Raw genomic sequence first — 61,193 nt, 5'->3', positions numbered from 1 at the left:
TTCAGTGTTGTCTTAAAATGTGCAAAAACAGGGTTAAGAAGAGAAAGCAGCGGTGTTCGAGTTCATATTTATCTCCTCCTTTTGATTGTTTCTCTCCCTTCAAATATTCTTTACCTTTTTAAGGGCAATACTAAAGGAGCTGCTGTACTACTGGCAACTCTTTTGTCCTGCAGGAAGATCTTTAAGCAACAGCTCCTGCCAGGTGTAGATGTTTGGTTATAATTTACTACAATAAATAACAATTAACTTATTCACTATGAAATGCCATCATAAGAAAGAAACTAACTGTGTTTTCACAAAATTGGCTTTGTGTTTCTTAATGAGATCGTAAAATGAGGTCAGTAAGAAAAAAACCTTGAAAAACATGGCTTTCATATTATACATAATTCAAAAGAATCATTAATAAATAAAATTCATTTATCATTGAAATCATTATGAAGCACTTCTAAAAATTTTAAAGGCAAATCTAGTTAGGCCTACAGTTAACATGCAAAGTCATCCAACAAATAACACAAAATTGTACCGCAGTAGTCAACTGTTGCATCAACATTCAAAAAGGTCTAGACAGCAGCACGACTTCTTCTATATGGCAAACATCTCGTAACGCATCACAACGGTCCGTCTGAGCTCTGGAGGGTCCCGTGGGGTGGGCGGATGGACAGACAGACGCCTGCCATCCCCTTCCACTGCCAGAGCGAGACAGGAATACCGGAGATCTTTGTGCTAACAAAACTGAGCTTGTGGTGGCAAAGAAAAGAAGGGACCGCCACCGTGTGAGAAGACCCTTGAGTAAAGGTGGGGCGGGTGTTAACATCCCACTGCTGGGGAGATGAGGGACATCCTGATGCCCACGACCATTCACCAGCAGCGCTGATTGATTGATTGACAGGGTGTCACTAGTAGTGCCGGCTCCATCACTCTTTGAGCCACCGTGGCTCTCCTCACTGCAAAGGAACATCTGGAAAACTTTCTAACTTCCTAAAGGGTGTTGGTTTTTCTTTTGTTTTCAAAAGGGTTAAAAAAGGGTTAAAAAAATTCTTGCTAGTTACACTTAGTACTTCAACTAACACAACAGTTACATGACAAAGTACTGCAAGTTATCAAAACATACTGTACAGAAAATTACAAATTCATTGCAAAATACATTGCGCTGCTATGACTGAGATAAAAAGTGCTTTTTTTTTTTGTCAGAAAAGTGTTCTTCTGAAATAGAAGTGCCGTAGCCTGCAATAAAATTCTGGTGTTTCACTCTGGTTGTGCTATCCTCTATGAATTACCTTTCCAACCTTGTTTGCGTTTGGTGCTTTCCGCCTGGATGGCCGAGACGATGACAGCGCAGGGGAGCGACGGTCCGTGTTGGAGTGTGGCCACCCGGCTGGTGGGCAGGATCGCTCCCCGGTCCCTCGCAGCCCCCGAGAGCACCTCCCCGGGTTTTTACACACCACGGCACTGCCGCAGGGCTGGTTTTCCTCCACAAGGTTTCGCTCATCCCAGCCCGCGGTTCCCACACGACCGCTGGGATTCCTGCGCGGACTTTGCACTAACCTCCTCCCAAAAAGCTGCCGGCTTCAGCGGTGCCTGTGCTGCCTCATGAGGGGCACGATGCAAGAAGGAGGCCCAGCCAGTTTGAGGAACGGGTGTCTCAGCAGTTCCTGCGCCGTGGCTCTCTGCGAGGGCTCCCGCATCAGCATCGAGTCCAAGAAGCCCCGGAGGACCGAGGAGACCTGCAACATCACACTGGTGTTAGGAGTGGGCAAAGACACCCATTTCCAGCCTGTGCTGGGTCTGTGCACTGTACTTGGGAAGACAAAGGACACCCTGAGCTTTCCTGTGGCAACAGATGTACTGAGCTGAAGGGCTGCACATCTTCTAAGGGCCATTAACATTGAACATACTGAGGTATCAGTGGGGCACAAAGCAGCACACTATGCACATGATTTGCATGTGGTGGGTGAGAAAAGCAATAATGCACTGAGGGCTCAGGTCTAACTTTTTTCTGCAAGCACATCCAAAATGTGAGGTAGCCAAAGGCTTTGGCCCTGGGCATGGATGTACCAACCCCCCCCCAGCAGGGCTCATGTGCTGAGCTGCTCTGGTCCTCAGGGAGGGTGGGAAGCACAGGGAGCACGAGGCTCTGCACAGATCCCTCCTCTGTCACTCACTGCCAATGCAAAGCCAGGGCCGGGCACAATAAAAACCAAACAACACAACTATTAACAAACAAACAACATAACTATTAAAAACAAACAAAACAAAACAAAAAACAAACAAAAAAACCCACACAAACAACAGTTTGCTGGTGGCTTTGGCCTCCTGTCCTCCCCACACAACACCAATGTAGGGCCCAGTGCTCAATGTGGTAGCTAAAGATGCAATTTATCCTTTGTGCATGCAAGTGTGTGGCTATGATTCTATTAAACACCAGTATATGCAAGGTCCTCATCACCTATGGCAAGTCTGACCTTGTGCATGTCCTTCACTCGGGCCGGCAGGTTGTCCCGGATTCGGCGCATGGCCTGCAGCGGCGGCTCGTTGAAGTAGGGCGGCTCACCGTCTATCATCTCGATCACCATGATACCCAGGGACCAGATATCCACCTGTAACACAAAGACCCTTCCTAAACACAGCTGGTAGCGCAAAGGTGGGGCACAGGTTCAGCACGTGGGTTTGTACAAACCTCAGAGCTGGCCCATGCTGTTGTACCTGGTATCTGTGGCCAGTCTGGTGAGCCACCACCGTAAATCTTTCTCGCTTAACCAGCCCACAACAGTTTTTTTTTCTTGTGAGCAGTCAGTGAAATAAGAAAAAAGAAGAAATAAATTAGAAATTACTTGCAAACCCAGGTCTGCAGTGAGTTTAGGCGCTGGGCAGCGGCAGCACTGCTGGTTTGCGAGGCTGGCGCACCCTGCGGCGCTGCAGTCAGCTGTGCTGCTGTGCACCCCAGCAATCTTCAGCCCAGGTTGGTGCTGCAGTGCTACAGAAAGGTGCGGCGAGTGGGAGAGTAGAGCAGAATTCAGCTGCGCTGAAATCAGTTCCTCTGTTTGCCCTGAATATTAAAGACTACACAAACCCCACCTGAGACTGCAAGGCAGTTACTACACCTGGGCCCATTTCCAACGATCACAGGTAACACATTATATAATCCCTTTGGAAAACGATTCAGCTCCAGCTTAAAAAAACCACAAAACTATTTTTTTTTGTGCTGGCCTGCTGCAGAGCTGCTCCAGAATCCCTGATGACTGTAATTCCAGCATTTGCCAGCCCTAATACAGACACAGCCACTTCATACTGCTTTTGCTCTTTTGCCAACACTATCCTTCAGCTTAAATACTTTTTTTTTCCTCCTTTTCCCTTCTGGTGCGATACCTAATGTAGCTCTAAGTTCAGCCACTTTAGAATCCCTTCGGTGTTATTAATGGGCTAAAAATAGCTGGTGCTATCTCTGAAATGTCTCCTACAATGCTGCACATCCCAGGTGGACGGCGATGCCCGCAGGGTCTCGCTCTCCCTCCCTGCGGTCCCTGCTGCGCCATGTGAAGATGCAGCAACTCCTTTCTCAAGCCCCACCTCATTTCCTCATGTGTGCACATATATATATGTGCACATATACACACATATATACACACATATACGTGTTCATGTATGCATGTATGTGTATATCTATATATCTATATCTTTCCTGCAGGTTTGCTTGCTGCAGCTGTTACTACAGGCATGATCAAGCAGATGACTCCCATCCTTTCTCAGCCCATTGGACAGTGCTTAAAATATTTCTCAGAGATATTTTAATACTTTTTTTCCACCTCTCAGCTAATGAGAGACTGAGTGTAAGGAATGAACCGATGCAGGGACACAGAGGGCGGTAATGCAGCCCACCCAGCTGGCTCCTGTGTTTGGGACCCTACGAGGAAGATCATGCCCATGTTGGCATGGTGCGATTTGGCTGCTGCTTTAGTATATGCAGGTGCAGACACCTGTAGTTGCAGCTCCAGCTTAAAGATCATCAAAGGGTCTTTCCTTTAACATGGCACCCTAAGCTAAAATACGTAAAGGCATTGTTTAGTGCGCTAAACTGAGTTGTTATTTAATGACTTCGTCTGGGAGAAATACTTTAAAACAAGACACGATGTAGCACTCTGGGGCAAACATAATTGCTGCTATTTAGCGTATCTGTGTAAGTGCTTTTGAGCTGTGCGCTCCGCACAGGGCTCGGTGCAGAGGGGAAGGAGCCGCTCGGGGTCGGCGTGGGTGGCGGTGCCGCTGGACTCACCTCGGTGCCGTAGGGCAGGCGGGAGATCACCTCCGGCGCCATCCAGTACGGCGTCCCCACCAGTGACTTCCTCCTGGGGACCTCCTTGGACACCTGGGCGCAGAACCCAAAGTCTGACAATTTTATCTGAAAAGCAAAGAAAAAGCTCCTTTTGAATAACAAGGCAAATTCCTCCGAGACAAACGTGCCTCTGAGACACGCGTCTCCAGCTGCTGGGGGGGACGGGGACAGAGCGTTTGCCTCGGATGGAACTGCAGCGCAATTTTGGAAGCGTGGCTGGAGACAGCCCGGGGAACACACAGCTAATTAAAGCCAGGGCAAAGAAAAGAAGTAGGAGAGAGTGGCGCTGGTGCTCGTTACTCAGAATGCCTGTCACAGCTCATTGCCTCTTCAGCAGCAAAAGATGCGGAGGTGATAAATAGCTTATAATATTAAAAAAACAGAAGGAAAGCAAAAAATTCTGAAGTAACGGTATTTTACAATGAATCTATTATTGCCTATATATAAACCCCATGTTTGCAGTCCATGTATGTATATTAATATTTAATATACATTATTTGCATCAGGTATACCATCTGTGAGTTTGCCAGAAAACAGATTAAACAGGCGTCATTCCCCCCTTTTTCCTTCACCGCAGGGAGCATGATCTAACACCCCCAGAAAGCAGTAACACCTCTTGCCAAGGATTTTTCAAGACCAGGACCTTACACGATGAGCTATCACTAAAGACACTGTCTCCTTTACGTAGCAGGGGAGTTAATTTGGGGAAGAAAGGGAAGACTCTTCCAAAATGGTTGCAAGAGATAAAGGGGCACCCACCCTCTTTGCTTGGGAACTCAGGAATTAAAGACAGTCCTGTCCTTGAGTAGCTGTGGCAGTGACCTGAAATAGAAATAATGGGATACACAAGCACTCCGGAGAGCAGCTCTTGCTGCATCATGTGCCTGCTCATACTTTTACGCAAGAGGTTTTTCTTACAACAAAAATCATGGAAAATTATCTCCTCCCCCTCTCCATTGCTGTACGAGACCAAGGTGAAAACTTCTCCAACCTTCAACCAAAACAAGCTGGTCTGAGCGTTGTTGGCATCACCCTCTTCCAGAAACAGCTTGTTCCTTAAGGCTAAAGTGGTTTGTTTTGTTCTGTTTTGCTTTTTCCAAGTATTTATTTAGAGGCCTGGAAGCTATCCTAAGGGTTTTCCCAGACATTAGGGCAACCCCGTCATCCCCAGCGATACACCGCATGGTGCCACAGTGACCCATGTCCAGGGCCCTTAAGACACGTGTCCCATCACGTACTCAGTGCCTGGGGATACAAAATGAGCCCAAACAGCCCCAGGACAACCAAGAGGGAAGTTTCATAACCCCTGCATTGTGTAGAGCAGCAGTTTATTATCAGCACTGATCTATTTTCTTTCAGATTCAGTACAGACATTACTTTTTTTAAAACTAAGGCTGTGATTTTTAACAGAATTATGAAATGATTGTAGGTATTTCTAAAACAAAGCAAATAATAGCCAAGTTCTCCGAGCTAAATGTATTTTTCAGTTTACAGGATGAAGAATGGAAGAAATAATGCATATTTTGGAAGGAGAGCCCAATCTTTTTTTGTAGGAGCACAAGAGGTTTTGCATATCTATTGCTCGTTCGAGTACATAAAAGAAGATGATTTTCTAAAAAAAGATAATTGCACAACACAGCCATGAAGAAATCTGCAATGCAGATAATAAGTACTGGAGTAATGAGTGTAATGAGGCACTGTATGCAGATCCTGAGAGCAGATCAGATGCTATTTCAGCAACGTGGATTGAAATTGCAACTGAAAAACTCCTACACACAAGGAATTTTCTTCCCTGACAGGATTAACAGGAGCAGAACCGCTCCCGTGACCGCTGCAGGAAGAAAATCCCTCTCCCTTGGTGAAGGGGGAATCAAATTATAATGGCGAGCCTTTGATTAGGGAATCAGATCAGCCTTGAAAAACCAAAACTTTTATCTTCTGAAGAAGATGATTTAGGTTATTTCCACACAAACCGTGTGCTCTTAGGCTCAGTCCAAGCTGCTAAGCCTTGCTTTAGACAGGGGTATAATGCCAGTGGAACAACTCTTAAACCCCGCTTATGGGGCTCACCAGCCATGAGTGCCTTAGTTTTCCCTCAACTTATCCCAATGGTGAGATGCAAACTAGTGCCTAACTCAAGCAGAAATGAGGGTCTTAGTGATTTGCCTTCCCTCGCCTAAATCTTTGGGTGCCCCAAGCTCAAGGTGTTTTTTTTCTTATTGAGCAGGTCATGGGCAGCATTTTCTCTCCCTCTCTCCTCACTCATTAACAACACTGACCAATTAACTGACAGCAGCACCTCATCCAAGTAAACGAAGCATGGAACAGGCATTATCAAGTATCTTCTAAGTATACATATGGTAAAAGCTACTCTCACCATCAGGGGAGTGTTTCAGCAGCAATGCAGAATATTTTCTATTCTTATAGACAGACAGCCTCTTAACTAGCTCAGGAAAACAGAGCAATTGCATCAAAACTTGCACATGTCAATCACCGGCCAGGCCAGGCCTATGTTTTTCTGATTCAGCTCAAGTTACTCCTGGGTCGCACCCCTTGGTTTCACACGCCCGCCTTGTCGATTTTAACCGTGCGCAGCTATTTTCACAGCAGCCCCACGGGACGGCGCGGGCCAGGCTGGGTACTCACCCTCCCGTCGCTGGTGAGAAGGATGGAGTCGCTTTTGATGTCACGGTGGATGACGCCCTGGTTGTGCAGGTAGGACAGGGCTCTCAGGACGGACAGGCAGACGGTGGCGATCTGCTCCTCGTTCATCCTGAAACAGTAAAGGGGAAAAATGAGCTGAGCGTTAATGAGGATGGTGGGAAAGGGGACAAGGAGGGACAAGGCACAAGCCCCTGGTCACACCAGAGTGTTGATGGTGGGAGATGTTTTAGGCAATGGCTCTGTGGACACTTTGGTCCTATTTCTGTCAAAAAAAGGGCAGAGCAAGGAACAAGTCTGCAACGAGGTCTGGATAAGCCCCCCTGCAGCACTGAAAAAGCAGAGCGTACGATGTGCTGCAGCCCGGTACGGGGAGCCTGTTTTCCCCTGGGAAATAACAGAAATGCCTTATTTACAGCAAACTTACTGCTTGCCAAGGAGGGTAAGTCACTGCTGGGATGGAAACAGGCATGGAATAAATATGAGGAAAACCACTCCTAATTGTGCAGACAAAACATCAGGCCCTGGGTCTTGCTCTTCAAGAGCATTTCCTTTTCTTTCATGACTTCTATAAAAATATTCAGGGGGTTTCAGTAGAAAAATGAACAGCAAGAGTCCTGATTTCTGTGCACACACACAAAACCCACTCTGGGAGAAGCTGCCGATGGCCTGGACGGGCGGCAGACCCTGACCCAGCCCATGTCCCCACTGTCTCTGCTGCGTGAGCAGAAAAACACCCACAGAGATTTCTGCTTTAACACCGTGTGCCGTTTGCAGCATTTCAGCCAAATCTTTGAGGGAAGGTTATGCAAAGTAAAAAAAACCCCAGAAGATTAAGGAAAGACTATTTTGAGTAAAAAAATAGATGACAGCTCTTAAGAAGTGGTGTCCTGGGAACATCTGTTTGCTGCTAAACTTCTGTCAGAAATATCTAAGACAGAGCTTTTAATGTTTGGGGGAGCAGCTGTTAACAAATGACTTGCAATATTGTGATTTATTTCAGCACATGAGCTAAGGCAACACTAAAAAATAGAATACCTGTGTTACAACTCTGCTTTGGGTAGGACCTAAGAGCATCATTAAACTATGAGAGAAGACAAATTTTCTAATTTACTGTTCCTTGCTTCTTGCTCACCTAAATACTCTCCCAGCTTGGTGTGGAAATTGTAATTTTTTTATTCCAGAGGAAGAAAGCAAATCAAGAATTCCTCTTTCCTGTCTCATTTCATCCTCTTTATCAGGCAAAGATGAGTGAGCATCAGATGTAAAGTGGGCTGTAAAATCTAATGTCTCCACTCAGAAGAGGAAGAGCAGTTCCATACATGGTGCTGGCGACTCACCTTCCTTAAAGGAACGACATGAACTGAAATATGGGAACAGGCTCGACCATAAGCACAAATATTCTAATTCAAAATATTCTTCCCATTATGTTTTTGGCTTGGTTTGCAGTTAACATTTCTGACAGTGTGGTTACAGGGGTTATGAGTATGGAGACAAATTGCCCTTAGAACTAACATAGTTGTGACAGCAAAAAAACAACAATACAGATCACCAAACAGAGAAAATAAGAAATTTTTGCTATTTTAGGAAATATGGATAAAAGTCAGGTTGCTGCTAAATTACCTCCTATAGCGCTGGCAAATCCCCGTCTACCAGTAAGCCCTTTCAAGAGATTTCTTTCCTGTCTGTTTAAAAAATGCCAGTACTCACAGGAATTCAGCGGCAGTGGCTTATTTAGGCTGGTAAAGTGTGTGTGTGTGTATATATATATGTATATACCTACACATGCATCTATAGCTATACACATACATACATGTATTTATACATATATACACACATATACTTATGTATATATATTTTTTCTATACTGTATGTATTTTTCTGTTTGTATATATGTATTTTGTACATACCCAGACCCAGCCTCCCTCAGCACCAGGTGGGGTGGAGAGGGCAGGGTCCGCAGGCACCTGGGAAGGAAATTGAGGACACCCACCTCGTGCCCACCACACAATGATGTGTAAATGCTGCTGGGCCCAGCACAGCACCACCCACCCACCTGGTGTGAGTCACGATGTCTGTCAACGCGCCACCCTCCAGGAACTCCATCACAACCCACAGCTCGTCGCCAACAAGGTAACTGTTGTACATGTCGACCACGTTCTCGTGATGGTAATCTCTCATGATTACAACCTGTGAGGAGGAAAAAGATGATACGTGAATTGCTACAAGCATATCTGACACTTGTTTTGACCTTCTTCTTCACCGTACTTTCCTCTTTGTGCTTAGTAAAGGTTCTGCTATGAATCACATCCTCCCTAATCCTTATGCCAACGCATAAACAAAATCAATATATTTACATAAAAATAACTGTCGTTGCAAATGCATTAGGAAGAAGGAAGACTCTCTAGTTGCTAAATTATAAGTGGTAGGTAATTGTTTTTTCTTTTCAGATGGCAGGAATGGGACTATTTATTTCATTGGTTTTTTTATTGCCAGTTGCTTTCAGTATAACAGAGATTTATTTTTTTTTGACCCCATGAATTGTTCAGTCCATCGTAGTTGTCTTCACCATGCACCAAATGGTACTTTGTACAGAATTTTAACAGAGTGCTGGTAATACAGGTGTCATTCGTAAGACGATTCAAATCCCACATCTAAAAGGGACTGTACAGAACTGGGACCACAGTAACAGCAGCCCAGCCAATGTGGCAACCCCGTGGTATTGAGGGATGTCACAAAGGTGATCAGGAGGGAAAACAGCAGCCAGGGAAGCCTCAATTATCTGTATGTAGACTGCTGAATATAAATGGTCAGATGACAGGAGTGACTGGAGTGTGTCAGGGCAGCAGCCTGGTCCTGCACAGCACGCAGGACCCGCGTCAAGATGTTTCCATTCAAGAGATGCTCTGTTAGAGCCACCACAATGCAATTCGGTGCAGTCTTCCAGCAGAGGCAAAACAAAGCCAAAAGAGCCAGTATGGCCATGGACTGTGCAAAGGAGAACTCTGTGAAGTTTCTAAAAGCTAATGTTTAATCTAAAAATGTTAAGTTTTTCAAGTTTTTCAATAAACGAGTCTGTCATGTGCTGAGGGAAGAGCCTCTTACAGTTAAAATACAGGAAACAAATGATGGAAACAAAAGGAAACAAGAGTTCTCCCTGGAGACTGGCAGCGGGATGGGAAAATTCAGCATATTCACAAGTGATCTCAGAAAGAGAGCAGAGAATACCCACCACCAGCTTCTTCAAGGGAGTAAGAAGAAAAACAGGAGAACTCAAAGCATCAAACAACAGGGTAAAAATATGACAAATGAAAACCAGTGTTCTTAAGTTTAAAATAATCTACATGGGAAAAACAATCTCCCATAAGCAGATGTGGGCTCTGAACTGGCTGCAGCCACTCAGATGGTTCCAGGAAAAAGGGACTGTCAGCTCTTTGCTAGGTAACCATCCAGAAAGCAAAGGGACCGCAAATGGTCAGGAGAGGAAGGAGGAGGGAAACAAAAAGTATGTATTAATACATGCCAAAATGCAGTACATGTGCTTCTTGAACAGTCAGGCTAGTTTGGATCCTCCATCTCGGTAGAAAAAACTATGCAAGAAAACAGTCAGAAAAATGGAACCAGGCTGTGCCTGTGCACCTGATACGCTGCACGGACCAGCTGATAGATTTCTTAGTTGTTTACTGTGACTTTCCACTACGTTACGAGTTTAAAGCCAGGGGAAACACGACTCATTGGAAACTGGTCTGGTTATACACTATCTATACAGCATCGATGTGCAGGGGTCCCACCTCTTTTAGAAAGACATTAGGTTGCCACTTGGCCCCCGTCTCCCGTTGAACCTACCACCTGCAAAATCTATCACACCACCCAAAACAAAGCACCTCATTAAAGAGCAGCTCCCTCCTCTGCTGCTTCCTGAGATCCATCTTCTTCACAGCCACTTGCTTTCCTGTGTGCTTCTCGGTGGCGATGCAGACAATCCCCGTGGAGCCCTCCCCGATCTTGATGAAGTTGTCCAAGTACTCCCGGGGGTCTCCGGGGCTGACCACAAGCTGCAGGGCAGCTCTGAACTGTTCGTGGGACACCCTGGAAGGCTGCTGGTCCGACGAGGATCCCCAGCTGGGTGGAGGATAAGCACTTGACGTGATACTTGGGGAGCTGGGGTAGGAGGCGGTGGAAATATAGGGTGAGCCGGGCTGGAGGGATGGCTGGTGATAGTGGGAGGCTTTGTGATAGACCAGAGGGTACTGGTAGCTGCTGCTCGAGTAGCTGACTTTGCTCTGACTTTGAGGTAGCTTCACGGGGCCCCTGGGGTAGGTGTCCGATCCAGAGAGCGGGGGGCTGACGACCAGCTGCGCTCGATCGTAATCCACCTGCAACACAAGAGCAGATGTGTGAATGTGGACGGACAGACAGCTGTCCTGCTGTCCATCCAGCCATCACCGCTTGGGGCATTTCGGTGACCCCAGCGTGTGCCTCCATGTGCCTGTGACACTGCTGTCCTGTATTTGACAGGAGATTTTTAGACCATTGGGCTGCTGTGCCCAATGCACTAAAATGAGGCCAGGAAAGACCATGCGTCTCAGATCCTTTTTTCTGTCCAGGTACCTGTTTGTAGACACAATAATCTTTCTTTAAAGTAAGTGTATGCTCCAGAAAGCGAATTTGTTCTGCATCTGCAGTGCCCTGCAGGCTCTTTGGGCCATTTCCTCCAAGAATTCATCCCTTTCACAACCTGCAGCCCTTTGAGAAATCCCAATTTGTGTCTTTCCTTTCCAATACCTGGGTTTTGACTCTCAGCCCTTAGTCCTTTCTTACGACCCAACCTCTTGTTGCGGAGGTGGTGGCACCCTGAAATCCTGTGACCCGCTGAGTGACTGCATACAAGTGTATGATAAGGAGCCTAATTCAATTTACCGTTTGCTAAATCATTTTCCAAAGTGACACAGTACATAACTGCAGCATCACAAACCCCCTAGTTTTCATCTGAAATCAGAGACAATCGCAGAGGAAATTATCCTGATGGGAGGCCTTGTCCATTTGCAGGTTCCTTTCTTTTCTTTTCCAAGCTTTTCTAAGCCTCTTATGCTGAAAGCAAATTAATACTTCACATTTGCAAACATAATAATTTGCTTCTATCTAAAGTATAAATAAATAAATAAATAAACAAACTACTTCTACTACTATTACTAATAATAATAACAATATAATAATAATAATTTTATATATATATACACATACACACACATATATATATATATATGAAAAAGACAAAAAAATCCCACCCAAAACAAACCCACTTTTTTTTTCCCCTGGAAAAGAGTATTTCCACATTTATGATACAACATACGTGACTCCTGACGACGTACAGAGCATCTTGAGGCAGGGGGTTGGTTTGACACAGGCTCATGATGTAGCACAATTACAAATAATTATGGCAATGAATTCATTTAATCAATCAATTTCGGTGGCGGTGCACAGGGGTGGACAGAGCAGCAAACTCTACACAGCTCAGGGTTGCTACTATTACTGCTGGCTGCCGGCCAGGAGTCCCTGATCCATGTTAGTTAAATGCACATTAATCTGAATTTGGCAGTGTAATCAAGGACCCAACTGAACTGTGAAATTGAATTCTGCGGTGGAACATCATTTGACCATTTTATGCTAAGACTGCAAAAAAAAAATAAAAGAAAAAAGAAAAAAAATCTGCCGCAGCATCAATTTATCACCGGCAGCTGCTGCACAGCGAGGAGGAGTTTCGAGCTGGAGCCACCTCAGTGCAGGGAGAAAAGCCTCCGAGTGCATTATTATATCAGCTCTTTCGCACCTCACGTGTGAGCAGGATGCGCCCATCGCTCTGTTCCTCCCCAGCTTTAGCAGGGAAGAGGGAATTTCTCTCTAGGGGAGAGATTTCCCTCGGAAACACGAAGCTGGAGTCTGTTTCTGACATATGGAGCATCCAGCGAGCACGGACGTGTCGTACGGACACCTCCTAGGATGCTGCTTTTGTTTCAGCAAAACATCCGCATGGTTACAGCCGTAATTTGGCTTGCTCCGCCAGGCAAGGGGAGCCATAAAACAGAAGAGGGTCAGAGACATCATGAATTTCATGAAGGACATTACATCTGTGCAACTAATTAACAAAGAAAAGTGCTCAGATGGTTTGGCGGAGGGAGAGGAGCTCAGTCTAGCTCTGTCCTATATATCTGTGGACGTAGGGACACATAAATTATTGCTTTGGATGTAAAAAAGCTGGCTTTCTTTAAACTATTGAGACGGGGAAAGACTTGTCTAGAAATTTCGCTGGATAAATCCACACAAATCAATTATTTGAGGCTTCAGCCATGTCTGATCTTTCTAAGCACTTCCTAAGTTTAACGTGTTGGCAAAAGTAAATTCCATGGTGAAATTTTAAAACAAAAATTCAGAGATTTGGTGTGCGTTGCAGTACAACGTAAACCCATTCACATCCTGAATCCCATGAAAACTTAAAAAAACCCAGGAGCTAAAATGAGTAAATCAGCTGAACCTCTCTTCCAAGGCTGTGTCCTGACGCACTGCTTCACACTGAACATGCTTTATCCCACTAATAATTCCATTTCTGTTACTGAATGTAATTACCTACCGAAAGGAAATTCTTTACAGACCACAAAGGAAAGAAGAAACCAGCCCTGCTCTCATTCAGGATCGGGTCACAGGAGCAGCCGAAGCTCTGACACGACATCCATCACGCATGGCGGCGCGAGGCAAAACCGCGGCTGCTGCTGGCTCGCAGCATCACCCGCATCCACGTCTTTTTGTTGTTAAAAGGTTGTAGCACCGCGTTTAAACTCATTTCAGTTTCCACTCCGATGGCTGCGATGCCCATTTTGTATCGCACGCGGTGGAAAGCCCTGCCTGCTCGTGCTGGGTGCTCTGCAGAGGGACTGCGGCACGATGGCAGCCCCGGAGCCCAGACCCTCTGCAGGGAACAGCGAGAACCCCGCGAGACGGGCTTGTCTTTCAGTACATGTGAAACAGATCTCGGTTTGATTATTGCAGGAAAAAGTATGGGGGGGTGATCTGTAAATCACACGGGGATCACAAGAGGAAAGGTTATTTTGGTGCTTCGCTGGTGGAAATCTCTGAGACTTGGAGCGCCACTACCAAAAAATGACCAGGAAAAGAGCTTTGAAATAACAGGACTGGGTGCAAAAAGCTGAGAGGGCTGCCTGCGATGAAGAGCAGGGCAAAAGGAAAACATGCCGTACAAAATGTACAAAAGTGAGACAAAACCTTTGTATAATAAGTAGAATTGGTGGTATGGGCTTGATGATGTGTGAGACAGTATTGAGAGGACTCCATGGAACAAAGTGGGATGTAATCTTTGTGTTACAAGGGTAACAGACGCTGCAACCCCACAGAGTCTTAGGGGGAGTGATTCTGCAGGAACAGGAGAGCAGGTGGGTAACACAAAGGTGTTACCCACCAAATCTGAACCGCTAGATTCCTACATCTCCACTGTACGGCAGTGGCCAAGCCAAGCTCTGCACGAGTCTTCTGATGTCACTCACACCTCTGAAATCACTGATGATGAAACAAGGCAGACATTTCATTTATCTGACATCTATCACCTGCAAATAATACTGAAGCAAGTCCGCTCTTCACATTCACAAGCCAAAACGAACACCTTTACTAAATGCATTTGGAAGCCACACATTTGTGCCTACAGACTTGTTTCACTGCTTACTTTTCCCCCTGTTTTTAATTATACTTCAAAGCCAATCTCATTTGTAAAATATCTGATTCAAGACCTGATTCTCATTTAGTAAACCCATTTGCTGAACCATTATCTTACTAATGCGTCCTTGAAAAGAAGACTCTTCAGCAATCATCCAAGACAAGAAACTGCTATTCACTTCCAGGGGCTGTGGACTGGTTTGGGAATTGAAACTGCTGCATTTAGCAGTGAATCATCAAGTTTCAATACACCAAAGCTGTAGGAGTGTTTTTGATGCTCTGAGGAGAGGAACAGCTCACAATGAATCTTATAAAAGAAAAAAAAAAAGATGCCTCTGTGCAAAAGTTGTTACTGCATTTTAATAGGTTTTCAAAGTGTCTGGAGGACTTTGAGTCCTGTAAAATATACCTCTGTCTTCTGCCCTACGGAGTGCTGTAAAACCGGCAGCAGCAGATGCAAGAGAGTCTATGAATTACTGGATTTGTCCTTCTCCTTTCTAAACTCTGACAAAACGATCCTTTAAATGAAGCAAATGGCAGACAGCCCATCTCGGGCTTTCCTCACGACTTCCAGAATCCATATTCTGGTTAACCACCCACACACATCCCTTGCACCACAGCCCGAGCTCAGGAGAGGCACACAAAGAAGCCTGGTCACTTTTCTACTCCCCCTGACAGGCTATCCTCAAACTCCAAAGCCCAGCTCTGTGCTCTAAAGCAATGTGGAATAAAATTGCACCCCTCTCCCTTTACTGGAGCAAGTAAGACACAACTACAGTGCTGTTCCGGATTTACAGAGACCTGGGACTTCTCCTGGGTCTGCAGCTGGACAGGACCAAATTCTAAGCACACAGTAAGAAAGTGCATCGTTCAGATCATCGTTAAACAGCAGAGTGGATCTCAGCACCTAACAAGCTACCTACCTCAGCACACTGAGTAAGTCACAGCAACCCAAGACGGTTTCAGCCCTGGAAAAATGAGCTATCATCTCGGTGCCCGTTGCTAAGGGAACTCAGTAATGTTCAATGCAATCTACACTGAAGAAAAAACATCTCTTGCAGAATACAGGATGTTTAAGCAGGTCATCATCGTAGCTATATGACTACGCGTGTAAGAAAAGCTTTGTTCTCTTAACCGAACAAATAGTTACAACCAACTATCACAAGTATGGCAAGATAGCTTGTATGGGTAATATCCCTTATGGGACTTAGAAAAGGCAAAGCAGGCCACACATCTGTGTAGAGGAGCTGCTTGTATATATCATGGCTGAAAGGCTTTTTTGCACCTTAGCCCTTTTGTTTTTTAAACTATATCTAAAATATCTTGGGTGAGATAAGCTGCTCTGATTTAATTTCACTGCGTAAAAGCAAAGCAGAGAGGCGTGAACCCTTACTCCCATCAGTAGCAAAGGGTTAATAAACCTTGTAAAATAAATATATCATAAATACAATATAAATACTAAAACACAGAGGTTTCAGCTTTGCATAGTAACAATTCAAATACAAAAGTATCTGATATACAAACCAGACCAGCTTCCCACCTCCTGCTGAGATCTGCACAGGCGTACGAAGCCCTAACACCACAAAAACTGTCAAAGAACTTAGTTATTGGGAATCCCAAAATCCCTGGAAGCTGGGCATCTCCAAACCTGCCTTTTAATAAATATCTCAAACCCATTGGTCCCTGATGTCCATTTTCAGATACCTGAGTAAAATGGATGGGTTTTCACACCCGCGGAGCGGCAACCATGCAGCTCCCAAAAATGTTACTGGGGATGTACCCAAGCGTGGCTCCTTGCCCTTACTTTCTTACATGTGCTTAATTTTTTGCGCCCCAATTTTGGCGAGGTCGATCCCTGCCCTGGCAGCACCATCACCGGGGATGTCACGTTACCTTGGGGATGCCTGCTGCGGTTTCAGACAAGCGGGGGTAGGTGTAGGAGCTGTAGGAATGTCCCTGCTGGTGTGCTTTAAAAGCACTCGCTCCGTAGGGCATGGCCGGCTCCTGCAGACCAGAGCCTGACCTGGACCGCTGCCTCATGGCCGGCTGCGGGCTCGCCGGGTCCACGTAGGACGACTTCGGCCTCTTGTCATAGTCATCCTTGCCTAGGCCATGTCCCCAGTCGCCGTCGCTGTACTCCAGCCTCTCCTTGGGGCACTCGCCCTGCACCGACGCTCGGGACGGGGTGTAAGGAAAGGGATCTCTATAGTCCAGGGAAGATCCACTGGGGATCCGTTGATACTCCAGCTTTAGGCCACCATATTCCAGCGGTTTAGGCTTTGTCTCCAGATGCGCAGGGTAATCTGGGAGAAACCTGGAGAGGTCTGACTGCAGGGGCGTCACTTCTGAATAATAGATGTCCCGGGAAGTCACCTTCATCATGTGCCCGTTCTGCTTGGCGGCATAGCTCCCTTTGTAGTATCTGTCTAACTCTTCCCCATAGAGAGTCTTGTCTCGATACTTTTCCACGACATAGTCTGTCGTAGTGTCTGACTCACTGGAGTACTGGGAATACGTGATGTAACCATTTTCCTCCTGGTGCCTCGGCACATGGTTTGCGTTTCCTTGGTGGTGGGTGGGAGGACTTTCCTTCCGCAGGGAATTGGATCGCGTCACTGAGATATTGTCGAACTCTTCCAGCAGGCCATTGATTGAAGTATCCTTTCGAGGCTTATTTCCTCTAACAATAGTCTGGGGAAAAAAAATTGCTTTGATTAAACACTGATTTTCATTTAATATCTGACCATGAAAACCACCAAAAAGAAAAAAAGTTTATGATTTGCCCAGAAATACCTGTAGCAATGTGTTACGTTCTTCAGACACATAGCTCAGAATAATCCATTGCTAGGAAAAAAAGTCTCAACAAATACTTACAAGAGGACATGCAGAAATGAATAAACAAGAAGAGGTTAACTTTGGTGTCCATCATAAACTGAGATTTGGCATGTAACCCCACGATACACCTAAAAACACCCAGTTTAAGAGGTGGGTGTTCAGCAGCCAACAGCAGAGATGTTTAAAACCACTACTTATTTTTTATGTGTTATTTTTCAGTTGTCTACATAAAGCCAAACTGGTGGGTTGGATCTGATTTACAGGGTATGGATAAGCTAAATGAAAATCATTCAGCAGTCACTTCTACAAGTTATTTTAACAAACTGTTGGAATGGAAAGTAGCATATAGTTTAGCAGGCACTGGGCTTGTTACTTGTTTTGGTTTTGTTGGATTTTTTTTAACAAAACAGTATGTTCCTGGGTAGCAGAATTACCACTGGGGATTGCCTCTTAGTTAACTTAGCATTTGGGGAAGAGAGAAAAATACTACTTAATTACATCTTCTTATACCGCACCCAGCAAACCACTGTGCACAACCATGGCTTTGTGACGGCCACATCACAGTTGCCATGGGTGGCAGCGGTGGTGGCCCCACTTGTGTCCTAAAACTGCAAAGTCCCCCCAGCCCTGGATAATGAGTGTGCAGCAGCAGCACAGGCATGACCCTGCTCCCACAGACTGCCCACAACCCAGCACCCATCCCTGCTCATTTCTGCTCAAAACACCGGTGCTCCTGGTAGGATGCGAGGTGAGCAGTGCCTGGGCACAGCTCTCCTTCAAGACAGACTATTTTTACAGTCAGTACCATCTGAAGACTGTAACACACGGCTGCACCCATTTTTCAGCAGTTGACTCCCATCGAGCGCCGCTTCACGTTTATAAACACCCCGCAAGAATAAGATGTACAGATTAAGGGCCAGGGCCATAAATCAGCACGGCTCTACTGAAAATGCATTTGCTTTGCTGATTAACTTCAGCTAAATATCTACGGCTGTATCTTATTTAACTTGCCGAGTTTTTAAGCAGAGTCACTGTGGTCACCTCAAGGTGTCCCTCTGCCAGCCGCAGCCTGCCCGTGTTGTGTGCTGACTGTAGCCTCCTGGACACCGACTGTGTCACAATGGGCACCAGACATGACATACTGGGTGGTGACTGTGACCTCCAGCCTGGCCACCAGCCCTTTCATTCATTGCAACACCAACAGAGGAGACTTCTGCTCCAGGTACGATGAGGCTGCTCAGCCCTTGCGCAAAAGCACGCTGGGGCTCAAAGTTTGTCAAAATATGCATTTCATCACTAATCACTTTTTCACAAAATTAAAAGCTCTGTTCTTCAGCAAAAGGTAGCTGAGAAAAGCTGGGCTACAAGCAAAGCAGTCCTGACCTCACACTGATCCCTGCTCTGATTTATGTCTGCAATTACTTGCCTAGTTTGCTATTTTGCAGCTAGTGATACCTAAACAATAGGACAGCAAAAATAAGGGACAGCAAATAGATCACTCCTTTCGCCTCCAAAGCCATTCAGCAAGACGAGAAGAATTAGTTTCATTCGGCTACGGCCTCTTTGGCAGGATGACTGCGTGATCATTCATATTTAATTATCACATAATAAACCAGCAACATTCGACAATGAAATGCTTATAATTGAAAACGAGATTGCAATGCCTGACTGCCACCCTGCTCCCCCTGTGCAAATACATGCCAAGGAGAAAAATGCCAATTTATTACTCTCCAAGGGACTTGCCTTCACAACAGAGAGGTTTCCTGGAGCAACCTGCGTGGTCCCTGCGCAAAAGGACCTCGGAGCCAGAGGGAGCCCCTGGGAGCAGGATTTCTCGATACCTTCAGAAATAAGCTTTAGAAAGATGAAGTTGAGGGTTTACGTGTTAGCAAATTCATTGATGACAAAACCCTGCGGTTTAGGGATTTTCTGCAGCCAGGTGAATGCTTGGGAGACACCTTTTTGATAATGGGGATTTCAAAAAAGTACTAATAGTAAAATGGTCCTGTAAGAAACTGATTTTCCAAAAAAAGCATTTGCCACCAAAGCTCCAATCCAACAAAGCAGTCTCGGTCAGCTCTGGGACATCAGTGCCATCTCAATTGATGAATTTAAGGAGATTAAAATCTAAAAACCTTTTGTTTTCTCCCAGCACTTTGAGGATGGCCACTGGCAAACACTGGCTTGCAAGGGTGAGGGCTTCGATTTCTATTGGCTTCAGCATCCCCTCTACAAATTAATTAACAGGGCCAGCACAAAGGGAGGATAAAACTTAGCTATCCCACAGGCACATTTGCTGCACAATGGTCAGTGCTTTATCACTATTATTAACAATTATTCATATTCTTAACAATTATTACAATTAATTATTAACAACAACATTTCCATTTGCTTTGATTTGTTTTTAAATTCAGCACATCCCTTATGTGAAAGGCCATACATCTTTGTGAAATGCCCCTCTGGCTAAATCAGCCTGTATGAGCTTGAATTTTTTCAAGGCAACATCTAGCATTATTCCTATAAGAAGAACAGTAGTGTCCATAGAGCATATAATTTAGGAAGTGTTTCACTGAGACCCTCTGAAATACAGCCCATTATTGACTATTTTGCTACTTGAATAGAACTTACGATGTTTAAACACAAATCTGAAATGCAGTGGGTGCCTCCCTGAGGGGTAGAGTCAATTCAGCACAATTTACTAGACTTAAAAACCACATTAAAATCCCAAAGGACGTATTGTTCTATAAGAGTAAGAAAAGTGCTTGCTCTGTAAGGATGTCCACACAGCATCAAAAATTAAAAAACAAAATCAAAGAAGATGCTTTTAAAGAACGAAACGTATGTTGGGCCACGTTAACCTGTCCTGAAGTCATTGACTGCAGAGAAGGTGTGTGCCAGGGGCTCAACTGCACCCGCAGCTGCCCTGTGAAATGCAATATTTGCCGAAAGAACCCAGAGACTGAAAACTGCCACAACCACGGCCCAAATTCCCAAATCCAACAGCCTGATGTATCGAAGTTCAAAGGTATGAGTTTGGTGGAAATTGCTGACAGGGGAGTCTTGGTTTGGGAACGTGGACGCTGGTTACTGTGTCGCCAGGCTGCGTGCTGCATCGCTGAGCAGAGGGAAAACCTCCTGGGACTGAAATACAACAGCAGAAACCACAGAAGATGAGAAATCCTAGCTCTACCTTGAAAAATAAAACAAGAAACTTGAAAGAAAATGTAATAGAAAAGCAGTCTGCCTTGATCGTGATATAAACACAGTTATCCTGGTCATTAGTTTCATAGGAACTAGACTAGTTTTTGCAATTTTAAAGGCTTTATAAACTGAAAAAAGCAACTCGTGTTTCCATATAAAGAAGGAATTCTATTTTTCCTTATCTGAATATCTCTAGATTTTTAAATAAGAATTTTAACCACTTACTGGTCTTCAAATATCTAAAAATCTTTTATATTTCCATAGGTAAAGTAGATAGCTAAAAGCAAAGCATTACCTGTGAAAATGACGGGCTACGATTTACGAAGCCTTTTTTTCTATTGAGATCACAGAATAGAAACTTGTACAGCACCCCAACGTGCATGAAAACCAGAGATCAAGCCCTACTGCAGACGCAGCTTTCACTGGGTTCACCATGGCAAGACGGGATTTGCTCCAGTCGATACCCCATGCTTATTAAAGGACGTTTTTCAGCACATTGTGCAATTTCAGAGGGATCAATGCTACAACAGATGAAAGAGTGAGGGTGAATTTTATGCTACCATTACCGTCATACATTAAAATCAATGGGGCGCAATCTCTGTGAATTAAAGCGCGGTACTCTGAAGCTGTAGCTCTCATTTCATTTCCATCGCTCTCTGGACAGGTTTGGCGTTTGCTCCGGAGCCCGGTGACAGTCGACATCCTTCATGGTGTTTCTGTAGCGGTCTGTCCTCTGGTGATAAGCTATAATGGATCTGTCTGTAAGAAATGCTGTCTTGCCTTGTTTCCAAAAGGAGATGAAAAACAGCTTCTGCGCTCAAATACTGTATTAACCTTGACAATAATGAAGTGGATAATTAACTGTTTTGCCCTAATACGACCTTGCATTTATTGTCTTTAAAACTACTATACTTTACACACTCGTTAAGAATATATCATCCTTTGTCCTCAGAGCTGTGTTTTCAGAAGTCGATGAGGATTTAAAATCTCTCTGTTGTGCAGGGTGAAAAAAAAGGTCTTTTAAGGAATGTCACCCTTATAAACAGTCAATCTAAACCCTGGCTTCGCTTTTAGTTAGATTATCCCCTCATTTGCATTGTACATAAACTAAAAGCACAGCCTACGCATATCTGAAAATCATTTTTTTCTTAAGAAAAGGTGCGTAAAACAAAGCTGGGCAAAATAATCTCAGTGTAACTGATGGAAGCGTCAGTAATTTATCTTCTTCTGTTGCAAGATATTCAAAGAATTTGAAGCTGTGCTCATGAAACCACATCTTACTCCTCAGCATAAGCAAATGTGAGCAGCACTACCTAGGAGAGAAAAACTGATCCCTGTCATCACATCAGAAGGAAAACTCCAGCTTTCTCTGGAAGTAAGAGAGTTTTATAGCTGCAAACTGTCAGGTAAAAGACCATGTTTAAAAGAAAGGGCATGAGTCCTGGCTATTTTTTGGACAAAATGGGTTTGGAGACAGAATTAAGAATTAAATCTGTGCTGGTCACACCCCTTAGCTCTCTGTCATCTGCTCCCACCACTGTGCAGGGTCTTCTCACAAACCCACATCTACACCGTGTCTGTACGGTTGGACCACGAGGGAGCTAATTGGACATATTTGCTGCTTTGAACCCTGAAACCTTGGTCACGCCAAAACCCAACTTCAACCTGAGTCAGAACCAGGGATGCTACGAATTGTACAAGCAAAAAACAAGTGTTGCATCTGGGCAGCTGTCTCCTGACCTCGGCAGGCAACCAGCAGCTACAGACAGACAAACAGACGGGCCAGCACCAGTGATCCGCAGCAGCCAAACCAACGAACTTCCCCGGTTATACAAAACATTACACTAAGTGGGAAGCTTAGGGCACTTGTGCATTACAGCATTGCCCTGAAAACATGCTTTTTGCCACAGAAATTCATCAGATACGTGACGAGAAATGGTTCTGGATGGGAAGAAACGTCGTTTTTCATTCCGCACCCTCCAGTAGTGTCCTATGGGATCTCCTCCAGATTTGATCTACAGCCCATCTACGAAACAGCTATTACTCAGCGTTAGTCACAAGGAATATACAACAGACCAGAAAGCATGTCAGAACATTTCTTCCTGAAGCCTGTAATTTAGAGCTTGGTTTACACCTGGAAGCCTCAGAGTTTATATAATTTCTGCTACTAATTCCTTCCCAATGCTATCTATGCTCATTATCCCTATAATTTTAAAATAAGATTAATTTCTGGCATGCCACAGATTCCTTCTGAGGAAAGAAGTTCTGCAAGTTTCACCAGTGCTGGATGCCTCAGCGGGTCTCTGCTCCCCAGACCATACACACACTTTACACCATGGAGTCACCCAGCAAAACCAGGAGCCCAAGACTGTGTCACCTGTCTCTTGCTGTGAAGCATCTAAGTACACGAGTCGTGATCCTGTCTCACGAATTTCTCTAATCCCTTTCTAGCAGACTGAGAAATTCTTGTTTGGGGCTGTTCTTAGATAGGATCCTTTCCAATGCACCAGAGAAATTAAATATAAAAGTAAATTCCCAAAAGAAAACTCAGCCAAGTCTACCTGGACGGTTTTGCCAGCTGGGAGGGCAGAAGTCCCCAAACATGAGCCCAGAGGTGCTGCAGGATGTGCCATGTCCGGGACGTTCTCATTATAAGAGCAGACTCAACACCACTGGATAAGAAGGAGCAGGTTTTACTCTGTCCACTCACTATCAATTGACATGTTATTCGCCTCCCGGCACATGCTAAAAGTGGCAGAGCGCACGGCTTCTTTGTGTTACGATAGAAGAGGCAACTGATACCTGTACCAACCCCTTGCCGTAGGTACAGTGCACTTTCCGAGAGGAGGGGGGTCACTGGGGTAGTGTTAGTTCAGAAATACCTTGCTCAAGAAGGCTGATTTACCTGTCCTGCATGAAGTCCTCCCCATTCTGGTTTTCTTAATATTGGACCAGAGATGCTGAGCTTGGGGAAGTGTCATGGCTGCTTCACTCCAGGACTGCATTCTTGTTTCTCTGCTAAATTCAGCAGAGTGAAAAAATAAATCACCCTCACAATTTCTTCTTTGGAGGAGGGAAGGGTCCCAGAGACTCCTTCCCATGCATCCACCTCTACAAAAACATTTCCCGCTGGCTTCTGCAAGCGCTACCTGACAAAACGCCATGGCCACCCCAGGCCAAGCTCCGCAGCTTGTTTTGGTGGGGCTTGTCCATAGGTGATGGACTGAACAGGTCAGAGGAGCCGCTGTTGGGTTCTTGTTGCTGCACGCCAGCTACTCAGAGACCCACGAAACGCGCCCATCTACTCCTGAGCACACATCGACATCACCAACTTTTTGTGCTGGGAAAATGTCAGCGCTACATGTTAATTATTGAAAGACGTGGATGGTGGTGAAGATGATGCTCTACACCAATGAGCTACAAATGAAATTTACTCAGCCTGAAAAATATGTATTACTAGATGGATCAAAATAAAGGTAACAGCTAAAGGTTCGAGAGAAGTGTAATACGCTTAACAACACCACTGGTGCCACCCATTTAAAATTCTTCAAAAGTAAAATGATGGAAAATGATAATAAAAGGCTAAAATGGCACTGTGTAATTTGTCACCCTTGAAAGCAGTTTTAAAAGTTAGTTGCCATAACAACAAGAGCAACATTTCATTATAATCATATTCACCAGTAATTCTTTTGACATATTAAAATATAGTAACTCTAACATTTAGTTTTAAAATTCCACTGAAATATCTACATTCTAGTAACTTTTTTATTTTAAATACACAAACATGGTTGTTATATGTAATTTGAAACATTATTAGAGAATATTAAATGTAAAAAAGAATTATTCTGGATCTACTTAAAGCACACCAGGTATGTGCAATTTCATTAGTAATATGTACACACAGTTCTCTCAGACACAACAAATGAGAGTGAAATGTGACTTGGAAGTTTTGGTTTGAGTGAGAAAGTTGGCGTACTTACTACTGATCAGCTACACAAGCACTTCACAGGGACAGAAATGGAGAAATCTCAAACCCACAGAATTTCTATTTCATAGGACTTCTTCTATCCCAAGACAGACAGAAAAAGCAAAATGTCCCACAAGATGAAAATCCTCAAAAATAACGCAAGGAGCCTGGAGATACTCTGTGAAGTCACAAGACAATTGTCATCAACCTTAATGTTTTACCAGCCAGTTGTCCTTACATCTAATATTTGCAGCCTAGACTGTTATTTTTCCAGGTTTATGTGTGGGGGAGGTGTGAGGGAAACAAAAACTCACTTCTAATGCACAAAGACAGTATCGTACATCTATACGTGATTAGTGCTGGAACTGGTGGGGCACAGCATCGTGTGAGTCTTCCCAGGGCTGATATGCATTAAAAAAACAAGTCTTTCTACAACCAACACCCGTGACACCATCGCAGATTTTATTCTAGGGGGCAGAAAGGTGTTGGTGTGGGATTTTCATGGGGAGAGGAGCCTCACGGTAGGGTGGGTGATGTAAAAGACAGCGCCCCATCATTTCAGCCTCGCTCACCATTACAGAAGTCATGGAGAATGCAGTTTCCCTTCGACCAACAGCGCCAATTAAAAGAGCCCGAAGAGAGGGACAGCCTGTGATTCATGAAGTCGCACCGTCTGTGTAGCTCAGATTACATTTCCCCAGATGAGGTTCCCCTCGTGCCCTAAACATGCCATTAACGAATGAAAGGTTGATGGAGCATTAACCCAATTAATGATCCCGGCACTTCCTTCTCAGTGAAAGATTTCTGGCTGTGGTTTGATTGAGCTTTCTGATATATTTAAGTAAATTCCAGAGTGATAAAATTTTACGCTAGGGAAGTAATTGCCTTCATCTGACAGCTGTGGCAGTGGGGCACTTGCTCAGGAGGGCAGAGGCTCCTGGGTCACCCTGCTACAGTCACAGTGACCTCCCTGCTTTTAATTAAAATGAGGATTTTGACAGTCTGATAATTTAGAAGAAACAATTTAAACTGTATTACTTCTTCCTGCGACTTACCACAGCGCAGGAGGCTTTATATACTGCAGATGCTTGAAGACAAAGTCAACATTTCTGTTTCAGAGCTTCGGAGGCCAGCTCGAGAAGCTCCCGGTGCTCTGCAAGTCACGGCGCAGGGTTGTGAATTACCTTCCCACTCCATAAATCACCAGGCGAAGGCGGTGGAAGCGGAGGAAGATGCTGATGAGCGCCTCGACCCCGAGCGCCGCGCAGCCGGCGTTTCGCAGATCGATGGGGCTCATCTGCCACGAGCCCAGTGAAGTTGCACACAGGGTGGAGACGGTCGCTGCAACCACAGCCCTGCGTGTTTGGGATTAAAACACCGAGGAAGAGCGGGACCGATGTTTGTGGTGCTCTGGCCAGGTTGGAGGGGAAGGAGAGAAACCACCCTACAGCTTGTGCTGCACTGAAAAATGCCTCAGTCCCACGGCATTAAAAACACTGAGGAAATTTCAAAGTACTTCACTTAAATGGTGTGTTCCTGGCCACACGCATTTAAGGTTGTTTTATTTTAAAATCTGATTTATGTCTCTGTGCACTACAGGCTCCTTTATCTTCTGAAACCTCAGTCTTTGATTTCAGAGAATTTAGGAATTTGTATTAGCAAAATAAAAACAAAAGATAATTGCATATGCATTGTAAATCACAGTATTCTTTCTTCCAAGGAGGTGTATGAGGTTTTGCTTTTCAAGGACAGCTACTAAATGAAAGTGCAGAGATAGGAACGTCCTAAGTAAGTGGTATTAACCCACACTGGGGGATTTTCACCTGGAAATGTGGATATAGAACAAAGAGTGCCCCTGCGCAGAAACCTAATGGTTAGGTCAAATTTACAAGGTGGGTGAGAGGAAAGACATGAGGAGCTTCCCAGGCTGACCTTTTAATTATTTGTTCTTGTAAATGAGGAGTGCAAAATCAAACACGTTCTCGATGGGAACAAACTGAGGCAGCTGAGTTCAGAGGACGCTCAGCAGCGGAGTAACTCGCAGACGTGATGCCCGGCACAACCCCACAATATCCCATTTACAAGAAACTGTTGAAACATTTCTAAGGTAATCTCGATTTGATTTGATCTGCTGGGCTGCGCTGCCGCCAAGTGCACTCTGTCCCCAGCGGCAGATTGGTCCTGACACGCTTAATAAATTAATCTGCCTGACAAAGTGCTGTTCCCTCCCCTACCTCAGCCTCCCTGGACAGCATGGAAAGTCGGGAAGGAGAAGGGCCGTGAAGCTGGTGCTGGTAGGAAAGCATTGGGGCTGCTCCCTCTGGCCTGGGGTATGGGATGGGATTCAGAGCCGATCTTCTGGTCCCAGAGTGGTGCTTCACAAAAGCCTGGGTGTTTAAACCAGTTTTTTATGCCTCTATGTCGCAATTCTCCCGCAAAGTGCTACTTCATATGGAAGCGTAAGTCTTTAACAGCAAGCATCTTCACTTGCGCTGTGCTCTGTGGGAATTATTAAATGCAAACTAGGACACGGATAGCAATTACTGCTGCGTTCAGACTACAAAACTGTAAAATTTGGTAAAATTCATAATCTCTTGCTAGTCTTTTAACTGTGTGATCCTGATAGTTAACTAAAGCCTGTTCAATCTGTGCTTGGCAATTAAAAAGCAGGAATCATCATCATAAAGACTTCTGTTCATGCTTCTCTCTCCAAAGACCTGTATCTCAAAAGCCTTTTTTTTCTAGCCCACACAGTTCACCCCACAGACAACAGAAAAGGCATTTAAAAGTCTCTGCAGGCAAGTCAGCGTTGTTTCCCCATAATACACAGGACTTGTCTAGGGTAATTGGATCCTGCATGAAGGGGAAGACAAAAAAGAAAGAGCAGCAAAGCATTTTCAAATTCCTAGAGAGTCACCAAAGCCCAGATTTAATCATGTCAGAGCAAGAGAGAGAAAAAAACCACATTTACATCTGGAGCTTTGGCTCCACAGGTAAGCAAGCTGCTTGGCAACAGTGTTTTCCCCTTGATCCTACTGCTCATTTTGAGCTAAACTCTGCTGGGATTGAATAAACTTGGCTGTTTGGTTAGAATATAATTTAATGGGATTATAACCAGTACGGTTTCTGTTCTGGACCACAATGGACCAAAACAAGTTCATTACCAGACCTAGGAACAAATACATTGTGGAGATGTGCAGAACGTGTAGTTATTGAATGATTATTGTCACTGCACGGTTAAATAGAAATGGAAGTAGCGAGCGCAGCCCTAGTGCCGATGTAGAGTGTAAATGCTGCGTGAGCAATTTTACACGGCAATCCCTTCCACAGACCCGTTACGCAGTGGGGTAAAACATCTATCTTGAACAAATGCCATCAGGATGCCCACGCAGATTTCGCATTACTTCTGCTGTCTGGCTCCACTTTTGACATGCAGGGAGATGAATTTCCAGAGATTTCTTGCTGCCACCTAGTGTTCCCGCTGCCGGCCACAGGCAAAATGAGCCAAGATTTTCTAACATCAACACAGCCTTCTATCCCAGGGACTTCAGCAGCACTACCAGGGGTTTGGCCAGTTTATGGCGTTAAATCTCCTGGGTGTTTGACTCCATCAGTTTCCTCAGCTGGGCCAAGCAAGAGCCCTCTGGACTATGTGACTGAAGCTTAGTAAAACACATTCAGCCTCTCTACATGTTTGCTGGGGAAAACATTTACTACTTACACTTTGCTCCTTATTTTCCACATCTTGCTTGGTGGGATCACTGCCATGGTACAGGAATCAGAGGGATTCTACCACTGCAGCAGTTGCCCCTAGAACTGCCTCTGTTTGCCCAAAATCCTGCTTCTGGCCTCAGAGATTGTATGGGTCAGTGCAGGGAAATTCTGGAGGCAAAAAGCTCAGCTAAACAAATGGGAATGAAACAAAAGCCACAGCAGCTCTGATGGAGCCAGAGCCCTCCAGCTCCAGCAGCAACCTGGGTGCGTGGCTCATTTGTCAGGGCAGCCAGAGGAGTTACTGGAACAGCTTCCTGTAGATTTGTCTTCAAGGACTAACTTCCACATTAAAAAAAGAACCTGATTACGAGTGTCCTTGCTCAGGATCTAATTCCTGGCTCATTTCAGGTTGCACAGCGCTACCTGGGGAGTATTCCCACTCTGGTATTCCCAGAGGAGACCAGATTCATTTTCTGAAACACTGACACTGAGTTTGCCCCTTTTTTTGTTTAGGCTTACAGGTTAATGTGTTTCTCAAGCTCTAAAGCAGGCCAGACTGCCTCAGCAGATGTAGACGGGAACTCTAAATTTACTTTCAATTTGTACTTAGTGTACTGCAAAGGTCTGCTCACCTGTGTAAGTTCTCATTAACAAAACTAAAGCTTGACCTTGCAATATTCCTCCAGTGCTAATATTACTCAAAATCACAATGCTGATGAAAACAGCATTTTAAAACATTCTTTTAGTAATTGTATTGGGGAAAACTACTTTTACTCACAGAAGTCTGTAATCTATATTAATGTCCATTACCGCTGCAGGCCCAGGTAAAGTAACTCCTTTCTCATGTCAGGCTGGATGAAGCGCTTCAATGGCGTGAAAACAAAAGAGCTAAAAAGCCAATCAGGAATTTTGCTGTTCAGAAAAAGCCAGAAACTTGGAACTATAAAGAAGAACTGAGAATGCATCAGTTAAAAGCACCATGGGAAGAGGTGATTCCTTCATTTTATGATGACTCTGGGCTGTCACTGTGAAAATGCAGCAGAAAAATCCATGCACCAGTTAATGTACTTTTGACAGAGATGAAGAAGTATTAATGTCACTGAACATATGTGGATACGGAGAAGACCTGAGAAGGGTGCAAGGAAAGGAGAAGCTGGTATTAGTGGAGCAATAGCACTGCTGTCCAGGGTCCATCGGAGGGGAGGGACGGACAGGTCCTGCACAGCAAGTGCCAGAAGACAAGTGGTGGCAATGGCTCTGCTCTGCAACTTGACATCCAAGGCTGCTTTGTTCTTTGAAACCAAAACATTTAAATATTTTCCCAGATAAACCTGAAACCAACAAATTATAATCCCCAAAATGTATCCTCTTCCAGCTGAAAATCCTTACAGTAAAACTGCATTTTCAATAAAACAAACTACTCATGTGAAAAACTCCTTCCTATTCCTTTAATTCAGGCATTTTCTCTACTGTCAAACCCAACTTCAAAGGCAGCACAAATGTTCTTCTAAAGGACTTACATAAGAACCTGTAATTTACTGAAATCACACAATCAGAAATAAAATGGAAAGTTTCTCTGTAGAATGCAGTGCACATGAGAACACAGTAACCCAGCGATACAAGTTATTAAAAACTTCTGAGCTGTGTGCTTCCTTCATTAATGCATACTGTGGCTGTTTTTATTTCTACAGTGATAGATTTTCTGCAGGTTTACACAGAAGTCGCAACGTGGCTCTTCTCCTATCAAGTAAATGCCGCAGTACGACATGTCTATGGACACTAGGTGGCATACGTGTATTACAGCTGCACGCAGGGGTACAGAGATGAACTGAAGCAGTATTGTTACTTTAAAATGTAGAAAATCAAATAGCCCTCAGGACTGAAGCATTATTCCTTTGAAAGAAAGGCTCTACTTAAATATGTTGCAGTAGTTTCTCCTGGCACGGTGTAGCATCAAATGTAATCCTATTCAGTGACCAAAATAAATCACAAGTGCGTCTGCGTTGCAGGACAACAGCAAATCTGACTGTAATTACCTGTAGATGAAGGTAATCACAGGAGAACTGAGGCTGGAAGGGAGCTTTGCAGGTCACCCAGTCCCACCTCCTGCTCAGAGCTGGGCTAATGTCACAAGTCCGCTCAGAGCACTGTCCATCAAATTTTGCCCTCTCTAAAGGCTGAGATCCTCCAGGCTGCTGTCCTGCTCCTTAAGCATGCTTGCTGGCAAAAAAAATCTTCCTTTCACCCAGAATTTCCTATGCTCCAAGGTGCTGGCTCTTGCCCTTTTTGGCGACACCCCCGCCAGCTTCTCTCCTCCCAGCTGAGCACACGCCAGGCCCAGCATGTGACTGCAAAGCGTGGAATTGTGAGACGTGAGTTATTAAAGCATGAATTTTCATCATGTGCTTACAAGGAAGGCCCACGAGATGTCAGCAGCCATCCTGTCCCAGCAAGAAAAGCACCGTGGGACCACAGCATCCTGGTGGGATGGGAGCCAGCCTTCTTCAAGCAAGAACTTCAGACTGTCCTATCTACAGAGGTGCCGCAGGAGGAATAAGTAAAAAGAAGGAGCTATCAAGGAGAGGCAAAAATTTGGGAGGGCGAGGAAGAAGGCAACTACCACTTCAACCATCTGCCCTTGAGTAGCAGGCAAAGCCTTTGAGCAGCTCTTTATTTCTAAAACCCCCTTTTCCCGGTCAGACTTTCCCCTGTGCAGCTCCACATGTGAGAAGAGGGCTGTGGGTTATCTAACTGGACATCTCCAACTGCTCAAGCCCAGACAAGGACTCCTGCTCATGTCCCCTTTTTGGGGTCTCTGGCCACTCAGCACCACTGTGCACAGCTCTGCAAACACTCAGCGTCCTCCATCTAAGCAAGAAAAGCACACAAATGTAGGAAAAGACACCTTAAATGAGGCCTGAATATCATTGCTGGAAATAACTTTAAGACAACAAATAGGACGGGGAAGAGAAATATCTGCTCTTCCTTCTGCCAACATGCACAGTAAACAGAGCTTTGATTTCCACGTGAGAGCTATTAAAAGGGCTATGACCAGTAACACATTTTCTGATTTTTTTTCCCCTGTATAGTACAGAGGCTGAAATATAGAAGCTTATAAAGGTTTAAAAGAACTCGCCAGTATTGGGGTCAAAGTTTGAGAGACAGAAGTGAGAAAAAGTAAAACTAGTAAGACAAAACATATAGATTAGACCCCTGAAACAGGAGCATAATAGAAAAAGAGAAAAGCCAGTGACCCTGTGTCTGTCCCCCACAGAAATTCTCTGCCCTGCAACACCCACACATTGCAGGATACCAGGTAAATGACCTGCCACAGGTTAATGGCACAATTAATATGCATCTCAAATTAATGTGTATCTCGGCACAGGGCATGCGAGGGCATTTTGGTGAAGTGATGGAAAGGACATTTTCTCTACTTTTAAGGCAGCTCAACCCACGTGGCACAGAAGAGGCTCCTTCCATTTTGCCAACAATGCAGCACTGATGCCAATCTGAGGATGCCACTCTGTCTTTGCTGGCTGAACACCCTCTGCATCACCAAGCTGCGAGAATGCTCATCTCAGTGCATGTCAGATACTACAGGACAACTAGAACCCTAATCCCCTTACACCCTGTGTTTTCAAGGGAAGAAAATGGGGGAAAAAAATCAGGAAATGTGAAATTGTGCCACATTAACATGGTTGGATTTATTGCAATGTGCACAGGGCAGGACACGAAAGGTCCCAGCAAGAAAGATTTGGTCCTCTTTATACCTGTGTATATTTGGCCACCCAAATCCTCACAGCCACCTCTCTCTTTACTCAAGGACAAGCCCACCACACCACATCATCCTCAAACTGGGCACCCTGACCTTGCTGATGGTGTGGATGGGGGAGACTACCCAAAGCATCGACGACAGCAAAGTGATGGAGGCTTCACACGCATCCCAGCACAGACAACTGAAGAATAACCCCGACGTGGTGTTTCTTCAAAAAGAAATGGCATTTTTTCCTCCAGTAACTGACGGAAGTGAGGACGCTCAGCTGTTCCCTACACTGGGAAACATAAGAAGGGATTTTAACAAGTCTTCAGTGCTGTCCTGCTCCCACTGATGGCAGCAGGCGTTCAAGCATCTTAACAGAGCATCTTTACAGAGACAGTGCTAAGCTCTTCTGGCCAAAATCTCCAAAAAAGGGGTTTGGTTTGTTTTTCTAACATTTTGAGCAGAGTGGAGGAACCATGAAGAATCAGTTTTGCTGCCTAAGGACAAAAAATTTGCTTAGTTATTGATTCTGAAGCTTTGCAAAAATCAAAGAGTGGCAACAAATTGAAGCTCCTGTGTAGCATAACAGCGATGACAGGCCAAGCACATTGTGTGCTGAGGGCAAACACGCAAGCCATGAACTCCAGGTACACATGGGACAACTACAAAATACTGAAGCAAGAGGACCAAGAGGCCTGGATTCAGGATCTCAAGACTTCATGAAGCCTGTTTTAAGTACAGGAAGGCACAGACGGTCCACGTTTTTCACAGAGATGTTTTCAGTCAAAAAATCAGTCTTTTTTCAAAATTGCCTTTCTCCACACCCCAAACCTCTCAAGATCATTGTCGCTTTCTATTTTTCATGCTGACTTGTGTTAGCATCTGAAATACACAATACTCTGCCGGTATCTGGGTCACCCACACCGAGAAGGGAAATCCCATTATTGTCTCTCCTCATACTTGAAATGAACGAATTTGTACAGTCAGCTCAGGTTTGGATTCAAACGCTGATATTGCCATGATAAGCCGCCGCCGCCCACGTGCAAAAGCACTACAGGCCTTTCATCCCCGCCAACGCAGAGCCAGGGTGATGACATCCCCCAGGATATTTGGGAGACCAGGGCGCTGCCTCTTCATCATCGCTGCTGCTGCCTTTGAATATAGACGGAGCAGAGAGAATATTTACCATTTATTTGCTTTACCCAAAGGGATACACCACGCATCATCAGATCCTATCTGCTTTGCGACTGAGAAACAAGGAACCACCACTAACGGGAAAAGCTGTAAAACCTACAGAAGTCAAGAAAATGTCTTTCCTTTCCTCTGCCTCAGCCTTGGGTGAAGCCCAAAGCAAGCAAACACCAGTTATATCGCAAAAACAAGAAACTGTGCTCTCAGAGTCTACGTCTATGACCTATGCTGCTCTTCAGTGGTGAAGAAGTGCTTGTTAGCAAGAGCACCACTGCCTCACACCGTACAGGTAGTCAATACTGAAGTAATTAAACAGAGAATAAATTTAGGAGTGCAGAACAGCGGAGTTACAGAACTCCTGTACGACCTGAAAACAAGGCATGAACTAACTCAGCCCAAATGCCTCAACCTGACTTAATACTGTGACACAGGACTCAATTATGAATCTTTTACTGCTACACCTCAATGCGTTCATAAGTGTGTTAATTAAGCTATCAATTGCCAGGTGGAAAAGAAAAAAATTGTATACGGTATTGAGATCTCGGAGCCTCTGGTTCCCATCTTCACAAACTGCAACTGCATTTTAAATCTTCAATTCTTAATGAAGTTATGAAATCCTTAGTGCCTAAATAACCTTTCAACAGGACTAAAGGTACTGGTGAACATGCACAAATTAAAAAAAAAAAAAGTCTAAATTAAATGATTATGCTCGACTAGATCAGCAACATTAAATATTCTTACAGTGGCCACAATCCGTTCCTTTCTGTAAGTTAAGTTATAGCAAAACAAGCCATGTTAATTCTTAATAAAATACAGTAAAATGATATCTTGCAATAGCCTTAAAAGCAAATTCTCGGATTACACTCAATGACTCTAAGTTGCTACTAAAACTAACCTGCTTTTCTTAGCACTGTTATTCCAAAGTGCATCCCTGGTATATGCACATTTATAGACCCCTGGTGTACAGACACATGCAGACCGCTGATACACAGATCAAAAAAAAGGCAAGAACTGACACATTTCTTGGAAAGAACTGGTAGGGATTTTCTCCATTTTAAAATGCAGCCATTACTCATTTAAGTCTTGATCCTTCACATTGCAGGACCCAAAGTTGTGTTGCCCATATGATGTTGACGAAGCTAATACATTTTAAAACTTTTTAAGCTTATGGATTTATGGCCCTAGAACTGCAGAAAAGAGATGGAACTGCTGCAAGACAGTAAACTGATTTTGTTTCATTTTAAAACATCTTTATGCATTCATATCAAAACATCCAGGGATATTTTAATGTTAAGAAGGGCTGTGGAACAAAGTTGCTCTCCTCCCCCAGCAGGAAAAGGTTTACCTACTTTTTGCCTCATTATTCTAGGTCTCTATTATACAGTAAGATATTTTATTACAGCAAAAAAAAAATCAAGACTTTTGTTTTATCACCTTTGTCCTGTAGCAATACTCAGCAGTGCTGATCAGCAAGTGGTAAGTGTCCTCCAGGAGCAGACAATAAATGTAAATTTAGCAAAGAGCACTTATCAAATATAAATACAGGGTCTGTGCTCTTGGGATTATCTGATTTTCCCTTGCTTCAGAAAAATCCACATGAAGATGAAATCCTAAATGTATTTTGCAGCTGCATGACAGTGAGATGTACAAGGCCAGTGAGGTATAGTCTACCACCAGCAGACAGATGTGATTTACTGGAATGTTAGGATGTGCGATCCCAGAAATGCTGCTAAATCAGAACAAATGTGTCTATGGAATCCTGAGCCGCGCTGGTGCCCCGTCAATGCTGCTCTACCCTCCCAGCCAAGTTTTTTCCCCACTTGTCCAGCCTGAACCTCCCAAGCCACAACCTGGAGCTGTTTCCCTTCATTTTACCACCCAGCGAGGAGCTCAGCTCCATCACCTGTGTTACCCCCTCCAGGCAGCAGCGGGTGGCAATGAGATCCCTCCCTGAGCTCCTCGCCCAGCTGAACAAGCAATTTAATTTTTATCCTTTGGTGCAGTTTTCCCTCCCTCCCTTGCTCCAAACTGACTTTGCCTAAAGCACTGTTCTTAAATTAATTATCAAGGAGCTCTATGCTGCAGAGAAGCATCATTTTTGGGCCTCCAACAGGACTTGTAGCTTTTTCTTCTGCAGCCCGGGAGCATGAAGGCACGGCCCCTGCAAGACTCGTGACTCACACTCTTCTGGGACAAGTTTTATACATATAACAATTTTTCCTTGCAGCCCTAGTATTAAATATTTGGATTTGCAGCTCTCTCTGTACTTCTACACTCCCCATCCACGCCTGCACCTCCCAGGGCAGCCACTATTCATTAGGATTACATGCAAATAAAGGCGAAAAGGAAAATTATTATTGAATTAGGAAACTCAAAGGTGACTTTGCACGATACCTTCATAGGCGCCAGCTGGATGGGAGTGATGCATGAGGGATCCACCATAGGCTTGGGCCTGTTGGCCGTGTCCGCCAGCAAGCTGTGCCACTGCTGAGGCAGCCCCGTGAACTTCTGCTCCCGGTGGTCAAAGCCAGTGTGAACCCGGTGCTCGAAGTTCGAGGGTCCGGAAATTTCCAGCCTTTTCTTCTTCTTGCCGAACATGGTGGAAAAATCTGGGGAAGTCACAGGGAAATGGGAAGGGAAAGAAAAAAAAACACATCATCTTTATGATTTGTTGCAACTTGCAGCCATTGTCTCTACTGCACAGATAATTTTAGTAGATGTTATCAGTCAAATACCTTATGAAATAAGGAAATGCCTCTATTCCCAGGAAAGAAAACCTACTGTGTAAGGAAAGGAGAAATTCCCAGTCCTGGAAACAGACAGAGGTCCTGTTGCTTTTCTATGAAATACTGTCCTGTCCTGGAAAAGTCCCCTGCCTTCTTTCTGCTGTCTCAAAACTGAGCAGGGTTCAGTAAACCCTTGAGCAGCATCTGCCTAAAATAGTAGCTGGATGAGGAGGCCGGCAGCTCTATAAAACTTCTTGTATCACAGGAGAGACTCAGCTGTAAATGTGCTGCCCTGACTCTGTGATTCAGAAGGTGGAGAGACGATCAAGGAAGAAAATACAGCTGCATTGCTGCTACAAAAAAAAAGATGGGCTGATAAATCAGGTATTTATTCCACCCTCATTCCCTTTTACTACTTCATTTAAAGATCAGGTCCATTATTTTAAAATTGATTGCTGGCTCCTTAGAAGTCCCCCTGTGTGTCTGGAGGTGATTATGTCTCCCTCGTGTGTATTTTCTTTAGACAGAGCAGACCTGCTCCCGTTGGCCTTTCTTCACAGATCTCATCTCCCACACCTCCCGCTGGCTTTCTCCCCCTCCCTGAACTCCCTCCGAATGTCCTGCCCTTTGGACAGTCTCTCTCCAACTCTGTTAACCCTGATATCTTCCTCACCCTCCTCTCCTAAAATCTCTTACAATCACCTTGCAATCTGGCCCTTTTTCCACTTCCAGTATTGTGATATTTGTATTTTTCTCATTGGTGGCATGTTGGGTACCTTGTGGCACTTGCAGAAATGTTTCCAGCCTAACCCACAGCCATCGTGGTTGGTCTCTACTCAAAGATTACTTATTTTCACGGCTCAAACAGAAGAAGTCGGTAGTTCAGGTAGTAGCTTGTATTCACAGCCCATCTGCCAGGCTCCACAAATCGCAGCTGGCTGCAGATCAATGGCACTGGATTGATTTCATTCACCCTCTGGGATGTGAATCCATGAGACCTATTGGAGTTGCATTTTAAACCATCAGCTCTAGACACGCACTTCTTCATCTGATCAATGCTAGTACTCACAAGGTTTCCCACTGGACTTACACCCTAACACTGCTGTTGGAGGCTTGAAATCCTCCGGAGCCCCAAACACCACCAGATGAATAAAAGCACATCAGCTGGCATACTGCATATTGCCTTTTAAAAAATATATAGCGGTTTCATTCAACCACATATTACTCTTTTGTTTTTAAATCGCTCTTTGATGCATTGTACTATCTTGTTTTAATACCATTACAGCTAGAAGCAAATGTCAACTGTGCCCCAGTGGGACCTTTCTCAGGAGAATATTTTAGTCTAAAACCTGATGCCAAGGTCACATTTTTGCAGTGGGATGGTGTCTGAGGCTTGAGCAGTGAGACTTGTCCCCTCCTTTTGACTGCAGCTCCTGCTTAGATCAGCTTAAATTGACCGTGAAGCTATAGCAGGAGAGACAGGGATACTGACACCTCGCACAGCAAGGGACTGATTCAGCCACGCGGATGCGTGCGATGCGTCTCGGTGGCCAGAGAACATCCCCCTGTGGGGCTGTGGAACTTCTTGTTTGTTAGAGCCCCGATTCAGGCCCCACTAATGTGCTTGGTCCTCATGCCTCAAAAAAGAGATGGTTTAATTTTTACCATAGCGTTATTGATATGGTACAAAAAGATCAAGCATTTAATCAGATGTGGAAGCAAAAAACATCCTGGACAAGTGATTAAATGAGAAAGCTCTGCAAGGCTTATCAAATTGCTTTAGGAACAGGAGAAACCTAAGTGGTTTGAAGAGACACAACGGACCTTTCCAGGATAACGTGTGTGCAACATAAATGCTATGAAATTTCTATCAAGAGCACAAAATGTATGAACTTACAGCCCATTCAGGCACCTATCTGTTCTCTGTCATGCAAAAAAGCAATCCACAGGCAGTTGATAAGAACCCCTCATTTCCTAATGGGATTAGTTAGGAGAGCATCCCACAGACAAGTGGGACATCGGCTGCATTCTGAGGAGGCAAAGGGAGGTAAGTGGCTGCAGGGCTGCCCTTGGCACCCTCACCCAACCCTCCCCATGCCAGAGCACCCAGCCCGACTTAATTCCTTCTGACAGCCTTCAACATGCTCCTCATTGTGCCAGGTCTCTCAGCAAATGCCACCTCTCCGTCCAGCTCCTCCTGCACTCGCCCCCGCAAAACGAGAGGAAATGAGAGGTATCATATTCCAAATTTATTTTATGGGGATGAGCACAACCAGGATGTCTGTCCTTTACTTGCATGTGCTTGGCCAATGAATAGTCTGGTTGATTTCAACATCATGTACATGGCACAAGGTGATACTCAACACAAGGGGCCTGGGGGAGCCTGTCATACCAACAACTATTATACTATTAATGGCAGTGGGCTTGAGCCAGCTCTGAGGCCAGAAAAAACAGGACTCATCGCTATGTGGCTTCCATGGGGTATTTCTGTTGAGATACTTCACTTATGCTGAAATGATGTAGCACATTGATTTCATGTTTATAAATGGGAGGTCTGAAAGAGGTAGTCCTTCAATTGCAACAACCAAACAATTTAGTAAGTGTGACAGACTTTCTTTACCAAAGCCATGATGGAAAAAATATGGCCATGATGTTTACTGGAACAAAACACAGTAGTAATGGGGAGAAATCAGACTATCACACCAGCTTTCCTGCTGACAGTGCCCAAGTAACCCAGGGCAGTGCTGGCCCTTGCTGTGCTGCTGGGGAACAGGAAAGGAGCAGGGACAGCAGGAGAAATGTGTGAGCTGTGCTCTGTAGACAGAGCCCCCAAAACCTTTCGTAACGGTAGTATTTGTGTTATTCAAGCTTCTGCCCAAGAAAGCAGTACTGCCAGCTCTGTGATCCTCGCCCAGCAGTTACAACAAAGCTTCATTCACCTGCTCCAGGAACCCAGGTAATGCTGAAACGTGCTATCAGGAGCAACCACTGCAGCTTGCACTTAATGCTGTTTACTGTAGTGCACAACAAATCGAATTACATGCTAATCAGCACACCTTGCCTGTTAGATCCTTTTCACTTCACTCCTTTCCATGCACTGAAATAATTCACTGAGCACCACAGTGCCGTGGACTCCCAGACAGGTCTGAATTTCACACATGACTTCCAAGAACAGATCAGGTCCCCACAGGCAGAAGAAATTCCCTGTGTTCAAGATACTGCCTGTGCAAGGTATGAGACACAGAGCAGCAAAGCAAATCCACTCCATCAGCTACTGCACCATCGTCGTGCTGCCTCCCCCTCACAAACGAAGGTACGACCTGGTGACAGTATTATTTTGGGTGCAAGGGAGCCCATTCAGGTCCTCCCATGATGGTGCCTGTGCTCAGGGCAGGATTTCCACCAATAGCCTTCCCATGAGAAGTTAAAGCCTCACCCAGCTCCTACCCTGAGCTCAAGTTCAGAGGTGTTCGGCTGCTCTGTTAGTTCAGTCTCATACACCTGGACCCATGCTGGGGTTTTGGTGGGTCATCCCTCCCCTGTATGTGAGATCAGGGGACACACAGGGGAACTGATGAACTGAAAAGCTGAAAGTCTACATTTGTGTAAATAGCCTCAAAGAACAAATTTTTGCACTTATAGCATGTAAAACCCAAGGCAGTTAGAATAAAAGGAAAAAGCATGCCTTCAATCCTGAAGTTAATCATATTCTGTATCTTTTATCATATCCTAAATAAGAGGAATCCAGTTAACCCCCCCGTAAGAGATAAATCTGCTCAACTCCACCTTATAAAGTGCCAAACTCTGTTCCCAATGAAAAAGTCAGAGCCACTTTTGTCTTCCCCTCTCAGTAGCTATTTCTTTTAGAATGAAAACTAGGAAGGTCTGAAAGACTTATTTTGTCTTGTAATCTTGAAAACTACCGAAAGAGTCCCAAGTGCATCCACTAAGCACTGACAAGAGCACTTGCCGTCCCAGATGATGCCACAGACTGAGCAAAGGTCTGTGAAATCCTGCCATGCATAAAAACATACAAAATCCTTATAAAACTAGTAACTAGAATAATGAAGTGAGATGGGTGTTTTTACTTTAAAATTGGGCTTTTAAGGATTGCATACCATTGCTATACAAACACTATTTTTTTTCATTATAGTATTTCAGCAGCCAGATGCCGTGTCCCACTAAGCCAAGGAAATAATCTGTGCCTGGCAGCAGCGCCGGCCAATAGCCCCCAGCAACCCAAGGAAACCCACAGGTACTTCTTACACACCCCTTTCTGCTGCTGGAGCACAGGGCTGGGATGTAAAAATTGCCTCCAGAGGGGCTTGGTGTTCATCGTCTGCCTCAGCCCAGCAACACATTTGCTTTTTAAACAACCAGCAATTAGTTCATTTTCAATTAGGAAGCGCACACTGCGTTAACTCCGGCAGCCTGTATTTTTTCTGCAGGGATTCCCTGAGGTTCCTCTGCTGAGCAAACAGCAGCAGAGCCCTTTTGCCTTGGGGACAGACATGCTATTAGCAACTCAAAATTGCCTTCACACACACTGGGTAGCATCTGCAAGCCCAGAGCAGGGGGCGGCAGCGACCGCTCCAGCCCCGACATAAAAGGCACATTTTCCCCCAAGGCCACCACATAGGCAAAAAAACTGGTTAAAGCCAGGAGCGTTAATAAAATGCTTCAACTTTTAAGACAACTGGTAGAAATATGGATTGCAAAATGGGAAACCGGTGCGGGTCGCTTTCCTTTGATATTGTTTTACTTACTAATAATAGTTTTCCGTAGCGTAAGAACTCAATTATTCCCCTCCAGAGCAAACAAAACGCAGTAATACATCATTAGCTTCCTCAGCTTCTGTTCCCCTGCTCTGATTAATTGTAACCTTTGCTGATATGTGATCATAAATGAAAGAATATGAATTGAGAAGTACAAATTAAATTAACGTGTCAGGCCAGCTTGCATAGCCGGTACTCCAGACAAATGTGAGCTGGGCTGATAATCAACCTTGAGGAGAAAGCAAATGTTTGGTATGGACCGATGGCAGCATAAATTGCTAAGAAATACACTAAGCGAGAAGTAAAAATGACATTTGTTCCCCTTCAGCTCACACTGGTGCAACTCCCTGCTGCCGAAGCAAGTGCAAGGAGACCAGCACACCTCTGTATATCTATATAGCTATAAAAATGAGGAATATAAGGAACAGCAACAACAATAGGTTTGTATTTCCTTTTGGTTTGCTTTAAGGATGGTTCTAAGCTTCTCCATGGGGACTCTCTGCTGCTGGCTGCAAGCAGAGCATGAGTTTCCTTTGCAAAAGAAGAAAGCGTGCCTTGATTACAGATATACTTTTTTTTTTAATAAGAACTTACCTCTATTTTTCTATTTTTAACCACAAATACAGAGAACACTACCCTATTGTTCAGGAAATGAAACAAGAAAAGTAGAGCTGACTGAATGAGAAGTCAGTAAAGTTAATGGAAAGGCTGTTAAAAAATAGCACTGGTTTCAGGTCAGGCCTGATGCATCCCTGTGACTCTGGGACAGAGGAGAAATTCCCCAGATAAGCTATTCCTAAATACTTCCCAAACCACAGCGGGACGTTTCTGGATGCACAGGATGGAGACGATCCAGGAATCAGCTGCTGCAAACCAGGGGTAGGTGGGTCCTGTGGTTGTGTCTTATATTCATTCATTCATGTACTCATGTTCTCTAGAGGGAGATGTCATCACTACTTTAGATATAAGGTAGTTTGAGATCTCATGAAAGGATATTGTTTATTTTGTCATGCAGATTCTCCCCATACAGGAGAATCCTGTGTTGGTTCATCAAATTAAGAAACCTTGTTTCCCGTGATCCCTGCCTAATCCTCTGCTCTTCTTGATTATAATTCAAGCATTTCAACTTGGCAACAATAAAATAAACCCTTAGAAAATGTTCTGACACACACTACCAATTAATTAATATTACTGCTTAAAACATCAACTCTCCAATAGCAACAAAAAGGATCTACAAATCCTCAGTGGACTAAGTCAGCCAGTACAGCCTCAATTTTAAGAGTCCTCTATCATGTTGCTGAGCTCTTCTGCGTGTAAACAGTGTCACTGTTGGAAAATCAATCAGCTGTGACCATATAGTTTTTTCAGTCTAACTCAGTTTTAATTCAAATAAAGCATAGAAATACAATTTTCAGTGTATGTCCACATGAGTTTTAGGAACAAAATGGCTTGACGGTCAATAGGATTCAACTTATTCCCATGGATTTTCAAGGTGCCTGACATTTTTTGAGATGGTACAGATTCGTAAGTCATTTAAACACTATTAAAACACATACTTTAATCATAGAAAAATATATACTGATGGGCTAGACCGCACCCAATAAGCACAAAAACGGGTTCTCAAAGCCCCTCATTTACCCTATGGCATTCTGCTCACTTCAACCTTAGGTCAAATCAGCCAATATTCAGAGTTCCCCTGTCACTGCACAACATAATAAAAATACATTTAAACAATTACAAGCTGTTCAGGACTTGTGACTGTCCACATTTCTTTTCAATGCCACAATACCTTGTTTAATTTTGAAAATGCCTTCATTTGCCACAGCACAGTGGGGTGTCTCTTGATAGCCGGCCCTCGAGACATATCTAATAGAAATGCACAATGGAACAAAATACAGGAAAAAATAATAACAAAAGGCAATGTATGCTTCCAGAGAAACAGTAAAAGCTGGTACAGAGTGGCCAAACCAGGACTGATGTACTCCAGGGAACAATACTCATTCTTCTTATTGAAAGCTTCTCTTGTACAAGGACTCATTTCCACACACTGACTGACATGTGCTTTCCTAATTTAGAAGTCTTGCGATTCCCAGTGGATTTTAATGCTCAGTAATTTTCAGCTGAGTAGCTTAAACGCATATATTGTAGTCAGTCACTCTCTATTATCTTATACACATGCACACATATATAGCACCGTACAGACAGAGGTTCCTGCAGTCAATTAGTTTGCAACAGCTCTGGGCAGATTAAAGAGAAAATATAAATAAAGAACACCAACCCCCGGAGGTAACTCAAATAATTTCTATCCCTGGCAATTGAAAAGATTCCAGACTTGCAGAAGCAAATAGTCCTTTGGGTGCTCAGTTTGAGATAATTAATGGTATTAACTTTGCAGGAAATGCTGGACACTCAGAGGGAGGGGGTATTAAATAAGGCACCCATTAAATGAGACACCCCAAATCTCAAGCTATTTGTGAAACATCAAAGCAGTTCTAATATTTTTTCTGAGTTCACATAAATATTTTAAAATCTAGAGTTCTGTATTATAATGGATGTAGGTACTCTATGTCTGAAACAGCTACTCTATTTCCATGTTTTGAATCAGGAAAAAATAATCAGTAAAAGGCACTACCGTCAAGAATAAATCAAAACCAGAGTTGTGAAACAATATTACTTAATTCAGAATATTAGTATTAGTAAATAGGCTTCTATAGGTTGGAGTGCCTGTAGGGTAAGAACTGCGGGGATGCAAAATCATACATCTGTCAAGAGAAAAGTGGTTGCAAAGCCCTTGGAAAACAGCTCTGATGGATCAAGCACTAGGTGACACCGTCTCTGCATTTTAGGTCACATCCTCAATGGGGTCCGCTAGCAAAGGCTCGGCAAAAATAGACGGATTGGCACCAACCCACAGCCCAGCAAAGAGGGTGCTCAGGCATCCACATTTCTTATTTGTTTTTGAATGTCCAGCTTATGTTTTAATCCTTCGAAACCAAGTTTCGTCCCCAACACTTGGTGGTGGTTGCAAAGCTGGAATTACAAACATCTTATTGACCAAAGCGTGTTAGACTGCGGTAAGTTTTTTTACAGTCTAATCATTAGACCACACTGTTCCCCACAAGCACCCTGTATTTACTACTGATGTATCCTGATAATTTGTAAAAAATAGCTTTTCCAAAAAAACAAACACCAGCACCACCACAAAATGGTTTCTAGGTCTCAAAACCCATTTATCTTGCACTGACTGTACCCATGAACATTCTGAAACTGCCTCAAGAAGGAGTCTGGGGGTTATTTCACAGCACCCAGCGAGTGTCACGGGGTAGGTGGTGATGAGCACAAATGGGACCGGAGTGGGACACAGACCTGTGACAGCATCATGTGCCACCGAGACACGTTAATGAGATGGGGGCTCTGGAGCTAACCTCCTGCTGTAAATCCTCATTGGTATGTTCACATTCAACATGCTGATTTTTTTCTACAATAACATTTATTGCATTTCTTATTTTACTTCTAAAACTATATACAGGCTGTGCAGGCTCTCAGGAATTGCTCTATTACCATAATGTTTGTAATAAAGATTGCTTTCCAATGAATGATCAACAGAAACAAACACTTCCTGATGCATTATTAATGGAAAGCCTCTAAGAAGAATATTCTTTAGGATGAAAACACATCTTCTGACCCGTGTTTACCAAGAAATGGAACAAAATCAGATTATTTGATACATCAAAATATCTTTACAATGCAAACAAACATGTCTATAGATTAAGAAGTCCACAGCAAAGTGCCTGAAATACGAAAATCATGCCTGTTGTTGTTACGAAAATCATGCCTGTTGTTGTTGCCACTGTGGGTTTCCTACCTTCGTGTTAGGTTTTGCTCTGTATCACTCTAACGTACAACTGAAAGAAAACTATCTCGGTAGTCTGCAATAAACTGCAAATGTACAGATCCTATTTTAAATTTTTATCCCTTATGTATTTTCCTGTCTTCTTCTCACTCCACATCGTGCTGAAAAACTGGTTTGAAAGTCAATTCTTATCCTATTATCTATGGAGTTGCTGTCAGGCAACACTCTGTTTCCGTATAAAAAATGAGAACTGATCCCTGGCAGGGTTTGCTAGGGCTTACTATTTATTATGTCCTTCAGAAAGTTTACCATAAGCTCTTTATAGAGAACACTGAATGTTTATAAAGCAACACCTGGTCAGTCCTGCCCGCTTTGGATCATCCACAACAATCAATAACTGCAACCAGGCAATTCCTTGATGCTGATTTTTTGGGGATTAAGGGAGCTTGCCATGCAGACTTTGTATTTTGCCATCTCTGGACATCAGTTTAGAAGTGATGGGTCTCACCTGTTCTCTGTTTAACTGGGAGATAAAGGTTGAAGGGAGAAATTGAGATCCTTCACGCTGTATCTCTGAAACCAACGTGGAAGTTTTCAGACCGGTCACAGAAAAGCAAAAAATATAACAAACAAAACCCCTCACATAATAGAATGTAAACTGAATGAAAACACCCACGCATTTTCATCTCCGGGCAACCAGTACAAATCTAGAAACATGAATGCTACTCTAAGTTTTTTCTTGGTTTTCAGCTTTTAAATGACTAAAATAGAAATGGCTATTGACTGCAGGTAGGTGCTGAGCAACTGGAGAGGTTACTGAGGTTGCTGCATCTCATGTGGCCGTCGCTGCCAACCTGAGAGACAACACCGCAACAGAAGGTGGCTGTGATTTCTTCCTTTGGAGGAAGGATGCACACACGTGAATCACTGCATTTTGCTGGGCCCATCGATATGTCGGTTCTGGGAAGGGCATATATTGCCTCTCCTGGATGAAGAGTTTCATCTGAAATGGTCCAAAAGGACACTTCCAGCCTCTCAAAAGACAACAAAAGGAGGGTACCAGTTGACTGTGTAACCAGCTAAGATGATTCCCAGAAACCTTGGTCTGGAAACACCAAGAGAAGCTGCCGTGTGATCCTGAATGAGCTGGTTCAGCTTTGAAACTTGTAGACAACTACACCAAAACACAGCTCTGACGGAGGTTGTTTCATTGAGAAAACATCATGGGAACAAGGAGTCTGCGAGAGAAGGCAAAATCTTCTCCAAAATTTTCTGAGAAATCTTATTTATTGCAGAGGGAGAGATGCAGAGGTCAAGAACTTGGCCATCATCTCTAGGGAATTAATGGCTTACAGCACCTATCCTACCAAAAAAACGGTGCCCGTGGCCCACCAGACCCTGAGCCCTCTTTTTATACCCCAGGAAAACACGTTTAGCATATTCGTATCTGGGATTACAGGTCCTTCTTGAAGTTTCAGCAGCAAAAATACACCATTCAATCAGAAAATAATAGTACTAAAACGACATCTCTGCATACTGACTCTGGTTGCACTCACTACGGGAAGGTTTGTTAATTCATTCATTTGTTCTCTACTTTGTTAAGGAACGACTCCAATAAGCTGCTGATACAACTGGGAAATCAAAAGACGAGCTGGGAAAGCAACTGCAAAAACACGCATTAAGGGAACGCACACGGTTATGCCGGGTGGCGGGGCCAGAGTCAGCACTTAGTGAAAAAAGGGACTGTGAAGCGCACTGCCTGAGATAAGAATTAAGTGTGCAGAAGGAACTCAGATCCCAAGGGAAATACTTTCTTGCCAGAACAAAATTCTTTTTCCTGGTCAAATGAAATATGTTGTCCAGCCAAACCTTTCATTTCATGCTCACCATTTTCCTTTTGTTCTTAAATACAGAATAACATAAAACTCAAAAGCTATTTAAGTTAACGCCCTCCAACTGTCAACTTAGGTTTTTCCTCAAATTTTTGGACATAGGACTCAACACATTCCCTGGTATTTTTTGTTTCAGCTGATCTGAAAATCGTCTGTGCTCTGGGTGGGCATTGGAGATGACTTATGGCATGCTTCATGGGGCAACGTAAAGGTTTTAGAAAGGTGATTTTAAGACAGCCATGACACTCAAATCATTGACGACACAGCAAGCGAATGACAACCCCATCTTTACAATATGGCTCTATATGTCTCCGCACGTCAGCTGCTCTGTGTGCCCATGTGTGTAATGGTGCACGGTGCCCAGCCCACAGCTCAGCCACACTGACAACCCTGTTCTTCTAAATTATTTCCAGCTTCTTCAGGATAAAGGCAGGAAGAAGTCCTGAATGGCTTTTAAAATGACTATGCAAAGCACAGCGGGCTGTATAATACCTTTTCCAGTAAAACTCCCCTTTTACTACTCTGAAGGTAATGAACCATGTTCTTATAACCACTATTTCTCCTTATTACATATAGGCTGGATGTTTTAAATGGAAATAACTAACATCATCTCGTCCCCCCATGTTTCTGACTTGTGGCGTGTCCTTGGAAGTAACCAATGCTCAGGATGCCAAAAGCTGAAGGCTCAGCTCGCCCACGTGTGAGATGTGATATGAATAAATCAGTGCAAAGTCCATGTGAGCTGCTTCTCTCTCGCTAGCGGGGGCTCGAGCTGGAAAAGCTGGATCTGCTGCCGAGCTGCCATCCAGCCTTTAACTACCCATGGTGCCATTTAGAAACATCAGTTCATTCAGTATATTGAGTCACTTTTTAAAATGCCAAATATACAGCTCAGCATTTAGGGCAAAATGAGAAAAAAAAAAGTATATTTACTATGGTGGCATGACTGGTTTTTACAGAGTTTGACTTATTGGCAAGGAATTTCAGAATTCAAAGGACACTCAGAAATTCAAAGGGCTTCAAACTTCATCATCGGTGTCACTATGAGACTCGTTAGGGCAGAACTTGCTCCCACACATCCAATTAGAGCAGTGCTGGGTACCCATTGCTGTGTGTTTTATACCTCCCTGAAAGTCATCTTGAGATGCCATTGATCTGTGCTGTGCTACAGAGCTTAGGCTCTGGAGCATCTGCAGTCTTGGGCTTTCTGGAGCATCATTTGAGTCCCAATTTAATTGTTGTTGGCTTCAGTGGGAGAACTCTGACCCTAGAAATAGCCACTTTTTTCTTTATTTCCCCTCTGTTGACAGCAGGATGGGAAAAACAACCCTAAATGGTGACAGTGCAGTCAGAATCAGGGGAGAGGGAGCACAGTTGACTTTATTTGAGAGGTTTATTTCCTATTATTTTTCTTTGTAACACAACTAGAGGAGATGTTGCCGCCCTCTCTCCCTCCCTTTCGCTGACACTATCTCCCATGTCTTAACAGAAACCCAAGTCTTAGCAACCTACACTGTGCCCCTTCACCAATATTTTGTGAGCCAGCATTTTACAACACTGGAGAAAGGCTGACCTGCACATTATCTGCTCTGAATCCAGCAAAGTTTATTGAAATCAGAAAAGGAAAGATAAAAATTTCCAACTTGGAGAATCTCCGAGCCAATGTTTGTAAATAAAGTCTAATTTAATTACAAATATATGTATTTTTCAGCTGTCCAAGCTCCAAAGAGTACACTCCTGCTGGGATGAAGCAATCACACCATTTAACATGCAAAAATCACTACTCACTTATCAGCTTATTAATAGGTAGTTTTCTAATTCAGAGGAAAAGACGAGTTACAGGCAAAGCAGAAGCGCAATAATCCAAACACGAGCATCTAAAATGCTACACTGAACTCTGCTCCAGGAAACATAAGAAAATACATATTTTTTCTCTTTTTCCTTCCCTGATGACAGTTTTCCAGTGCCACTGGCATCCATCACATGTGCAGAGGCAAATGCTTCCACACTTGGTAATAATCAGAGCAAGGAAATTACAGACCAAGGGGAGAAGGAATTACATTTTGTTTCTGTTGGCTGAAAGCTCAGTGAAATCCAAAAATGCATGAAGGGAACTCAGTAGTAGCTTCCTCCTCTATTTCCACTTTCCGAGCAGCGCCAGGACTCCCTGCAGCTCTTCCATGTCACTCGTTTTTCCCTGGGCTCCCGGTTTTGCCGTGTTCCTGCTCCCCGTGCCCAGCCAGGGCTGGTTCCTGAAGCACCATCTCCATCGGCTCCCACCCATCTTCCCCTGCACTGCTCCTCCATCACCTACTTATGCAGAATAACCTTCCAAACTCTCTCAAAAGTTCACCTCAGATGTCATTTTGCCGCTAACTATTACTCTGTCCCTACACTCGCTGTCACTCCGGTTTATCGAGAGTAAAGTTACCAACCTCTCCCTTTTTGATTCCCTATGTTTACAGCAAAATAATCCACAAGACCAAAGAACTGCCCTCAGAACAGTTTCTCCTGGTTGCAGATGAAAAGGATTTTCCTTAATGTCATCATGCGCTGAAATTAATAAATGCACAACAAGGCAATGCAGAGACAAATTCAGGCATTGCAAGGACAAAGTAGGAAACATATACAAATTATGGTTACGAGGACACAGAGTAAAAGCAAAAACAAATGGAAAAGATGCTACCAGATGCCTAAAATCAGGACAGAATATTAATAAATTATTAACATGGCAGGTTTGAGGACAGGTGTTATACATTCTGTATCTCTACAAAATCAGCTTTCAAAAGTCTAAGACATTAAGGCTTAATGAATCAGCGTACATTGTTTTACAGACGAGATACCACCAGTCAGTTAAATTGCAGGACTAGAAGTGGGGGTTTAATTCAAGCTTCTCTAGGAAAGGGATTTGTTTGAAAGAGGTCAATTAAGCCTTCCACTCCAGTTAATCTCTCCTGTTTATTTAAAAAAAAAAAATAGAATGAGGAAAAATAAATGACGATAGGCCAGCAAAACAAAATTTTCCTATGGATGCATCAAAGCAAAAACCTGGAGGTCGGCTTGCTTTCAGCTGGGAGAAACACAGGCAGAAATTGCAATCAGTCTGCAATTCATACAGATGAATCACGTGGAGATGATTCAGACCGAATTATTCTCTGAATTAGCCTAGTGGAACACTCTGCTCTGAGGAAGGTAGCAGGAATGGTTTTGGGGAGAAGTTAATATTTTAACTTACAGGTCTCATTTGGAAAGAGTTTCTGTGGTCAGGGCAGAAGAGAGCAGACCCTCAAATAAACTATTTCCATTAGGGTGCATTTTCCTCCAGAAGCAGGGAGCTGCCCATCTCTGCCTTCACAGCCCCATTTTTCCCTGTATGCCTTTGTGCTGTTAATAGCAGCTACATTTGCATATATTGCCTTTAAGCTTTTGAGTCACCAATGGTCATTTAGGTTAACTCGTGTTTCTTCTGCTTTTCTGAATACTGATGGGTTTTGTGTGGGTTTTTTCCTCTTTCTTTGGTCCCGGCATAACTCATTTGTGAGCTTCCTGTAGCAAATGTCAGGCAAAGCGCACACTGTGCTGCCCATCTGCTTCCCGCTGACACCTTCCTCTTCACCCCATGTTGCATCCGTGCTCTTTGTGGCAAGGTTTTCTCTATGTGAAGACTGTGTTCTGATGCATCAGGAAACGGGAAGAGCAGCATTACCCCTTACCACAGCCCTCGATGTACAGCTTTCTCTAGTGCCAACAGGCACCAACCCCAACACCAAACGCTAGAAAAAACTGCAGAAAATATTCAGTGTGCAGCCACTTATCGGGCAAGTGGGGAACCACCACGGCACCATGACACTTCTCAAGCAGCAAAAGCATCAGTTCTCATTTATTTGATGTAACGATGGATTGCATTGAATGATGCTCCCAGCATTTAAGAAAAATGCTCTGGTGCATGTGCCTGTAGCAGGGATGCAAGGGACAGGTAATCTCTATAAGGAAACTATGCACAGATCAAGGAGGTAGTGAAGCGAGAAGTCTGCAATGGGAAATACAACAGCGATTAAGGCAGGGAGGTGGGTGCAAACGTGTAAATGATGCTGGGTTTCTCCGGGAAAACAGGAGCAGCACAGATTTATCAACACGAGTGGCTGGTAGAGGAGAGGGAGGCTGAGCCATAGGGGACAGAGACAATAGAAAACTGAGTGAGGGAAAAGAAGTCAGGCGAGAAGGAGCTGGATCTATCAAGTAGCTTCTACCTGATCCAGTATGGAAGAGGAAATCCACGAGCAGCTAATAAGGGGCAGGGAGGAGGATGCAACCGGCTGTGCTTTACATGGGGTGAAGCGACAGTGGCACAATGAGCTTGTCACCATGTGGCAGCTGCTGCAGGTCCCCTCTGCTGGGTCTGTCCTCTGTATTTCTCCCAGCACCCTAATCACTCAGAACTGAGGAGTTAATTAGACGCAGATCCAGCCTTGGCAGCTCCCTTCCCCAAACAGGAGGACTTCACATATCCATAAAACTCCTTTGGGCTCAGGTCTTTACCCCTCTCTTTCCTGGAAGAGAGACTTTCTGAGATCGGTAACATCCCGTTTCCATCCGTGGCCTCAGGAACGTCAGAAGCCGCCTGACACACATGGATAATCCTTGGTTCTCTGCAAAACCACGCTTGCAATTGATTTCTAGGAAATTCATTTGTGCAGGAATGGCTAAAGAGAGCTCGCTTCCTGCACAGATTTATCAGTACCAGTGCATTTCTGCCAGGGCTGGCTAAAGAACTCCACCCATGTGGAGTACATGTGCTTTGTCCCATGCTCTGCCTTTCTTTAAAGGAAAAAAAAATCTGCTTTCACAGCTGCCTCCATGGAAACAGCAACTCTGTGGTGCTGGCGATGCTCCAGGCTCCATGGGCTTCGTTCAAACATAGAAATGTGCATTTCTTGATCGCAGAGTGCTTAAACCTCAAGCCAGGGTCCCAGGGCCCAGTCAGGTCTCCTCTGGCTCATTCGGCACCACCAGTAAAGCTCCTGTGAGTCAGATCTCACGCTTGGACATCTGTGCAAGCTGATTGCTGAGGAACAGGCTGGTTCAGGCCTCAGTTACGCTTGAGAAAGTGGAAGGACTAGACAAAGCTTTTAACTCGCACACTTCGTTAACTCTGGTGGTGCTAATGCAGCTCCTGGACTACCAAAGTAGCTAATGGAGATAAGGTAAGTGTTCAGTTTCCCTCCTGTAATGAGCTTGGAGACCAAACATCCAGTAAATATAAATGAAATTGGAAAGAAAAAAAATAGTCCTCCCATCTTCATTGTTAAAAGCTTGCTTCCACTTGTGCTCTGCTCGATTTGCCTCCCCGTATTCTGCTGCATCCCCCTGCAACACCTACTCTGCTCCTGTGCCCAACTGCCAAAGGAGTATAAGTGACTCTTTTGGCCCCTTGAATCTCCCCACCTGCAGTTTTCTGACTATCGACAAGGATGCACAGCAGCTGCACAACCAGAGTGCAGGTAAAGAGCAGATTTGTCCTCTGGCTTGGGAAAATAGGTTCAAGTGTAATAAAATGCATAGCTCTTCTATAATCATTTGTTCAGGTCCATAAATCCCAGGGCATAAATCGGGCTGTCGGGGAGAGCAGCTGTGTAGGAACCTCTGCAAGAGCAGAAAAGATGTTGCAACCACTTAGAGCGTGATGGCATGCAGGAGCCACGCCGGGTGCCAGCCTCGTTGCTCCTCTGGTTTTGCGCCTATTTACTGCCACTGACTTCCAAGGAGATGCTCAGTCGTCGTACTATAAATACGCACAGAACGAGGCTCGCTGACAGCTTGTGGCGAACATCAGAGAAACATAAAATGCAACAATCCCTAATTGTCCTTCAGTCAACAGTACCTGTTTAAATTACTGTTATTATGGCAAAGATATTGAAATTGCTAACATAAACACGACCGAGGATTGCAGCTACTGTAGCTTTCCACCAGCAAACGTTTTACTTGCTGCTAAATATTTTCCCCTTGCAAATACAGAAACACCACCTACGGTGGTAGATACCCAGCAATCAGGGGCTGCTCCAGCATTTGCAGGAGGGTGCCCTGTGAGCAAGGGCAGAGCTGGTGGAGGAGGAGAAGTAATTCACAAAGGCCCTGGAGAGTTCACGAGGGAAAGCCTGAGCACGGACCCACCTCAGGGCTGAGCTGACCCGGTTTTATCCCCTGGCACCAAGACTTGTGTGTGCCAGGGCTCACAGTACTGCAGGCTGAGATGTCACCTACCAGGGCAATTGCTCAAGCCAGCTGGGAAGGGAAAGCACTTACCCTGCTAGTAACAGTTAAAACCAGTTATGGAAAAGAAGTCAAGAGAGACCAATAGAAACATCAGCCACTAGTCACACGAAAACTGAAATACGCCTTTATTTTAAAATGGACATGGCGTATTTGTCAAAAATACTGTTTCAAAGGATCTCAGTTACTGATGCACTTGGGCTGGATCCAGCACACAGGTTCAGCTGCTCTCTGCCTTAGAAAAGCAGGTGTTGCTCATGAAACTGCTCTGGGTAAGGAAAAATGACAACACGGCTCCTATAACAAAAGGCTACGCAGTTACACCTCTCAGCTGAGATGGGAGAAGCAGGTCGAGATCTCTTCAAGGTCTTATTCAAAGCAGGGATTTAACAAAGGATCTTCAGGAGAATTTTCCTTGCTACCGTCTCTAAACACCCTGATACCAGTTTCTCTCAATGTCTCCCCAAAACACACTGATGTGCACACAGACTGAGGACGGGACTTGGCTTAGTCACCCACCAGCAGCACAGCTTAAGTTTGGTTTTGTTTTGCCTTCTCTGGCAAGAAAGCTGCCCATCCTTCCCACGTTTGCTGCTCAGACCCCAGAACGGTGAAGCATACTTCACATCTGCCAAAGCCTACAGGAAAGAGGGGTATCTCTGGCAACATCAAAGCCAACAAGCCCTAGGCTGTCAGCCAACACAAGGTCCAAGACATGTTCACCAGCACCAGCCACCACTGCTGAGTACCAGGAGCCCTCTGCACCCTGCAGGATGAGGCCCCATCGCTTATACCTTGGCCTCCTGGCTCGGAGAGTCACACAGATGAGTCAGTCACTGAACAGCAACAATAAATTCCATGAGCAACAGTATTTCCACACAGAGGGAAAAACTCTGAACACTTGGTAAAAACACCGCCTGCACAGACAGGGAAAAGATCTTGAGTTGCCACGAAGCTTTGCAGATCACTGAAACCCAAATAGCTGCAAAATCTGGCCCAGAATACCTTTTATTTGGTTATGTGCTTGCATCGCAGTGTTTTTTTCTAAGAATACATTTCTAAACCAGATGTCTCAGCACCAACGCCCCCAGCTCAGCCAAGGAATTATGCTGATTTAACTCTTCTGAAGGGCTTTGTCTGAACTTGGCTTAATTGATGTCAAAGAGGCAAACTCATCCCACTTATTATAAAGACCGCAGGTACCGCTACCGGGCGAGAGCCACATCTGCCACACATACGATGCAGCCCCTACCCCGAGGACTCACTGCCTACACGGAAAAGCCAGAGCAGGGAAAAAACAAGTAGTCCAAGCCCCATTCGACTGCATGGTGAAGTGATTTGTCTACACTACCCCAGGAGCCTGGGATTGATTTCAGACCTTTGATTCTATCTGTTCTCACACGAGCGTTTCTCCGGGAAATCACAAGCTCAGAGGCGCAGATCAGTTCTGATGCTGAGGGGGGTTTAAGCCCTGATCCTACCCACACGCAGACTTTATTCCTGCTTGTTTGGTCTTACAAGGGTTAACAAAGACTATTCCTGAGCTCAAAGCGAAGCAAGTATCAAAGCTTAAAGGACCAAGGTCTGATTTTATTCTCTGGGGCAAGAAGTAGCTTAATTTGCCATCAGTTTTCTCGGGAAGGTAATCGCCTTTTTGGAGCTGCTCTTTGCCGTGGGTTCTAACTATTTTGAATCTTTTCAAAATGTCACTGCTAGAGCCACTTTAAAAGCCACCAATAAAATTAATATTAAAAATGACTTAGCGCATAATTCATGGCCTCTAGAAACCATTTCTTATTCAACTGGCAAACCAACCAGTCATGCATTTTACATTGCTTTCTCATTTTCTTAGAAGCGATGTGCTACTTCAGGAACAACGTATCTGCGCTGCACGTGTAAGTCAGGCAACACACGGCTGTCAGATACCCCGACAATAACATAAATCCAGCCTGATCACCTGGGAGGGGACGCAGCCCTTTGCCATCTCACATGGGAGGGAAATCGGAGAGTTACAACAGATTTACAACCAGGCTGAATCAAATCAGGGGAGGATCTCTGTAATATCTGTCCAGGTACAAAATGCTCTACTTCATCTTTGTATTTGTTTCCTTTGGATACATTAGCCTGAGAATTTACGGTAGCAATGTTTGAAAAGCAGTGAATTTTATGCAAGTATTAAACGCCTGGGAAACATTTAGCAGAATAAACTCAAGAACTGGTATCAGAAACACTTGGGGCATATCTAGTTAGTGCAGGCACTCACCATTGCAATTTTCCTTTAAAATCACAGATACGCCAGCACTGATCAGAATTGCTCCCCCCACCCCAGAACAATCTTGAAGAAGCAAAACCAAAGCTCTCCCAAGCTAACGGGCCCCAACTGCCAAAGCCCTGTAGCTTTATTCATAGGTTAATTCTCTCATCAAGGTAGATTAATTGCTGCACGTTCCACCCAATAAAGATGGATCATACACCTAAAGCAATTAAACTATAGTACTAAGGAGCTGAGGTATCTCATAAGAACTGTCTACAATACGTCAAGTAAGAACATACATAAATTAAATAAAAAGCAAAAAAACCCTACATATCGTAGTTGTTCAGTCCTTTCAAAATAAATCCAGGACATTATGTATTATACTTAATTAAATATGCCCAAGTCAATATGTATTAAGAGTCAGCTGTGAAGCCCCTAGTTAAAATAAGATGGCCTGGAATTTAAAAATATTGGTTTAGACAGCCCATCTTACTTAATCTGCCATTTATACGGCACTCAAGAAAAAGGTTTCACACACTTGGTGTGAGATGATTCTAACAAGATATAAGCAGACTCCTAAATTCATAACTGGAAAGGCTATTCTTAAAAAAAAAGGAACAAATCCTATTTACAAGCTTTTATTATGGCAAAACACTGTTAATGTTTAACATGGGGGATACCTCCACCACATTAAACACTAAGATGAAGTCTTAACAACATCCACCTCAAGAAACCCACAAGTTCTATTATTAATACCTCTCTTAGTTTTAAAAAAATTTAACTGATACTCCTAATGTAGGTTATACTGGAAAGGGAATATTGTAATTCTTCCTCAAGAGATTTGAATAATGGAGACCCAGAGTGGCTTAATTAAGGTTAAATAATCAAGTTCAACTTCATATAATTAAATTTAATCACCTATCAGAGTTAACAGGCCAAAAACATCAAACTGCATGAGAAGAATGAGAAAGACAGTCCACAAGGTCCTAGAGTCAATAAAATGGTTATTAAAGCACTCAAGGCTGGCATATGTGCTGGTATGAAAGCAGAGTATTAGAAGACTCACGTCCATCCAAGCAACAAGATACCAGAAAACAGCTGGAAAACCAAGGCAGCGGAAATTCAAGCTTCATAGGTTTCCCAAGCAGAAAAACATCTAACTTTGGAATTTTTAATTTTTTTAATTAGTTTCAGAAAGATTGAAGAGTAAAGGCTGAAAATAAGACTCACGCAGCAAGGAAGAAAATATTAAGGAAAACAAGGATACAATACAATGTGCACACAACAAAATGCAAAAAAGAGGTGATAAAGACTTTGCTGGAAAACTTTTCCAGCAGTCTTTCTCCTAAATGACAACTGGACAAGTCATGCAACATGTCCCTGATGCCAATTTGCAATGAGAGGTCATCATAAAGAGGTTGGTTAAAACGTATCAGAGAAGCACATGGAAGGAACCACAATTCTTAGTTCAAAGATCCCAAAAGACACAAAAGGCTAAAAGCAACACTGGGTATTAAGAAGAACCAAGGCACTTAAGAGTTTTGCTTGCTGTCTTTTTGCTGACTTTATACGCCATCTCTTCTAGAATATTTAAATTCTTCCTGGGAAAAGCACTGATTTAAATTGCCAGAAAACACTGTGTTTACAGGAGGCTGAGAGCTGCATCCTAACAATTAGGAACAAAAAGTTTCAGCCTCACTTATCAAAGGTTAATTTGCATTCTTTTCTGTACTGTCTTTACATTGATATTAGACAATCTTTGTCATGTCGAACACTGACTTGAAACAGAAAAAGAGCTTATTTCCATTGAAACCATAAGACAAAGGTATGAATGTGAAAGAAACAAAATAAGGAAAAAAGCTATTTGAGATTAGCAGATAACCATTTTCAATTCCACCTTCCAGTTTCAAATGCAATCGGTGTTTTTGAGTAAAAAATGGATTTAGCATCCTTGGCAGCCCGCGGATGTAATCCCGCACCCATCTGGTCCCGTCCCTCCCCGCGGGGTTATGGTGGCGGAGCCTCTTTCCACCCTCTCCATGGGCGACTGACAGATGCACAGCGGGGGAAACCGAGCCTCTTCCTACGATTATCTTTTTCTCCCCAAGAAGGATTTAGTTCACTGAGGCTGTTGCTGAGAGGCTTCAGTTTACACAAGCGTTTTGCTCGTGAGATATCACCCAGCGGGTGTGTTTTTGTTTTATTCAGGTAAGGCAAGACTGCAGAGAATCATTCATGTGTCTGTAAAAAGGTGCAAAGTCTGAACAAGCTCACAGGTTCTGGATCGCAATAAGGTCTGGTTTAGCTGTCAGGGTATCCATAATTTACCTGCCTGCCCCCCCAGGATAAGACTCCATGGGAGTTTTCTCCTATCACTGTATTCCAAAGCTTGAAATTTAAAAAAATGAATCTCACTCTGATATTAAAGTAGCTCAAAATACACAGTACTATATAACATGTGCCTATGCATACATATACGTATATATACACAGATCTATACACACATGCGTATAAATGCACACACATATATGCATACATACACATGACTAGAGGAAACTTTAATCACTTTTCCTGTGCCCAAATCTGTGGGCTCAGCTTCATTCAACCTTTTCTCCAGTGTCCGAAGTGCGGGGAAGTAATTGTGAAAACCTGAAACCTGAGATCCTCCATCACTTCATTTCAAGACATAGAACTTTGGAGGCGGGGAAATAAAATATATTGTGACCTTCACGATCTGCCTGTATGCTACCAACGCAAAAATCAGAATGCAAGTTTTGCTTTGTGTCTTCCAAATGTTGCCAATTTATCTAACACTGCAGAAAGCCTGCTTGCTGTCGTGATGTCTCCTCCACCGCTTGCAGCTTGCTATTTACAGCCAAACAGGCTCCTGCACGGCCGAGCTCTAGGAAAGCAGGACCGGGAGAGCCCTGTGAGCCCCAAGGCTGCCACAGCAGCTCTACAGCAGGACCTGCACCAGACCTGGCAAAATAAGCTATTCCCATGGCTGGTGTCTGATCGGCCATGAGGTGACACAGAAGCGCTTTTCTTCAGTGTCACCGCATTACCCAGCTCCAAAAAAAACCAGCCTTGCAGCTTTACTACCATCAGCACCTTCAGCTGATAAACTTGGCTGATCCGGGCCCACGGGTTCAAAAGTTCTCAAAGGGAGGGATGAAGATATAAACAGAGCATGATCACATAAGCCTCCTTAGGAAGTCGGGCTAAAAAGAGATTTGACTTTCTACAGTGCCATGATACAGTACGTTAAGATGGTTTCGAGACAGGCTTGCATGGCTGTAAAGGGGATCATTGCCTCCGTTTGGGCAGCAACAATTAACCCTTTGTACTACTTACCCTGCAGACAGCTTTCATGGGAACATAAATATTCTGTATTATAAGCTGTGAGGAAAGGTCTTGGACTGGGCTGGTGGGATCTCAACTCACCTGTTCCAAATCAAGCAGGTTTAAAGCCAGACAATGAGACAATGGTGAAAAACATCTTTTAAAAATATCTAAAGGTGACTCTGTAGCCAAGCAGGTTCTGTGGGCTGAGAGAAGGCTCAAGCAACCTCAACATGTTGGAGATGCTGAGACCTCAGATTTCTGCACCAAAAAGATGCCCTGTTACCTGCCAGCGTTATGCATCCTTGCAGTATTGTAGAGGTATTGATCTAGTAGCACCAGAGAAATTTTAAAACATAGAATAATATAGACAAGCTCTGGAAAACCCATATACTGATGTGCATAGTTTACCCCAGTCTACTTCCATATGGGGGGCAGAGTCCCTTCCTTAAGCTCAGTATCAGGTGCACTGATTTCCCAGCCACTTTAAATAGGAAATAAACCCCAAATTTCCACCGGGAGGATGGGAACTGCTGCACTATGTTGGTGATGCCAACACCTATGCTCACTATAAACTCTGATAACTACCCATACCTGCCCTAAGATGCGGCAGCATTGGCATTCCATCCCCACACCCCCTTCTGCGCTTATTTTGTCTACAAAAACAAATCTGCACTCCATGGTGTTATTTTTATACCATGTTATGACTCCTTCCCATCCGATTATTCACATAATTACAGCCACCCCAAGATTATGTTAATGATTTAAGTACCACATCTAAATACAGAGATAACAAACTCACACTGGAAGCTGGGCGCGAGTGTTGTCTGTTTTCCCTAAATTAGAGAACAATTCTCTACAATTACGGCGTCCCTATTCCTGCTGTAATTAAGGCAGTGTAGTCAAAACCAATTAATAAGAATGGTGTTAGAAAGGTCTAATTTGTCTAAATAGGACAGTCTGTTAGTGAACAAATTATATATTGCCCCTAGGAAACAAGATAACACAACTACACGTAATAGAGAAAGCTGATATAAAAGCATTTACTGAAGATTTCAGTCTTTACCAGCCCCACCTCAGCCCCTGCACTGGCAATGGGTTTGTGCACTCTGGCTCGCTCTTAAGTCTTGGTTTCTACCCATCTCCCATGGAAAGAAACTTTTTCTTGTGAAATACTGACAGAACCAATGCAAATTCTGCAAAAAGTTTCTGGTTTCGCGTTTTCCACTGGGAAAAGAAACAAAGAAAACCCACCAAACACCACCACAAACCCCAAAATCAATCCAAAAAATGCTTCGCTGGGGAAAATCCGCCGGGTGCCAGGGCCAGTGGCTGCTGCTCACGCCTGCTGTGTGTTTGCCAAGGAAGAGATGGCTTCAAAAAACCCCCACCATTTCCAGAAGTTTCCAGTTTTGGGCAAACCTGCACTCCAAGTAAGCCCCTTTTCCTTACAGGTGCGCACTCAAAACTAGGATAACGCTTCCAGCATCTCCCATTAAGGAAAGCGCAAGATCATCTCAATGGAATTGATTTTTTATTAGCCAAGTCATTGAAGCCATAATTATTATAGCCCTCCTGGGCTGATAGCTACTAGCCATTTATGGGGCAGCAGGGAGATAAACACGGCATTTACACGTATACATAATCACTTTATTTCTGTGTTAAACATTAATTTCCAAAGGGTTTCCCAGCACGCTGGCTCGGGCGCTGCCAGTCCCTGCGATGTCTCAAACACAAGCACTCAGCTTCATACTCTGCCCGCTACTGCCTTGCTTGGCTTCAAAAAATTATTGTTATTATTATTATTATCCTATTTTTCTTCTACCTGTACAGCATACCCATTGGTGCCACTCCTTCGCATTTCTTTATACTAAATATAAAAGTTTTGAAGTTATTCTGGATGTTTCTCAGTTCGTTGTGCACTCATCCCCATGTTTTTTGGCTGTCACCCTTCTAAGACCTCTCAGGATCAGCGACAGGTGCATCAAGGACTATTGCTACTCATTTTCATGACCACATTTGTGCTTTTATGTGCAATCCAGGGTATGGCATCACATCCACATCAGCAGGGAACATCCTGTAATTCCTTGGATACCAGGGGATGCCACCAAATGATATACAGTGAGATCCTATCTTAGAAATCACATTTCACCCCAAAATTACTCTGATCCTTTATTTCTTTTTTAGAGAAACAAATATGAACTTGCACCTGTAACCCACACAGTTACTTTGGCCTAAATTAACTAAGTGGGAATTACACATAACTTCAAGAAGAAATACCAATTTGTAGAACATTGCTAAGGCAAACAGAGGCACATTATTATTATAATAACAAGCTTTGCCAAAGCACAGGAGTCCATGCAACCCTCATCCCAGCATTTTGCAGCAGTTGGTTTAGCAGGGATAAATACGGCCCCGTGGGCAGTTCCATATGCTGGCCCACCAGAAATGGCAACACTGAAAAAGAAAAACCACAAAAACTACCCAAATCTACGTTTTACTCCAGTGATGACACATTCATCCTCCCAGCTGGCTTCTAAGTCACTCAGATTTATGTGAAATGGTACTTAAAAATACTTCTTACCATTAGCTGGATGGGGAAAGGGGACGAGACAGCAAGTGAAGAAAGAGCGTCTGCACTGAGACTACTGAAAATCTCAAAGTTTACTGCAAAGGGCTGTAAAGAAACCGAACCGGGTC

General features: G+C 44.0%; 1 protein-coding gene across 1 annotated transcript; it reads right to left on the bottom strand.

Moving 5' to 3' along the window:
- Positions 1-1,568: 1,568 nt before the first annotated feature.
- Positions 1,569-42,724, bottom strand: PAK5 (p21 (RAC1) activated kinase 5; the record flags this gene model as incomplete). Its single annotated transcript, XM_080341175.1, has 9 exons — positions 42,672-42,724; positions 35,776-35,990; positions 16,607-17,404; positions 10,876-11,367; positions 9,048-9,181; positions 6,977-7,103; positions 4,271-4,396; positions 2,463-2,597; positions 1,569-1,724 (listed from the first exon to the last, which is right to left on the bottom strand). The coding sequence occupies exons 2-9, from the start codon at positions 35,977-35,979 to the stop codon at positions 1,569-1,571; spliced, it is 2,172 nt and encodes a 723-aa protein (XP_080197301.1). The 5' UTR covers positions 35,980-35,990; positions 42,672-42,724.
- Positions 42,725-61,193: the final 18,469 nt, after the last annotated feature.

Source organism: Nesoenas mayeri (assembly GCF_963082525.1).
Source record: "Nesoenas mayeri genome assembly, chromosome: 3".
In the NCBI taxonomy this organism is placed as follows: Eukaryota; Metazoa; Chordata; class Aves; order Columbiformes; family Columbidae; genus Nesoenas; species Nesoenas mayeri.
Note: the sequence above shows the minus strand (reverse complement) of the source record. Positions and strands in the feature narration are given on the sequence as shown.